At 57.9% G+C, this 60,936-nt stretch overlaps 2 protein-coding genes across 4 annotated transcripts; both read left to right on the top strand.

Moving 5' to 3' along the window:
* Positions 1–4,667: 4,667 nt before the first annotated feature.
* QSOX2 (quiescin sulfhydryl oxidase 2) lies at positions 4,668–42,489 on the top strand. Its single transcript, XM_028094862.2, has 12 exons — positions 4,668–5,004; positions 18,307–18,407; positions 19,962–20,010; positions 20,680–20,785; positions 20,933–21,023; positions 30,043–30,188; positions 31,413–31,547; positions 31,770–31,899; positions 33,754–33,876; positions 35,052–35,202; positions 38,155–38,343; positions 40,499–42,489. Exons 1-12 carry the CDS (start codon positions 4,668–4,670, stop codon positions 41,044–41,046), a joined length of 2,106 nt encoding a protein of 701 aa, XP_027950663.2. The 3' UTR covers positions 41,047–42,489.
* Positions 42,490–44,930: 2,441 nt separating this feature from the next.
* LHX3 (LIM homeobox 3) lies at positions 44,931–52,281 on the top strand. Of its 3 annotated transcripts, none has more exons than XM_028094879.2 (6): positions 44,931–45,018; positions 49,217–49,388; positions 49,936–50,138; positions 50,616–50,767; positions 50,845–51,016; positions 51,863–52,281. In XM_028094879.2, exons 1-6 carry the CDS (start codon positions 44,931–44,933, stop codon positions 52,279–52,281), a joined length of 1,206 nt encoding a protein of 401 aa, XP_027950680.1. The 3 variants fall into 3 exon arrangements, with proteins under 3 accessions (XP_027950680.1, XP_027950679.1, XP_087875275.1); XM_028094878.2 differs by lacking the exon at positions 44,931–45,018 and adding an exon at positions 46,971–47,064; XM_088019149.1 differs by lacking the exon at positions 44,931–45,018 and adding an exon at positions 47,710–47,995.
* Positions 52,282–60,936: the final 8,655 nt, after the last annotated feature.

The raw sequence follows: 60,936 nt of genomic DNA, 5'->3' as shown, positions 1-60,936 counted from the left end.
TCCCAAAGCAAAAGGAACAATGGTGACCTGACCACAGCGACCCGACCCAGGGGACCGCTGACGCGAATCCCGAGCGAGCAGTGGGCGGAGTGGAGCGATCTCCTCTCGATGTCCTGGCTTTCTCTCCTCCCCTTGGCCTGTGGTGCCTGGAGCCTTGGAACAGAGGTCTCGCTCGTAATCCCCAGTGCCTGTGCCTTGAGGAGATTTCACTGTCCCTCTCTCTTTCCTGAGCCATGGCAAACAGGTCCCCGCTTTTCCCTGGATCCCTTTGACCCTGAGTTTTTTCCTGAGATCGTGCACCGGGTGATAGATGGGGGCGTCTCTGGGACCATAGATGACACCTGTGGCCCCTTCTGGCCCATGGTCCCGCCTCCAGTCTTCCGCCTGGCAAAGGCTCATTGCACACTCTGCAGGCGTAGGGACGTCTCCAGGTAGGGTAGCCGAGAGGGCATGCAAATGGGGCAATCCCTGATTCGCCTCCCTCAGGGAATGCCACCAGAGCGGGGTCCTAAATCGGATCACACACCCCGAGCTCTCATCTGGAGCTCTAAGTCGGGGAGAGAACTCAGTCTGCCGATGATAATTTTGCGGCAATGGTTGGCAGATATCCCCCGGGGAAGCGCCACGGGCTGTGCACCTGAGGATCTAGTGGGGAGAGGCTCACTGCACACAGGCAACCCTAACATTGGAAAAGGAAAAGGAGGGCACAGGAAACAAAGGCCACACGGGTACGGAGCGGCTCCACCCCAGACGCGCCTCGACCCTGCTCCTAGATGCAGAGATAGGAGGGGACAGGGGTGGCAGGGGACATCCTGTTCAGGCCCCATTCAAGATTTGGAGAATCTTGTGGGCGCTCAGGAGTTCCTCCTTATTTGGTAGATGGGGAATACGCCCCCCACAGCTCACACTCCCCTGGAGTGCATCCTCTACAGCTGACCCTCAAAAGAAATGCTTGCTATTCTCTGCACTTGTGCATGGTCCGAGTACCAACTGGAAGATGGAGAAAATGGCCTCCTGAGGGAAGCATGAACCATGACACCATTCTGCAATTGGACCTCTTCTGTTAAAAAAAATAAGGCAAATGATCTGAGGTTCCTTTGCGTGGGCTCTCCTCGCGCTTCGGGGTAGCACTGGCTTGGAGAGGAAATATGTGAACGGCCCAGTTCCTCTGGCTGTGGTGCAACAGACTGGAACAAGGGAGGGACACATAAAAAGGAGAAGTCAGATCTTGACCAAACAGACAGGGAGCTGCTCCACCAAAGCATAGCGCACCCCCTCCATACAAACCAGAGCCTCAAGCATCCTGTCAGCCCTCTCTGCTCCCCTTGCAGGAACAAGCCCCCAGTGACGGAGCGAACCCCGCACGGGTCTCCCACGCCTTCTTGCTCCAGGAGTTGAAGCAAATAAAAAAGTACACGGGGAAAAAAAAAAGTACATGGGAAAATGTTTGGATGATCCTGATGAGTATATTGAGGTCCCCCCAAAAGACAGCCAGGTCTTCCGTCTTATCTGGAGAGATAGTATGCTCCTCCTGAATCAGACCCTCTCTACCTCTGAAAAGGATCATACGGGTGGCTGTGATTCATGGAGATGAGCAGTGGACAATGGGAAACCCAGGCCCTCCTTGGAATCCAGCCTGCGTCCGAGCGCCCCTCGACGGGGAAGGCCCGAGACCAGGGGCAGACTCCACACAAGGAACAGACGAAAGAGAACCTCTAGAGGAGGCTGACACCCTTCCAGGTCCCACTGGGAGCCAGGCTGCCCGACTAATGATGGGGGGCGGGGGGGGGGGGAGTCCCTGAGGAAGGGAGATGGAAGACCAGGCATTTCTTTCAATGCATTACCGAGGGTGTCAAGCACACTTGTGACAGACCTCTTAATTATGCCCAGCTTTCTCAGGTCCAGCAAGGAGAGGAACCCCCTCAGACTTACTGGAAAAATTCTGAGAGGCCCTGATTAAACTATTAAACTTACCAACCTGCACCCTGATAATTACCAGGGGCAGCTTATTCTTAAGGACAAATTTATCACCCAGTCTACTTCTTTTCATTATATAGAGAGATTTTATTTATTTCCTTGAGAGAGAGAGAGAACACAGAGGCAGAGGAAGAAGCCGACTCCCCCCTGAGCAGGGAGCCTGAAGCAGGACTTAATCCCGGGACCCTGACATCATGACCTGAGCAGAAGGCAGACGCTTCACCGACTGAGCCACCCAGGTGCCCCTCATCCAGTCTACTTCTGACATTAGAAAAGTTACAAAAATCTCCTAGAGGACAGGAGGAAACTCTGGACAGCCTCCTGAAAATGGCTACCAAGATCTTTTGCGCTAGAAGAAGAGCCCCTGCCAGCATACAGCTAAAGGGAAGCTACCCTGTGGAGGCCTGGTAAAATGGGTTTCACCCACATGCCCAGATCTCGAGGAATCCGCTCTCTCCTGGTCTGCACAGACATCCTTACTAACCGGGTAGAGGCCTCTCCCTGTAGGGCAGAGCAAGCCTCAGAAGTAACAAAGAGTGTGATAATTCCCCGGGTCGGGCTCCCACGGAACCTACAAAGTGACAACAGCCCCTCTTTACGGCGGCTGTTACTCCAGGAGTCTCCAAGGCGCGCTGGGGATCCAATACCATTTGCGCTGTGCCTGGAGACCACCATCTTCAGGAAAGGCAGGAAAAACGAAGGACCTCCTCAAAAGGCACCTCAGGGAGCTCACCCAGGAGACAGGACTTCCATGGCCAACTCTGCTGCCCATGGTCCTGTTAAGGATTAGGAATACACCCCAGGGAATAGGCCTGACTCCATAGGAGATGAACCTCTAAAAGATTTGAAGCTCCTTCTCAGGAAAAATCCAGACCTTTCCTTGATGCCAGATAGGTAATGACTATTAGCTTTTCTTGGTCATTCGTAGCTTTAGGTGCTTTCTTGCCTTTCATCTTTGCCATAGGATTATATGCAGTGTCTCCCCAGGAGTGGGAACCCTGTCAGAAACCGTGGTTATGCTCCTCCTTTATTTCTTTTTTTAAGATTTATGTATTCATTTATGTGTGTGTGAGAGAGAGAGTGAGCATGTGCACCAGTTGGGGGAGGGGCAGAGGGAAAGAATCTTTCAAGCCGACTCCCAACTGAGGGCAGAGCCTGACATGGGGCTCGATCCCATGACCCTGAGATCACGACCTGAGCCAAAACCACGAGTTGGACGCCCAACCAACTGAGCCACCCAGGCACCCTTGCTCCTCCTCTGTTCTCCTAGCATTAGCCCTATGGGCTGCCTTGGCCTTCTGCCCATCAGACTCATTTGTCTGTGTGTGAAACTCCTTTCTGCTGGCACCCCCCCAGCACCCACATCTGGGAGCAAAAAGGCAGCCTTCAGCCTGTTAAAAGGTTCCACAGCCACACCAGTCCGTGCTGAGAACTGTTGGCTGTGTGTGAGTCCATCCCCACCAGACAACTGGAAGGCTGATCCGGCCAACTTCACGGAATGGGCAAAGGCACAGGCCAACCTCTCATTCCACGTTGAGGGACCACTTCCATTTTTTTGCAAACTTGAGCAACTACTTATCGCTCCTTAAGTCAGGAATGGAGGATTTCCTCATAGAGGATACCCCCGTCCTTGGACCAACATTTGGCTCTTGATACCAATGCTACCATCTGCATCCAAGCAAAGCACCCCTAGGGGACCAAGGTAGGAACCCTATCCAGTCACCAATGTAACCACACCATAACGGTGACAGATACTCGGGAGACTGGCATTTTACAGACGTCGGGAGACACAGAATGTTTAAAATAGAGTGTGTAAGGCTAAACCATGGGCCCGGATCACAGGAAGCTAGGACAGAGCGCCATGCCCACCGGGTCCTGGCGCCACAGCCTATATAGAAAAGTCCCTAAACCGACCAATGGGCGTCTGCCTTCCGCTCAGGTCATGATCCCAGGGACCCCGGGATCCAGCCCCGCATCGGGCTCCCTGCTCAGGGGAGAGCCTGCTTCTCCCTCTCCCGCTCCCCCCGCTGTGTTCCCTCTCTCGCTGTTTCTCTCTCTGTCAAATAAAATCTTTAAAAAAAATAAGTAAATAAACCGACCACTGGGAAAACGGTCACCAGGGGCCGCTGCCCAGAGAAGGCTTCTAAACCCCCCGGACCAGGCACTGCCGGGCCGCGCTGCCCCCGGCCCCTCCGGCGGGAGCCCTTCTTTCTGCTCAGTAAAGCTGCCGCCCTGCCTGGGCCCCTCCTTCCCCCAGCGCCCTCGGACGCGGATCCGGGGGACGCCAGGAAGCTTTATTTCCCAGGCCTGCAAAGAAATCGGCTGCGGTCTACTGGAAAGCCCCGTACTCCGGCACCACAGCACGCCCGAGTCTGGGTGGGGGTCTGGCTGCGTGTCTGAGTTAGGATCTCAGATTAAAAAAGTCAAGGTCAGCGCCCCCGGTGGGGCTTCCGGATAAAGCACAGGGCCCCCAGTTAAAAGTAAGTTTCCGACCAGCAGCCGATCGTTTGCAAAAATGAGTGTCCCGTTAAATTTGCATTTCGGACGCGGGACCTTTTCAGTTGCTAAATCTGGCGACCCTGGAGGGGGCGGGGCCTGGCGGGCGCTCGGGGGCGGGGCCGGGCGCGCGCGCGGCGCACGTGACGCCGGTTGCCAGGGTGAAAGGTCAGGCGCGCCGCGGCACTCCCAACATGGCGGCGGCCGGGGCGGCGGCGGCGGCAGCGGCGGCGGCGGCGGCGGCGGCGCGCAGCCAGGGAGCCCCGGCGCCGGCGGCAGCGGCGGCCCGAGCCCGGCGGCTGCCCCCGCTACTCGTGCTGCTGGCGGCGGCGGCCGCGGGCCCCGGGGCGGGCGGCGCGGCGCGCCTCTACCGCGCGGGCGAGGACGCCGTGTGGGTGCTGGACAGCGGCAGCGTGCGCGGGGCCACGGCCAACAGCTCGGCCGCGTGGCTCGTGCAGTTCTACTCCTCGTGGTGCGGCCACTGCATCGGCTACGCGCCCACCTGGCGGGCCCTGGCCGGGGACGTGCGAGGTGAGGCGCGCCCGCGCGCGACCCCTGCGCCCCGGCCTCGCAGCCGGCCCCCGGGGGAGCCCGGCGGGCTGGCGGGTCCTGAGGCAGAGCCCCCAGAAGCCCTCTGGCGGCCCGACCTGCGCAGGTGGGGCCGGGGGAGCCCCCCGCCCGGGCCTTTGTCCCTCTGTTTGCTGACGCACACCCCGCTTCGGCGCGCGGGTAGATCCCCCACTCCGTTCCCGAGCCCCCTGCCCTTTACACCCTCCCCCGCCACCTCTTCTGGTTTGGGTAGCTGACCATATGGTGGATGCTCAAAGTGAGCCTGCAACTCAGCCAGCCAGATGCGCTGGAGACCTCTGCGGAGGCAGACCAGGACCTGCAGGGCGTTCCTGGACGCACGTCCACCAAACTACACGGTCCTGCTGCCCACTGGTGACCAGTCCCTAGGTTCCTCGCCAGCCCTGCCCCGGGGCGTTGTGGGCGGGGGGGGGGGGCGTCTGCATCAGCCCCTCGCCAGCTGGCTGAGCTTTAAAATGGAACGTCGATGGCTCCGAAGCCGGAGCTGTCCTCAGCAAGAGTGAGGTTTGGCAGGAGTCTAGCTGGTGCTCAGCTAACCTCTAATTATGTATTTCCGCGGGCAGGAGGATAACAAATTGCTACACTTTCTTCCTGCACTTTTGTTTCTAAGTCTTATATCCTCTGTTGTGATTTTTTTCTCATAGCCAGACAGATTCATAAACTTCTTAAAAGCCTAAATACGGTTTTTGTGCAAAATTGTAAATGATTATCTTTAATCTGTGTTCTCTTATCTCGGGGTGTTGGGATTCTTGATTCTGAAGGCTTTGTTCTTTGATCTCTTGTTTTCTTAAGCCCCCAGTGTTTGGAACCGAGGAGGTGGACACACCCTCCTTAGTAGGTTCTCTTAAAGCCTTTGCTCTGAGAACAAGCAAGCATTTCCATAACATAGAGAACTTTTCAGTTGTCATTTGTTTTTTAGTGGCGGAAGCCGATATGTAAATGCAAATGCAAATGCCGGTGTCTGTGGCAAAACACTTGTTGCCTATTTTGTGCATATTTTGATTTTCTCGTTTAGTATCTGAAACATAAATATGGTAAGCCAGATTCGAACGTTACAAACTATTCTGTTGTTGAACCATCATGTAAGGAGCCTGGAAAATTGTCCCTGGAACTTGGAAGGAAGGTTTCTTCTAGAAAGAAGAGTGATAAAATCCAAACCTAATGGTGTGATTAACTCAGCTATTAGCTAAATAAGGTCACCTTACCAGGATTGGACGCTGTTCAAGTCAGGGCAGGAAGAAGGCCTGAGATGGAAGTGAGATGTGGCTGAAAGTGAAAAGCAGCTGTGGCCTGAAAAAGGGTGGGGACAGCTGCGGGGCACCTGGGCAGAGCCCTCAGCACTGAGGAGTGGCCCACTTGGGGTCCCCAAAGAGAGGTCACCTGGGGACTTGTTAGAAATACGTCAGCCCCAACCCAGGCCCTCTGGGTCAGAAACTGGGCACGAGGCCCAGCATCCTGCCAGCACAAGCACCAAGTCTGCAGGGTCACTGTTCTCAGGGACACCAGCCCTATGAGACACCTGCAAGGAAAGGCTCGTGGCCAAGAGCACCAGGAAACACAGCATATGAACTCTTCCTTGTGGATGTCCACCGCACACAAGAAGGAGTCCGCTAAGTCTAAGCCTTTGCTTCCCACGTGATCTACCACAGGGCCCTTTTTGTGCCCGATTTCAGCCAACTCCCAATGGAATCACTGGGAAGAAGCACCCTCCCTCCCCCCGCCCCCGCCCCCCACAGGGGAGCAGATGCCCATTTTTCCCTGTGGTTCCGTGTGGGCACAGGCTTCCCTCCCCCTGTCACCACTTTGGCCCATCAGTCACTTGTGAATTGGGCTGTCCAGTCCCTGGGGCACACAGACCTTGCACTGGGCCCCCTTGGGTGCCTCTCACCACCCATGGAGAGTGTCCAGCCAGCTTTTCCAATGCACCACTCCTCCACCCCATCTCAAGGCTTCTGGAAAGTGGGACAGGCTCTGCTCCCTGGTGAGATTGCCCGGGGTCATCTCACCTGGGGTCAGGGGAGCACTGTCTCCCCTGCTGTCCCTCCACCATTCCTGCCTTAGCGGCCTCTGCCATTTGCTCAGAAGGGACAGGAAGTGAGGGGTGGTCTGCAGAGAGTGAGGCTCCTTCCCCGCTCTGCAAGCCCGGTCTACTCACAGCTTAGGGGTGCCTTTGTTTTTCTAAAAGATTTAGATTGAACTTTAGCACTTCACTGACATTTTCAAGATTTTGAAAATAAATGTTTTTCCTTGTAAGGTGGCTTAACAAACAAAAGGTCTACTGTTAAGTGTAGCCAAATGTTCTAGTGTTTATGTGGATCTGGCTTAGGGCTGTCACTTCTAAATCCTTTGCAAAACAAAACCCTGCTATGTTCCTGGAAATCATCTAGCCCGGAGCTGTGGTGTTAGCTCGGTTTGTGATGCCGCCTCCTCTCACCACCCCTGAGCTATCTCTGACGTATCTCTGCAGAAACTTTGGTCAACTCAGGAGTGTCCCTGTCAGGATCACTGAGGCCTCAGCATCTGTTCTTACGGGTCTCGCATTTACTCCAGTCTTGCGGAAGCAGGGCAGATTTTCTGTAACGGCCCCTGGAATTCTAGGTGAGGCTCGAAGGGGAGCCCGAGACGTGGCGGGCAGTCATGTCCAGCACATGCCTCCTCTTCCGGTCCGGCAAGGGGGTGTTGGTGCGACCCATGTTGCGGACGGTGACACCCAGAGGCCGCACGAGGCTGAGTCATTCACATAGGGTCACACAGCTGAGCGACAGGGTGTGTCGCTCCAGGGCCCGAGGCTAAGTGTGTGGCGGCTGTGAGGCAGGTGCTCGTTCTTGCTGCCCAGAGTCCACTCCGGCTTGCCCCCCTTGAGCTCCTCACTCACCACCTAGTCTGGTCTTCCCACCCACCTGGCTAGGCCGCAGGCCTCTTGGAGATGAGCTAGGACCGCCTGGTGTTCCCCATGGGCCCATGTTCGAGCAGGGGGTGGGGGGGTGGGCATAGTGGCTGATGGGGGAGGGGTGCCGATGGCAGCGGGAGCGACTGGTCAGTGCGCCTGCAGGGGTGTGCAAGGTGGGGAGCCCCGGGAGGCTGCCAGGAGTCTGCCCGGACTCTGGAGAGGGTGGACAGAGGATTGGGGAGGCAGGCAGGGGCGACGTCCACCTGTTAGGGCCCAGGAAAGCCTGTTGTGCCCCCCACCCCCTGCCCAGGTAGCTGTGGTTAGCCCAAGTGAGACATGCCCATGAGGCCCGGACTCCGTGCTGACCGAGGCCAGAGGAGCCCCACTGTGGCAACGCCAAGCTCAGTGACACCAAGTGCGAGAGCGCAGATTGGCAGGGTGCCGGGAAGAGGGGCTGGGGAATTCGGGGCTTTCCTTCTCCCCATGGCAGTGTTGCGAGGCTTCAGCAGTTCACCAGGAGAGACGCTCGCGTCTGGGACGGCTGTGCCCCATCAAGTGCCCTGGAACGGCTGCCCCGGACTATGTGTAGAGCTAGTTTAACCCACTGCACCCAGCACTGGGCCAGGAGCGCGACAGAGACCCCGCCTCCGCTCTGAGAGGACGCTGAGCCAAGCACGCCAGGACTCTCCAGCCACCTCCAATAACTTCTACATAACTTGTGCTGGCCTCTGCTCGTCACTATGTGGGCTTAATTTCTACCCATGCTTCTATATCTTTTTTTTTTTTTTTTAAGTAGGCTCCTTGCCCAGCGCAGAGCCCAACACGGGGCTCGAACTCACAACCCTGAGATCATGACCTGAGCCGAGATCACGAGTCGGACAGTCAACTGACTGAGCCACCCAGGCGCCCCTACTCAGGCCTGTATAGCTTAAACTTGCACTTGAACTTGGCTCCTGTCTAAAAAGACCTTGTTCAAGCAGGAAGGGGCCTGCCGGGGTGGGGGTGGGGGTGGAAGAGTGGCCTCTGCGGGTGGGAACATGGAAGTCCCACCGCCCTGGCTTCACCGTGAGGGAGGACCCCGCCCCCCATGCAGCCCCGCCTTCCAGACAACCCTCTTCTTGCACCCTGTTCAACCTTGGAGGGCAGTGACTCCATACTGTAATCATTTTCTAGGACAAATTGATGCTTGCCTACAAGTTAGACTTATAAATACATTTTATTAGAACTTGGCAAGTAGTGGTACGAGGTTTAATCCTGTATGTTAAGAATAGAATTGCTTGAAGGGTAAACTTGAAATAAATTTCAGTTTGCTGTTACATAGAAGCTTAAGTCTTTGACAGGTATTTTTTTAAGCCTGTGCTACTGAAAATGGGCAGGCTTGGGAGCAGAGCAGAGCGTGGCTTGCAGACTCCTTCTGTGGATGCCCCTGGAGGCCACGGTGCCTCCCAGCTGGTGCCCTTTACCCCTGGGTTTGGTTGGGGGTGGCCTGACATTGTTGCCCAGGCAGGCAGTTTGCATTCGGTTTAGAGTGTTTCTGTCCTTTGTGTGGTGGGATCTAGACAGGCAGGAGGAGGGGAGGGCACAAGTTGAATGAGGCAAGTACCCTGAAGCTAAACCTTTGAAATAGTTTGCATTTTATTTGATAAAATAGACTGTCTCTTTTGTGTTTCCATGAATGCCTCCATCTGCCGGTGCAGTGACTGCTGGTGTCTCTCTAACCGAAATTCTTCCTCATCTGCTTTCCTCACAAGCCTTCCCGCCTAGCGCAGGCAGGCTTCCTTCCCAAGATGGACAAAGGCCTGGTGAGGTGTCAGCCCGCCCCTCCACTCAGCCAGCTGGCCCAGGTTTGAGCAGGCGGGCGGGCGTGCTGTGTGGCTGGAGTGGAGCTTGTCCCCGAGAAGCTAGGGCCGGCGGCTGCTTCTGCGCTGGTGCGAGGCACTGTCCTCGCCCCGTCCGTACTCCAGTGTGCCCCCTACAGAAGCAGAGTCTGCCCTGCATTGATCCCGCGAGCTGGAACTTGTCCTGAGTACATTCTGTGTGGCCCTGGTAGGTGCGAGAAACAGTGAACGAGACGGGGAAGATCCGTGTGGAGCCTGTGCCTCAGAGGAAGGGACAGACGTGAACAGAAACACAAAATGAGGCTAATTGTAGGTCATAAGTCCTAGGAAAATAAACTGAATGATTGGATTGGCACCGGATGGTGGAGGAAGGCCTCTGGTGGCTTCGGGCGGCATGTGACGCTCAGAAGATGAGGGGCACGCCCCAGCCGGTGCCACGGCCGTGAGACAGGCAGGACTGCAGGCGTCCAGAGGACTGCAAGGGGCCGTCCCGGCTCTCCGGGGGAGAATGGGGGAGGTTCCGATGGGTCAGGCGGCAGGTGGAGCCCGGGGCTCCAGGCATGGAGGCTGGATGAACAGCAGGAAGGAAGAGCGGTTTTAAGCAGGCTGTCATATGATCTGGTTTCTATGTTAAAAAATCTGGCTGCTGTCTGGAGAACCGAGGGCCAGAGACTGACCAGGGTCAGATTGGGACGATGCGAGTGAGCCCCGCCAGGGCTGGCCACCTCCGGGGAGTGCTGACGGACCTGGGGCGGCAGATCCGGGCGGGAAGAACCGTAGGGGCACTGACACCCATCTTTCTGCAGCAGCACGGGTTCTCGGAGTTGACCCTTCCAGTTGGTGAACAGGAGGAAAGACTGCATTCTAGGCAGTATTGCATTTTTGGATAGATGATTTTTGGTCAAAGCTCACCAAGTGAGAGGTCTTCTCTCCCGGGGTACAGCAGGGGAGGGTATGTTTCCAGGACACAGCCAATGTCCCTGTGCTGGGCTGGTTTTCTTCCACATCCTGCTGTTAATGAAACATTATCTAAAACCTGGAACTATGAAGAAAGAGGGCTGGCATGTCCTCTCCCCTGTCATTGTGGCCTGGTGTCACGGGCTCCCCAAGGGGCTGGTTTTCGGGGGCACGTACCGGTGTTGGACCCGGCGTCCTCACTGTTGGTTAAGCGTTCTGACTCAAGCTACGGCATAACTCATACACCTCATCTGGTGGAGGAACAGAGAGTTCCCCTGTCTGGTGGAAAAGGGCACCCCAGTGGTTAGGGGCTTCCTGCCCTGCTTTGGCTCGGAGCGGCTGTTCCTGGCGGGTCGGGTGCTCCGTCTGTGTGCCCCTGACCTGCTCCTTCAGTGCTCAGTCCAGGAACACCTTTGATGCCTGTTTGTCCTGCATTTGTACGAGTCATGCCTCTCGCTTTTTGGAAATGAGGCCCTGACACTGGCCGCGGGAGGATGCAGGGTCTGGAGCCCTCACACTGCCGAAGGTACCAAGTGTCTGGTGTCTCAGGGACGGCAAAGGGAAGCCCCCTGGACCCGCAGTGTTCTGGAGCGCCTGTAGAACAGTGGGGCGGCGGCCGGCGCACCCAGTGCCCACGCTCCTTGGGTAACACTGTAACTCTGGCCCTTTCACCGTTGTGATGAGGACAAGCAGTTGGGTAAAACCCAGGGAAACCAAGATTTTCCTTTATCTTTTTCATTTTTAAGCCACCAGCAGTTGTGCCCTATTTCAAAAGGCAGGGTCCACCTCCCGGGTGCCTGGAAAAGTTGAAGGAGCTTTGGAGGCTGAAAAGCCAGAGTTGGTGACTGCAGCCTGGGCCACCTCCACTTTCCCTGTGGCGGGATCTGCAGCCCAGACCGTGCACTTCCCCCAAGGCTGGCTGCCCTGACTGCGCCTCGCCTGGGAAAGCAGCCAGCGCCCCTGGGAGGACAGCTGGCCCCCGCTTCCGGGGGGCCCAAGAGTGGGGGCCGAATGTGGACGTTGGACCAGCTGTGGGGTACAGGCTGGGTCAGGACACTCGGTCTACCCAGAACCTGGGTGCTGGGCTAGAGACTGACCTGAAGAGGAGCTGTGTTGACCTTGCTCAATGTGGCTGCCAGAGCCCAAGGAAGGCTGCCTTGCCTGGGTCTTTGCGGGCACCTAGATGGGGGGTGGCAGCCACTCTGCGGTCTCTGCCACCAGGACCCCACACTGCTGGTCAGAGTGATGTTGTTCACTCCTCACCCTGCAGGTGTGTCTGAGTCCCTCCCGAGACCTGCAGCCTCGCAGGACTGGCCCAGCCCCTGACTCTAGACCCCCTCGTGCTGGCCGCCCCTCCCCTCCCCCGGCTGCCTGCTGGTCTCCACCTGGGGCTATCTCCCCTCCCATCCCTGCCTCTGGGACCCTGGTCAGTCGCCAGCGCCCAGGAGGGTCACTGGGAGTTTGCTGTTGGCCTGCGTGAGCGTGGGGTCCCCTGCTGCCCCGCTGGTGAGTGCTCAGAACACATTCTAGCAGCAGGTGCTTACCAGCCTTGCCATGAGTGGGACGTGTGGCTGTCAGCCTGTCCTCACGGCCCCCTTAGAGGGGAGATGTTATCTGGCCTGTCTTATAGGCGGAGCCCTGAGGCACAGAGACTGATAAGTTGCCCAGATCCTCCAAACCTGCTGAGAGGCAAAGCAGGATGTGGGCTGCACGATCAGCCTGCAGACGGGTGTCCTCATGTCATCCAGCACTGCTTGCCATCTATCTGCTCTAGGTGTGCCTGCTGGTGCTGGGACAGGCCAGGCAACTCTGGGGACACCTGGAAGGCCAATGGAGACGAGCACAGTAAAGGGGGCAGACGCCAGACTCGCCAGGACGTGACCTACGAAGAACGTAGGAGGACGCATAGTGTAGCTGTTGGGGGCGGGGTGGGGGTGAGACACATCAGGGCTAGAGGGCCAGGAAAAGCGGGGGGCCTGTCCGGACTGATTGAGAACAGCCTTGCTCCCAAGACCGTGGGGAGCCATCAGGGTCCTCTCAGGGCTGTGGCTGGGTCCCAGCTGGCTGCCGTCCACGTGGAGGCACATGGCAGGTGGAGGCGGCCTCTGCCCCGCACGGCTCCCAGCGCGCTGCAGTGTGCCGGTGCCCATCGCCAGCACGGCCTGCCTCGGCACCATCTCCTGCTTCTCCACCCAGGCATCCCCTTTGTCAGGCAGAGAACTCCCCTCGTTCCCCTAGGGTGGTGCATCGTCAGCGCTGAGCCGGCAGAGTGTGGCTCGCTCTGCACGGAGATCAGCTGGAACAGCAGTGCTCAGGTTAACTGTCACGAATGTCGTGGAGAGGAAGGCAGAGGAGGTGAAGACCGTTAGCCACCCGGTGCTTCTGTGACGCTAAGCGACAATTTCCTAGTTACTATCTCCGAGTCAAAGGATGGCACGGCTCAGGGGCAGAGGGCTCCTTGGGGCTGGGGCAGCCCCGGGGCCAGGGCGAGGGAGGCAGCACTGGGTGCCTCGCACTTACCCTGTGGGGCCTTGCCGCTCAGCTCTCCCGCCTGTAAAGTAGGAGTGGTAACGGTCACATCGCAGGCTTGGGCATGAAGCTTAAATGGGATAACACAGATCATAGTGCTTTTAGAACATTGAGTCCTGCACAGGATGCAAGAGGTGATGTGGCCACCCCTGCAGAGCACATGGCGTCGTGTCGTCCGGACAAGCCCCAAGGGTGCCGGGAGTGGGAAGGAGCTCGTGTCGCTGCGCAGGGCGCCGTTGGCTGGGCTGCACCTGTGGCTCAGGGTGGGGCTCCACGCCCACTAGAGGACAGCTGGCTCCCCACTTCCGGGGGGCCCAAGAGTGGGGGACAAATGTGAACGTTGGACCAGCTGTGGGGTACAGGCTGGGTCAGGACACTCTGTCTACCCAGAACCTGGGTGCTGGGCTAGAGACTGACCTGAAGAGGAACACGGTTCCTGCCTGTGCGGAGAGGGCCCTGGTCGGGTGGAGAAGCAGTAGAAAATGTATTGGCAATACAAGGATAAGTTGTTTTCCTAAGGAATCAGTTTTCTGTATGTTTAACAAGGAAACACGCTGTGCAAAGGCTTGTTGATGAAGTGGTTGATTTCGTTCCACACGTGACCATGTGGGGTTTGAAGGAGCACGTGTGTGTGCGCTGCATGGCCGGGAGTGGGCTGGATTTGAAGGAGGGAGTGTCTTCATCTGGAGCTTATAGGAGAAAGGGAGACATTCGCAGCACTCTTTTTTAAGATTTTATTTATTTATTTGACAGAGAGACACAGTGAGAGCGGGAACACAAGCAGGGGGAGTGGGAGAGGGAGAAGCAGGCTTCCCGCGGAGCAGGGAGCCCGATGTAGGGCTTGATCCCAGGACCCTGGGACCATGACCTGAGCCGAAGGCAGACGCTTAACGACTGAGCCACCCAGGTGCCCCTCGCAGCACTTTGAGAATGTTCAGGTCGGCACACTCGTGTTGTGTGTGTGCCGTGTGCCTGTGACATGGTGTTGCAAGCTGATTCTGAACCCTGGGCAGATTCCTTAGCCTCTCTGACCCTCAGCCTCCTCATCTGTAGCATCCTGCCTGTTTCAGCCAGCAGACTTCCACAGTAGATGATTTGGTAAGAAAGCTTTGTAAAGTACCGTGTAGTTGACTTTGTTTTGGAAGCAAGACTGGTGGGGAGCTTTTCTTGCCATTTTAACTGTGCCTGGGCAGAGAATCAGGGCAGGCCTCCCTATGGGGGTGACATTTGTGTTGAAATCGATGAATAAAGCAGCAAGTACAAGTCAGAGGAAAGTGTGTTCCACCCAAGGAAGAGCAGGTGCAAAGGTCCTGGGGCAGGAATGCGCCTAGACTTGTCTGTGGCTTGGGGGAGGGGGGGAGTGAATGAGGAAGAGATGATGAGGGTACAAGTGCAGTGAGGTACGCCATCTGGAAGGTTACAAGGACACACAGGAGGTGATCTTGCCTGCAGATGTGCATGCCTTGCTGAGGGCTAGGCCACCCCCTGGGGCCCCTTCCAATAGGTTAGAATTTGAAGAATCACATAGCTCAATCTTGATCAGAATGTTTGCTTTCTTATCATGGGAACACAGTAGGTGGGAACAGCTGGCAGATACTGGGGCCTGGCGGCGGGGTGGGGGGTTCTGCCTAGAAAGCGAGCAGCCCAGTCAGCACAGTAGGTCTGGAGGGGGTGTGGGAGCCTGGCTACTGGTGGCTGCCCGGGGACACAGACTTTATCCTGCGTGTGCTCAGAGCTGGGCGCGTGGACGTGACCGCTGCGTCACACAGTCGTGGCGGGGGCGGGGGGCCTGTGCTGCAGAGCTGCTTTCGAGGCCTTACTCTGATCTGGGGCTGTGGTCTGAGCCTGGGGCGCGGGTGCCGGACAGCCTGACAGCCTCCAGTTCTCGGGGGCATAGCAGCTGCCTTCAGGGTTGCCGGGTTGTTGACGGCAGGGCTGACAGCCGTTCTTACCTCCACACGGGAAGCCAGTGTGTTCACACTGTCTCTCGCGCCGTGTTAGACTCAGAAGGGTTATTAAAATGTGGCTGGTGCCGCCATGGCCTTGGGTTGGTCAGGATCACTGTCATCTGCAGCGTCACGACCTGTGGTATCTGTTTTGCGGAGTGCTGTTTGGAGCCTCTCTACACCGGGGACTCCAGGAGGGTGGAAACCAAGCAGAGCACAAGTAGCCGCAGGGTGCACGTGCACAAGACAGTGTCTGCCAGCGCCCTGCAGACGGGGGTGGGGATGCATTCGCTTTTGTGCGTGAGACACACTTAGTAAGAAGAATCTGAAAAACAAAAGAAGTCAGACCAAGTCCCACCATGAAAACCAAACCATAGCGAACATCTTGGAGTGCATTCTTTCCATTTTTCTTCCCTGTTCCTGGTCTGGCTTGATTATTCATTGATTCCACCAAATGCTCAGTGTTAGCCCTTGGGGCAGTTCTTCATTTTCTTACATACTTTTTCTGGGCAGTGGGTGCTTTTGTTTTTTTAAGCATGAAATGACAATGTGTCATGGAAATTCCCAGTAAACAGTGAAACCCTGTGTTTGTGAGACAGGAACGAGGTAGCAAACAGGAGGCGTTTTGGCAAGATGAATGGGAAGAGAAGCGAGGATGACAGGCTGGGGAAGGTTCCCCCAGCAGGGCAGTGGAAACCGCCGTGGGGGGCGCCGTGTGCGGGGTGGGGGGCCGCCGCCAAGGAGGGTGCCACGTGCAGGGTGGGGGGCCACCGCCAAGGAGGGCGCCGCGTGCAGGGTGGGGGGCCACCGCCAAGGAGGGTGCCGCGTGCAGGGTGGGGGCCGCCACCGTGGAGGGCACCGTGTGCAGGGTGGGGGGCGCCGTGTGCAGGGTGGAGGGCGCCGTGTGCAGGGTGGGGGGCGCCGTGTGCAGGGTGGGGGGCGCTGTGTGCAGGGTGGAGGGCGCCGTGTGCAGGGTGGGGGGCCACCGCCAAGGAGAGTGCCACGTGCAGGGTGGGGACCGCCACCGTGGAGGGCACCGCATGCAGGGTGAAGGGTGCTGTGTGCAGGGTGGGGGGCCGCCGCCATGGAGGGCGCTGTTGGCACGGCGCTGAGCTGCATGCTCTGGGCCATCTGCTGCACTAATTGGATGAGAGTATTAACTGTTCTTCCTTAGTTCCATGTAATTCGAGACTCCAGAAAGATGTGACCGGTGGTTCAGGAAGGTTCCGTGATTCTTGTTTCGAGCCATCTGAAATGGCCTCGGGACAGGAATTGGTTTCAAGGAGGCAACGTGAGCCGAACAGTATTTGGTCATTGGTGGTGAAAGCCAGCTGCAGCTTTTTTCCACTTGATTCTTCCCATCACGTTGATATTGGTAAATGTTTTTGCAAGGACAGGGGAGGAAGGTGAGGATCTTTTAGCACAAGTGGTGCGTTAGATGGGAAACTGGCAGCTATGGTCTTGGCCATGTCTAAGAGTGCTCGTGTGGTATGGATCTCGTCATGGCCAGTGTCTTCTCTCCTCCCAGACACGTGTTTAATGGAACCTCTGAAGTTCCAGATCATAGCCAGTACCCAGATCAAACTTGAGTGATGTGCTTTTTAACCAGACTACTGCTTTAGACTGGTGGTGTCCTGTGAGGACCCATAGCAGCACAGGGCCTCCTCAGGGTCTCAGTGAGACACCCGTGAGCCCCCATGCAGCACTCCCTTGGCTGCAGGAGACCAGGAGCGGACCCGCCCACCCGCGGGGCGGCCCCGTGCCTCCAGGCCAGTGTCTGGAGTGCCTGGGTCCCGCCTGAGGCTCCTTGGCGGTGAGTGTTATGCCGCTGTCCGCAGACGGCTGCGCTCCTCTGCCCTGCTTCCCCAGGTGCCCCCCCGAGCAGCCTGGAGATGTTCGGTGGTATCAACCGGAACATCCTAGGGAAAGGGAGCAAATCTTTTAAAGAGAGAAGCTCACTTTTTAGAGGGTACTGGAGAAGCCGTGCCTTTGAGACTGGTGACCACAGGGCCAAGCCAAGCACTCGTCTCCCTGTGTGCACTGCGCCTCAGGGTTGCTGTGAGCTAGGCTCCTCTGTGCACGAGTGTCCTGTCCATACATGATGCAGGGGTGAGATGACATGCCGCCCACGTTCGGTGGGGGGGTGCTGTTGGGAAGAAGGGAGTGAGCCAGAGGTCACCTACCCACAGCAGCAGCTGGGAAGCCATCTCCCCAGAGCATCAGGCTCGAGTCACCGTGCAGGTGCACACAGGTTGCAGGAGATGGGGCGCAGAGGTGCTGTCAGCACGGCCCCGACGGTGGGGGCACCCAGGGTCTTCGACAGGGAGTGCGGGGGGTAGCGGAGCAGTAGATGAGAAGACACACCGCAGTCGCAGCCTCCTGACCAGTGAAACTTAGGGAGATGCGAACCCTGAGTAGAGCGTGTGTGTGTGTGTGTTTGTGTGTGTGACTCGGTGTGACCGTAGCCACCGCCGGCTGTGACCTGGCAGCAGGGTAGTTCTGGGAGCGGGCCACCTGGCCAGAGCTGGTATGACCTTGTGATATTCACATGTGGTGACATTCCCACGAGAAAACCTTTAAAGATAGGCAAAATACATATTTAAAACTGCTCCTGTTCTACTCCCAGGACCAGAGACCACATTCAAGGGTCTGGCGGAGGCGTCCAGGGAAAGTAGAAACCACTTCCCAGAAAGACCGCGGCTCGGACGCTGCAGCCTCGGATTCTCATTTGCACGAGTGCCCCTGGGAGTGTCGTCGCTACACGTGCAGGGCCGGGCCTCTCCATCTGCAGGCGCACTCTCGGCGGCCCCGCACAAGGCCAGCACGGTGGCTTCCGTCCGGCAGGGCCGTGCTCCATTAGGAGCACCCTCATTAGGCTTGCACCCTCAGCAGAAGTCCGTCCGCCGTGTTGTCCATGATGGGAGACACCTCCAGCCCAGGGAGGCTTTGCCCGCCTCTCCCAGCCTGACGCAGGAACGCTCTGTGCACGCGAGGGCTGGATCCATGACCTGGGGGAGGCGTGGGCTGGTGGCCCACGTGGATGTGGGCCCAGACCCACACTGAAGGTCACGCTCCTGCTTTTCAGACTGGGCTGCTGCCATCCGTGTTGCCGCCCTGGACTGCGCGGAGGAGGAGAACCACGAGGTGTGCCGAGCCTATAACATCCACTTCTACCCCACCTTCCGGGTGAGCACCCCTGCCCTCTCCCGCGGGCCTGCTCTCCTCCCACCCTGTCTCTCCTCTCTTTCCACCGGAGGGGCGCCTTCCCGCGACATTCACTGCGTGTGTAACTCCTACACTCGGGCACATGGGGCATGTGACTTGGGACTTAGCAGGAACTCATTTACACGGGGTCACCTTTCGCGTTCCGCCCTCTTGGGTTGTGCATGTTGCCAGGGCTGGGGGGCTGTATGTGCACACCCAGCCCCCCACCCCACGGCAGCAGCAGAGGAGGGCGAGGTCTGCAGCCCGTAGACCCGGTGGGCGTGGGCATGCTCGGGGCTGCCATCAGGGCCGTGGGCCAGGTGTCTCCTCCCCAACCCCCTGCGTGTGTGGCCCATGTCAGGCTCGGCGCTGTTGGCTCACCATATATGTGGTGGGTCGGGTTGTCAGAGTGACACCTGGCGGGTACCTGTGGGTGGCCCTTCAGGCAGGTTTTACCCTTTCTTCCCCTGTGGGCAGAGAACAGACAAACCTGTTGAGAAGATTCTGAAGAAGCACGTGCGGGGTGTGTGCTCACATGCGTGTGTGCACTTGCGGTCCCGTGCGGGCACACGGGCGCATCAGGGCGGTGTTTACATCCCAGAAAACATGCAGCCTCTGAGGAAGCTTGCACCCCGCCCCAGTCTTCGTAAAACCCTGTGCTCTGTGTGGCTTGCAGCCCAATGCTTTCCAGCTGCTTACGTGGCTGGGCTTTGTGGCAGCCACGCCTCCACCCCACCCAGTGATGCTCCTCTGGAGTTTTGCGTAACTCATCCTCGGCTTTCTTGTCTGAGTTTTATTTTGTTTTAGCTGCACACACAGGGTGTTGCGCTCAGTGTGAGCTCCGGGCCTTCTCTCTCGTGCTGAACAGGTGTTCTGAGAGCACCCCGCACCCTTGGCTGTGGCTTCGGTCCCCTAAGAACACCTCCTTGTGTGACTGCGGCCATGTCTTCTGTTCACAGGCCCTGTGTCACCCCATCTGCTCCTTCCGTTTGCCCATTTTGCTCTTGGGTATTTGCAGTTTTCTTAACTGATTCACAGGAGTCCTGTACGCATCCTTGACACTGACTTTTCTTTCAGTTGTGAGAACTGAGAGTGTCTTCACCTGGTTTGCAGTTCTCACCTTCTTCAGCATCTCTTCTAGAGAAGGTTTTTAATTTTAATAGTTTCTTTTCTTCTGCTCACCCTCCCTGTAAGTCGTTTGTGTCACTCGAGCCTACCGTTAAGATACGTATTGATATCGCGAATCAGGGAAAGCGCCTACTGCGCGGCCTGGCTTCCAGCCCTGTTGGGTCAGGAAGCGTAGCTGACAGAACTCCGACGGGTACTAACCACACCCAGTGGGTCTGCTTAGAAACACTGATGTCGCAGACGTGCACAGAAATGTGCGGCTCCTTATCAGTCAACGTGAACTTTCTGGAGCAGATTAACTAAACTCTCACTCTTTAAGATGGTGGCCGTTTTCTTGCTTACAGATTAAACATTTGCCAGACACCAAGTCAGACTTGTTTCTTACTTGTTCTGTGTTTTTCCTCTTAGTATTTCAAGGCATTTACAAAGGACTTTACAACTGGAGAAAATTTTAAAGGTAAGGACAAGCTTTATATTTTACTGTCAGAGTCGCCTCATAAATCCGTTAAAGCAAAGGTGGTTTCAGGAGACCAGAGAGCCCATGTGATGGGGTCTGTGGGGCCCCTACCCCAGCTTCAGCGAATCTGCATCAGCACCTCTGACCCATCTTTCCTCGAAGAGCTCAAACATTTGTAGTTTCGGCAACAACTTTTTATTCTGTGTTTTGCCTTCCTTGTTAAATTTGATGGTGAAATCTCTTGTTTTTTAAGTAAGCTCTTTTACTCAAAAAAGATTTGGAGAAGGTCACAAACCACATGCTCACCTAATGAATTTTATGAGCGAGCCCTCCGGGGAGCCAGTGCTCATCTCAGGCTCCGATGTGCTACCAGTCAGTCCACGGTGACGGCTGTTCTCCATTAGGGTCGCCAGGCATGTTTTGAACTTGGCGTAGATGGCAGCGAGGCGCTCCCGGCCTCTGTCCTCACGCTGTGTGTGTGAGATCGGCCCCTTTTGTTCCCATGCGGGTCGCTGTGTGGTCTGTCGTGTGCGCCCGCCGCGGTCTGTGGATGGCTGTCGGTGCATCCTGCCGTGCCCGTGCCGTGCCCGTGCTGTGCCCTCCGAGGCCCCGGGGCGGTGGCGCTCCATGGGGCAGACGTAGTGGTGATGGCGGCTTGCCTCCCCGCAGGGCCCGACCGAGAGCTGCAGACTGTGAGGCGGACAATGATCGACTTCCTGCAGAACCACACGGACGGAGACAGGCCTCCTGCTTGCCCGCCTCTGGACCCCGTTCGGTGCGTAGTTGCGTGAAAAAGGGAATGTTAGGACTTGAATTTAATGTTGTAAAATATGGTTTTGCATTAAGTGATGTGGGTGCTGGCGTATGATGGCCAGCTCGCCGTTCTCGGAAGCACTAAAAGCCGCTTTGTTTCTCCTAAAAGGCCCAGTGACATCCTTTCTCTCATGGACAACCGTGATAGCCGTTACGTGGCCGTCCTGTTTGAGAGCAACAGCTCCTATGTCGGCCGTGAGGTACTGTGTCTGTGTCTTGCCCCGTCTCACCGCATGCTGTGATTCGGTTCCCCTGTGGTAACGACCGCTTCCTCCTGATCGGTGGCGGTCCCGTGTTTCGCTCCTGTTAATTCTTGGGATGTAGTGGTGTCGCTCAGCGGACTGGCCGGTTCGCAGAGAAGACTGAGAAGGGCCCTCGAGGGTGAAGCAGGCAGGCTCACGGCCTCGTCCTCAGTGTGGGGCTGAGAGGGGCCCCCCAGACCCACCTTTCAGGGCACGTTGCCTCTTTCCTCGAGGCTCTATTTCTTTTCTTTAAATTTTTATTGTTATGTTAATCACCATACATTACATCATTAGTTTGTGATGTAGTGTTCCATGATTCACTGTTTGTGCATAACACCCAGTGCTCCACGCAGAACGTGCCCTCTTTAATACCTGTCACCAGGCTAACCCATCCCCCCACCCTCCTCCCCTCTAGAACCCTCAGTTTGTTTTTCAGAGTCCATCATCTCTCATGGTTGGTCTCCCCCTCCAATTTACTCCCCTTCATTCTTCCCCTCCTGCTAGCTTCTTTTTTTTTCTTAACATATATTGTATTATTTGTTTCAGAAGTACAGATCTGTGATTCAACAGTCTTGCACAATTCACAGCGCTCACCATAGCACATACCCTCCCCAATGTCTATCACCCAGCCACCCCATCCCTCCCACCCCCCACCACTCCAGCAACCCTCAGTTTGTTTCCTGAGATTAAGAATTCCTCATATCAGTGAGGTCATATGATACATGTCTTTCTCTGACTGACTTATTGCGCTCAGCATAACACCCTCCAGTTCCATCCATGTCGTTGCAAATGGCAAGATCTCATTCCTTTTGATGGCTGCATAATATTCCATTGTGTATATATACCACCTCTTCTTTATCCATTCATCTGTCGATGGACATCTTGGCTCTTTCCGCAGTTTCGCTGTTGTGGACATTGCTGCTATAAACATCGGGGTGCACGTACCCCTTCGGATCCCTACATTTGTATCTTTGGGGTAAATACCCAGTAGTGCAATTGCTGGATCGTATGGTAGCTCTATTTTCAACTGTTTGAGGAACCTCCATACTGTTTTCCAGAGGGGCTGCACCAGCTGGCATTCCCACCAACAGTGTAGGAGGGTTCCCCTTTCTCCACATCCCCGCCAACATCTGTCGTTTCCTGACTTGTTAATTTTAGCCATTCTGACGGGTGTGAGGTGGTATCTCATTGAGGTTTTGATTTGGATTTCCCTGATGCCGAGCGAGGTTGAGCACTTTTTCATGTGTCTGTTGGCCATTTGGATGTCTTCTTTGGAAAAATGTCTGTTCATGTCTTCTGCCCATTTTTTGATTGGATTATTTGTTCTTTGGGTGTTGAGTTTGATAAGTTCTTTATAGATTTTGGATACTAGCCCTTTATCTGATACGTCATTTGCAAATATCTTATCCCATTCTGTCGGTTGTCTTTTGGTTTTGTGAACTGTTTCTTTTGCTGTGCAAAAGCTTTTTATCTTGATGAAATCCCAATAGTTCATTTTTGCCCTTGCTTCCCTTGCCTTTGGCGATGTTTCTAGGAAGAAGTTGCTGCGGCTGAGGTCGAAGAGGTTGCTGCCTGTGTTCTCCTTTAGGATTTTGATGGACTCCTGTCTCACGTTTAGGTCTTTCAACCATTTGGAGTCTATTTTTGTGTGTGGTGTAAGGAAATGGTCCAGTTTCATTCTTCTGCATGTGGCGGTCCAATTTTCCCAACACCATTTGTTGGAGAGACTGTCTTTTTGCCATTGGACATTCTTTCCTGCTTTGTCAAAGATTAGTTAACCATAGAGTTGAGGGTCCATTTCTGGGCTCTCGATTCTGTTCCATTGATCTATGTGTCTGTTTTTGTGCCAGTACCATACTGTCTTGATGATGACAGCTTTGTAATAGAGCTGGAAGTCCGGAATTGTGATGCCGCCAGCTTTGCTTTTCTTTTTCAAGATTCCTCTGGCTATTCGGGGTCTTTTCTGGTTCCATGCAAATTTTAGGATTATTTGTTCCATTTCTTTGAGAAAAGTGGATGGTATTTTGATGGGGATTGCATTGAATGTGTAGATTGCTCTAGGTAGCATTGACATCTTCACAATGTCTGTTCTTCCAATCCATGAGCATGGAATGTTTTTCCATTTCTTGGTTTCTTCCTTAATTTCTTTCATGAGTATTTTATAGTTTTCTGAGAACAGATCCTTTGCCTCTTTGGTTAGATTTGTTCCTAGGTATCTTATGGTTTTGGGTGCAATTGTAAATAGGATCAACTCCTTAATTTCTCTTTCTTCTGTCTCATTGTTGGTGTATAGGAATGCCACTGATTTCTGTGCATTGATTTTATATCCTGCCACTTGACTGAATTCCTGTATGAGTTCTAGCAGTTTTGGGGTGGAGTCTTTTGGGTTTTCCACATACAGTATCATATCATCTGCAAAGAGTGAGAGTTTGACTTCCTCTTTGCCGATTCGGATGCCTTTGATTTCTTTGTGTTGTCTGATTGCTGTGGCTAGGACTTCTAATACTATGTTGAATAGCAGTGGTGAGAGTGGACATCCCTGCCGCGTTCCTGACCTTAGGGGGAAAGCTCTCAGCCTTTCCCCATTGAGAATGATATTCGCTGTAGGTTTTTCATAGATGGCTTTTATGATATTGAGGTATGTACCCTCTGTCCCTATACTCTGAAGAGTTTTGATCAAGAAAGGATGCTGTACTTTGTCAAATGCTTTTTCTGCATCTGTTGAGAGGATCATATGATTCATGTTCTTTCTTTTCTTAATGTATTGTATCACGTTGATTGATTTGCGGATGTTGAGCCAACCTTGCAGCCCAGGGATAAATCCCACTTGGTTGTGGTGAATAATCATTTTAATGTACTGTTGGATCCTACTGGCTAGTATTTTGGTGAGAAGTTTTGCATCCATGTTCATCAAGGATATTGGTCTGTAATTCTCCTTTTTGATGGGGTCTTTGTCTGGTTTGGGGATCAAGGTAATGGTGGCCTCATTAAATGAGTTTGGAAATTTTCCTTCCATTTCTATTTTTTGGAACAGATTCAGGAGAATAGGTATTAATTCTTTAAATGTTTGGTACAGTTCCCCTGGGAAGCCATCTGGCCCTGGGTTTTTGTTTTTTGGGAGATTTTTGATGTCTGCTTCAATTTCCTTAGTGGTTATAGGTCTGTTCAGGTTTTCTATTTCTTCCTGGTTCAGTTTTGGTAGTTGATACATCTCTAGGAATGCACCCATTTCTTCCAGGTTATCTAATTTGCTGGCATAGAGTTGCTCATAATATGTTCTTATAATTGTATTTCTTTTGTGTTGGTTGTGATTTCTCCTCTTTCATTCATGATTTTGTTGATTTGGGTCATTTCTCTTTTCTTTTTGATAAGTCTGGCCAGGGGTTTATTAATCTTGTTAATTCTTTCAAAGAACCAGCTCCTAGTTTCATTGATCTGTTCTACTGTTCTTTTGGTTTCTAGTTCATTGATTTCTGCTCTGATCTTTATTATTTCTCTTCTCCTGCTGGGTTTAGGCTTTATTTGCTGTTCTTTCTCCAGCTCCTTTAGGTGTAGGGTTAGGTTGTATATTTGAGACCTTTCTAGTTTCTTCAGAAAGGCTTGTATTGCTATATACTTTCCTCTCAGGACTGCCTTTGCTGCATCCCAAAGATTTTGAACAGTTGTGTTTTCATTTTCATTGGTTTCCATGAATTTTTTTAATTCTTCTTTAATTTCCTGTTTGACCCATTCATTCTTTAGTAGGATGCTCTTTAGCCTCCATGTATTTGAGTTCTTTCCGACTTTCCTCCTGTGATTGAGTTCTAGTTTCAAAGCATTGTGGTCTGAAAATATGCAGGGAATGATCCCAATCTTTTGGTACCGGTTGACACCTGATTTGTGACCTAGGATGTGATCTATTCTGGAGATGTTCCATGGGCACTAAAGAAGAATGTGTATTCTGTTGCTTTGGGATGGAATGTTCTGAATATGTCTGTAAAGTCCATTTGGTCCAGTGTGTCATTTAAAGTCTTTATTTCCTTGTTGATCTTTCGCTTAAATGATCTGTCCATTTCAGTCAGGGTGGTGTTAAAGTCCCCCACTATTATTGTATTGTTGTCAATGTGTTTCTTTGCTTTTGTTATTAATTGCCTTATATATTTGGCTGCTCCCATGTTCAGGGCATAGATATTTACAATTGTTAGATCTTCTTGTTGGATAGACCCTTTAAGTAGGATATAGTGTCCTTCCTCATCTCTTATTACAGTCTTTGGTTTAAAATCTAATTTGTCTGATATAAGGATTGCCACCCCAGCTTTCTTTTGGTGTCCATTAGCATGGTACATTATTTTCTACCCCTTCACTTTCAATCTGGGGGTGTCTTTGGGTCTAAAATGAGTCTCTTGCAGACAGCATATCGATGGGTCTTGTTTTTTTATCCGATCTGATACCCTTTGTCTTTTGATTGGGGCATTTAGCCCATTTACATTCAGGGTAACTATTGAAGGATATGAATTTAGTGCCATTGTATTGCCTGTAAGGTGACTGTTACTGTATATTGTCTGTGTTCCTTTCTGGTCTTTGTTGCTTTTGGGCGCTCTCTTTGCTTAGAGGACCCCTTTCAATATTTCTTGGAGGGCTCGTTTCATGTTTGCAAATTCCTTTAGTTTTTGTTTGTCCTGGAAGCTTTTTATCTCTCCTTCTATTTTCAATGACAGCCTAGCTGGATATAGTATTCTTGGCTGCATATTTTTCTCGTTTAGTGTTCTGAAGATATCATGCCAGTCCTTTCTGGCCTGCCAGGTCTCGGTGGATAGGTCTGTTGCCAATCTAATGTTTCTACCGTTGTAGGTTACATATCTCTTCTCCCGAGCTGCTTTCAGGATTTTCTCTTTGTCTCTGAGACTCGTAAGTTTTACTATTAGATGTCGGGGTGTTGACCTATTTTTATTGATTTTGAGAGGGGTTCTCTGTGCCTCCTGGATTTTGATGCCTGTTTCCTTCCTCACATTAGGGAAGTTCTCTGCTATTATTTGCTCCAATATACCTTCTGCCCCCCTCTCTCTTTCTTCTTCTTCTGGGATCCCAATTATTCTAATGTTGTTTCATCTTATCGTATCGCTTATCTCTCGAATTCTGCCCTCGTGATCCTGTAGTTGTTTATCTCTCTTTTTCTCAGCCTCTTTATTTTCCAACATTTGGTCTTCTATATCACTGATTCTCTCTTCTGCCTCATTTATCCTAGCAGTTAGTGCCCCCATTTTTGATTGCACCTCATCAATAGCCTTTTTGATTTCGACTTGGTTAGATTTTAGTTCTTTTATTTCTCCAGAAAGCGTTTCTCTAATAACTTCCACACTTTTTTCAAGCCCAGCTAGTATCTTTAAAGTCATGATTCTGAACTCTAGGTCCGACATCGTACTAATGTCCGTATTGAGTAGGTCCCTGGCTGACGGTACTACCTCTTGTTCTTTTTGCTGAGGTGATTTTTTTCGTCTTGTCATTTTGTCCAGAGGAGAATAGGTGAATGAGAGAACAAAATGCTAACAGGTTTACAACGTCCCCAGCAAATATACTGTATACAAATCAGAAAAGACCTGAAACCAGGGGAAAGGAAAGGGAAAGAAAGAAAGAAGAGAGGAAAAAAAAAAAAAGATAAAAACAGAACAAAACAAAGAAAAACAGAATATGATCAAATATGATCAGGCTGGTACATAGATCAGTGGCACACACTAGCTTTTGGGCATATTTTGGTCTGTTAGAAAAAAGTGCCTCCTAAAATTTTAAAGAAAGAAAAACTTATATATGTACAAAATAAGGGTTGATATGATGAAGGGATGGCATATGACCTAAAGATGAAAATTATAAAAGATTTTATAAAAGGAATTGATAAGAGGTTGTTTGAAAAAAGAAAGAAGAGGATTTAAAAGAAAGAAAGAAAGAAAAAAAGGGGAGAGAATGTGATCAGGCAGGAGACTAGAACAGAGCCATACACTAGAGATTTAGGGTATATTTTGATCTGTTAGACGAAACTGTATCTCAAAATTAAAGAGAGAACAACTTATATATATATATATATGCCAAAAATAAGGGTAACTGTGAAGGGATAGAATATGACTCTAAAAATGAAAAATAAAAATGTTTTTTTAAAAAAGGGATTGATGGGGCACCTGGGTGGCTCAGTTGGTTAAGCGACCGCCTTCGGCTCAGGTCATGATCCCGGGGTCCTGGGATCGAGCCCCGCATCGGGCTCCTTGCCGGCGGGAAGCCTGCTTCTCCCTCTCCCACTCCCCCTGCTTGTGTTCCCTCTCTCTCTGTCTCTCTCTCTGTCAATTAAATAAATAATAAATAAAATAAAAAAAATAAAAAAGGGATTAATAAGATGTTGGCTGAAGAAGGGAAAAAAAAGACAGTTAAAAAAATTAACTTTGAAAGACTAAAGAATCATGGTAAAAAAGCCATGAAGTCTATGTGCAGTATTCCCCTAGCGCTGGCGTTCTCCCGTTCTCCTTGACCGGTAAACTTGGTCGTGGCTTGCTGGCTGTTCGTGCTGATCTTCTGGGGGAGGGGCCTGTTGCTGTGGTTCCCAAATGTCTTTGCCGGAGGCTGAATTGCCCCGCCCTTGTCGGTCCGGGCTAAGCAAGCTGCTCGGGTTTGCTCTCAGGAGCTTTTGTTCCCTGCAAGCTCTCGGTACAGCTTTGGAGGACCAGGGCAAAAATGGTGGCCTCCCAATCTCCACCCGGAGGAGCTGAGAACTCGGGGCCCCGCTCCTCAGTGCGCCCCCAGAGAAAAGCCCTCACTCCCGTCTCCCCGGTCTCCGGCCGCACTCCGTGCTCACCCGGCCTGTGACCGAGCGTTTCTATCTCTGGCACCCGACCCCGTGTGGAGTCTCCAAACCCAGCAGATCCCTGCGGTGCGTTCCCGCGCCGCTCCTCCCCGGGGAGGAAGGGGAGTCTCCCCGGATCTGCCGCTTGTTGGGTCCCTGCTGGAGGAGCAGTGGCCCGACTCGCCCGCGGATCACAGTTTATGGCCACCCCGAGCTGAGAGCCCGCGCCTCGGCTCCGTCTCTGCAGCTGGCTTCCCCGCTCCGATCCCTGGGAGCTCTGCCGCACTCAGGCACCCCCGGTCTTTCTGTGACCCCGAGGGTCCTGAGACCACACTGTCCCGCGAGGGTTCCACCCCCTGCTTAGCCACTGGAGCGACGTCCCTCCACGGAGCCGACTTCTAAAAGGTCCGATTTTGTGCTCCGCGGCTCTAGCACTTGCCAGAAGCGGCCGGCGGAGGCCCCCTCCCCCGCTGTCTATCCTCCCGAACATCGCCTCGGATTCACTTCTCCGCAAGTCCTACCTTCCAGAAAGTGGTCGCTTCTCTGTTCAGAGAGTTGTTGCTACTCTCCTGTTCGATCTCCTGTTGAGTTCGTAGGTGTTCAGATGGTTTGATCCCTATTCAGCTGAATTCCTGGGACCAGACGAAATCCAGGTCTCCTACTCCTCCGCCATCTTGCTCCCGTGGACAGGAGAATTTTCTTCATAAGTCACTTACAGCCAAATCCTCACCTCACGATCTGCTTCTGGGAAACCAGACAAAGATACCTGGTGCTATAGACTGAATGTTTGTGTCTCCTTCCCCAAGTTCCTCCACTGAAATTCGAGGCTCTATTTCTTACACGTCAGCATCGCCATCGAGATTTTTTCTTGGCTGTGTTGGGAACATTCAACTTTTTTGCCATGTCCAAGATTCTGTAAGACATCGTTTCTGCGGTGGAACTTTGTTCTGCTCTTGTTTCACGCGTGGGGTCTGAAACCTCTGCCTCTGGCACCAGACTCCGGCCTGGATGACGGGACCTCCCCTCAGAGGTGGCAGGAGGCACCTGACTGGCGGGGCTGGCACTCGTGCCCATGCCCAGCACCCTCCTCCACCTCACTGCCTGCCTCCCAGCCGTGTTGCCCTCCTCCGGGAGCTCTGGGGGTGGAGGCCGGAGGCCATGTGTTCCTGGCGGGAGCTCCGTTGGTATGCGCTCAGGCACGGGCTGCAGATGTTAGCGACCCGACCACCTCACTGTGACTCCCGTGCCCTCCGAGTTGGGTGGCGACATCGTGCCACCTTCTGTGGCTGACCGGGATTCTCGGGGTGGGGGGTTAGGAGGAGCCCCCAGCAGTAGGACCCAGCATTCCCATGTGACACCCCCCACGCTGTCCCAAAGCTGCCTCTCTCACCTGTGTGCTTGTGTTCTCAGACGCCCCCCCCTTTCCGCTCGCAGACCTGAGCAGGGACTGCTTCTCTGGGCAGGTGGCTGCGACCTTTCCCAGGAGGGCGCCCTGCCGCAGCTCAAGTGTGGAGCGTGTGGTGTGCACTTTCAGCAACGTCTCTGTTCAGGACACACCGATTCTGTTGCTGAAAGGAGTCAGAGGTGCAGGTTCCACACCTGATTGTCTTGGTGGCCCATGCCGGGCTTGAGGGTCCTCTCTCATGCTGTCCTAGCTCCTGTGATGCCACTCCTGTGGTCCTTCCACGTCTCCATCCTGTGCCTTCAGCCTGAGCAGAGCTGGACAGGGGCAGCCCGGAGCCTGCTGGTTCATCAGCTGCTGACCGGGGCCGCGGTACCGTCCAGGGGTACCGTTAGCCTCCCATGTGCAGGGCAGACACCGCCTGGTGCACAGCCTTGTGTGTGAGGGACAGCTCAGGGCTAGGTGGTGCATGGGGGGCATGCGGGCTCAGAAAGCACGGAACGGGTTCACTGACAGATGATCCTCTGTAAGCTTGCTAAGCGAGGTTATCGTGACAGCCTGCACCAGGCATCTCCTTCAGTTGCTCAAGAGTGCAATAAAAATGAAGATGTGAATGTCAGTCTGGCTTAGAGAGGAGATAAATACGGCTTTTTCCAGATGACATTGTTTTTCTGATTTCTGTGCTCATGCTGCTTTGTGCTTGGTCAAGGTAACACTTCCTGAGACACGGCCACGCACAGCGAAGGTGACATTGCTTTCTCCTTCCCCAGGTGATCTTAGACCTGCTTCCGTATGAGAACATTGTGGTGAAGAGAGTGCTGAATACAGATAAAGGCTTCCTGGAGAAACTCGGTGTTTCTTCCATTCCTTCCTGTTACTTGATTTACCCAAATGGGACACGTGGATTAATTAACATGTAAGTGTGATTTGGCTTCAGGAGTGCTTGCAACACCTGGTGGGATCTGAGGAGCCTCTCCAAGTGTGAGAGCCTCCTCTGGGCTAGATGCCATGCACCTCTTCACGGTTAAGACCGCAGAACCCACCTGATGCCGTCCGCATCCACTGAATGCCACTAAAAAGTGAACAGCCTGAAGCATGGTTGGGAAGGGTCACAGGTGAGAAGGTGAGATGGGGTCCTGAGGCCCGTGGGGTCTGCCATGGCCCCAGCCTCCAGTGGGAGCAGAAGGCCTGCCTGCCCCGGGGGGGCGCCCACCTAGCCCGCCCGCCTGTAGGTGCCCGTGTAGCCGGTGATGACTTGGCCGCTCTTGGCGAGTCTCTGTGTGCTGGGACACAGCCCAGCCAGGATGCGCTTCGTCCATCCCCAGGCTCCTGGCTCAGCTGGGAAGTGGCCTCCCCAGAACCTCAGACACACCCCCCAGTCCCTTGGGTATGTTTCTCTTCTTAAGAAGCAGAAGTCAGGGTAGGCACGACAACCTCTGTGGATTGGGTCACTCATGCTCTGTGAGCGAGCTCATTAGGGCCTGCACCCCTGGGGCTCCGGCCAGTGTCACATCACAGCAGGTGTTACCCTCGATGGAGTGTCCCTGAACAAAATGCCACTTGTTCTGAAGAAAAATTCTTGTTTTATATTAAAAGCGTCATCTGTAGCACGTCTTCACATCAAATGACATGGATATTTGGGAATTAGAATGAGCCCTGGATGTTGTTGATGACCCCTGAACTCCTTTGGAGGTGCCCAGTAATGGTCTTTACACACCTCAGGGTGCATGCTCCTCCCCAGCCAGTCCAGGGCCCCACAGCCCCTGATGCCCCTGCCGCCCCCGCAGCCCTGACTGCCGACGCCCCGCTCGAGCCGGCAGAGGCTGCTGGGCTGGCTGAAAACCCTAGTTGGAGGACACCTGTTCCTAGTCCCTACTGCAGCTGTAACTCGGGTCTTTGTGGCTCCATCTTACTTTGCCCGACACCCGCACTGCCGGGGTCCAGCCCCTCCTCCCGCAGCACCTGCAGCAAATGCCCAAAGAGTGGGTGGGCTGGGGGGCCCGGACAAGCCCCCTCAATGTTGTCGCTCAGGGGCCACAGCTGCCTGGGTGCCTGGCACGCGCTCGGACACCCGCGGAGTGGGGGCCAGGCCCCCGGAGGCACCCTGGCCTGCGTCCACACCTGGCCCCCTTTCTCGCAGCGGGAAGCCCCTCCGATCGTTTTTTTCCTCTTATTTGAAGTCGTTGCCGGATGTGAGGAAAAAATTGCTTTCGTTGCCTGAAAAGCCCAACAAAGAAGAAAACCCCGAAATCGTGATTTGGAGAGAATTTGACAGGCAGGTATTCCTTTTGGCCCTGCGCTGGCCGGGGTGTGGCTGCATGCGCGGGCGTGTGCGCGGCCCCGTGGCGGTGGGATTCACTCAGACACACACCTGTCGGCTGTTGGGGAATTGTCGGTGTCGTCCCGTGGGGAGTGGTGTTCCCTCGGGGTGTGTGCAAGGAAAGGGAACGTTCACAACGAAGGTGTTCTCACCGGACTTCACGGTCTTTGCTCTCAGGTCGAAACTCTACACTGCGGACCTGGAGTCGGGGCTGCATTACCTCCTGAGGGTGGAGCTGGCTGCCCACAAGTCCTTGGCGGGGGCCGAGCTGCGCACACTCAAGGACTTCGTCACTGTCCTTGCCAAGGTGTGCGGCGGGGGGCCCAGGAGGCCGCCCTGGGGGATCTGCGGGGAACAGAGCCGACCTCAGCTGGATGCCCACTCTGTCTCCAGCGGCACAGGCCTGTGCTGGCCTTTGTCCCCACTCACCACGTGCCTATCAGGCGCCCACCCAATTCTGAGCCCTGGGGATGGCAGAGCACAAGTCGCTGCTTGCCGGGTGACCGGACAAGGTGTCGAGGCAGGGCTGGGGCCGTGACACGTCCGAAAGGGGGCATTTCTGGAGGGCCGGAGGGGGAGGAGGCCGCCTAGTAGCCAGCCCTGTGCAGTGTGCCCAGGCGGCCGGGGCCCGGGGCAGCGGCACCCCTACCTTCACTGGTGGGCGGAGCGGTGGTGGCTCGCGGGTCAGCGTCGGTCAGGAGATGGGCTGTCGGGTTACCTTTCTGCCAGGAGCTCTTAGCTCTGGGGCCAAGAATCCAAGGCTCACTATTTCCTTGGGCCAGAGCAGCAGAAGCAGGAGGTCATCCCTCTTCCCTAGGGGGTGCCTGGGGCCCCTCCGCACTCTCACCTCGGGGAAGACCTCGGTCACAGTGGCCTGAGGACAGAGCCCTTTGCCCCTGCATCTGGCACCACATCCGTGCTTGTTGTCTCTAAGATAAGGCTTTGTTCTAAAGAACTTCTCTTGGGGCGCCTGGCTGGCTCTGTTGGTGGAGCCTGGGGCTCTTGATCTTGAGGTTGTGGGTTCGAGCCCCGAGCATAGAGATGGGCATAGAGATGACTTAAAATCTTAAAAATAAGTAACTTCTCTTGCATCAGGTAAGGGGCTTGATACGGTGATTCCTGTTCAACACTTCAATAGTACGTTGTACACTTGTGTCCTGTGACTTTTGAAATGGAAGGAAGGAGGCCGAACTCGGAGTGATGAGTCACGTGATACATTTCCAATGAAGAAAGGGGGTCGTGTAGACCGGTGTGTGCCCGTTGTGTGGGTCCCAGCTCAGAGCCCCGCAGCCCTCCCTCCTCTGCCTTCAGTGAATCAGAGGCGTGCTCTCCTCGCTCAGCTCTTCCTCGTCCTCTACCTGAGCTGGGCGGAGAGCTCTGTAGGTCAAGGTGACTGTAAATTATTCTTAGCAGTTTTTCTATAGCTTGGCCTAAACTGGAAGTTGGATGCTGGCACGTCGGGACACGGGGTCCTACGGCATTGAGCTGTGCTGTCCCCGCCACAGCAGGCTTCTGCTCCGGTTTCTGAGCTCTGGGCGGCATCAAGGACAAGTCCCGTGGAGAAGGGCCACGCCCCCCGCATTGCCGAGCCGGTGCCTCTCCGGGCTCCGAGGGGCCGCAGCTGCGTGGCCGGCACAGACATTTAGCTAACCAGCAGATTACACACTTCTGCATAAAAGCCTCAGTGGGATGCGCCTTCTCTACAGGGTTGTGCAGTCAGACAGCAGGGGGGGGCGGGGGGGGCGGGGGGAGCTCTGAGTGCAGTAGGCAGGATCGGCGTGCGTTACCTCCGGGCGCCGAAGAGCTAAGTAGGCGGTGCTTTCAGAAAGGACTGCAGAGCCCTTGACAATGTGATGAATAAGGCACATCGTGGCCATGCCGTCTGTCACTGGGAAGCTGTCGCTGGCTGAGCGCCGAGCCGGTGGCTGAGGTGCAGGAGGCTGTGCGAGCCAGGGGCTTGCTGCAGCTCCTCCCCTCCCCCTACACTGCTCTGGACAGACCCCTCACCCCAGTACCAGGGGAGACCCCTGGGACCTCTCCCACCCTGACCCGGTAGGTCCGTGTCAGGCAAGACCCCACCTCGCCTAGGTCCCCAGGGACGGCTCTGCCGTGGGTGGCATTTCCCCGAATGGTCTCCAAGCACGGGTCCTTCCTTGCTTAGCTGTTCCCTGGCCGGGCGCCGGTCAAGAAGCTGCTAGAGACGCTGCAGGAGTGGCTGGCCAACCTTCCCCTGGACAGGATCCCCTACAACGCCGTCCTCGACCTGGTCAACAACAAGATGCGGGTGAGCCTGCCCCCCGACCCCTCGTGCGCCGCTGTGTGCTCGGTAGCCCCCCTGCTTTCCCTCCTGCTCGGGGACCTGACCCGGCCTGCCATCACTGCACGCGTCTCGTGTGCGGAGCTGCGCATGGCCCTCCGCGCTGCGCCCTGTGGTTTCCACCGTCTCTGTTGCTGTGACACTCCCTGCGCATGCCTCGTCTACCGAGGCCATGGGAGGCATGCCGTGACACGGAGCGGGCGGGGTGGCGCTCGGGCTTTTGTGTTACTTAAATTTGTAGTAAACTCACAAATCTTACACCAAAAAGGCTAATAAAACTGTGTGCTCGATGAGAAGCATGGAGGCCCTGCTGGAGGCCCCCCAGGCCAGGTCTCCTTCCTCCTGCCCGAGCTCTCGGCGTCCTCCAGTCAGGACGCTTTCGTGGGCAGTGTGCAAGCCTGCGCGCGCGCACACACACATCAGGCACACGTCGGGCACTCCAACAGGTGCGTTGTGCCAGCAGTACAGAGACACGTGCTGGGCACTTACCTTGACCTCACCCTGACCTTCCCCCAAGCTGGAGGCCAGCACAGGCTCCTCGGTTACAGGGTTTGTCTGCATGCACGTCCGTGTGGGAGCCATGCACTTTAGGCCCTGTGGACAAGCCCTGTGCTGGCCAGCCTGCCGGGAGACACAGAGCATGGACGTAGGCTTGGTTGGAAGCACCTGCTTGGCTACAGACATGTGGCTCCTGAGCTGTTGGGGCCTCAGCTCACCACCGATGCAGTCGTGGTCCGCACCTGCTGTGGCTGAGAATCGCTGGACCGTTGAGCTTTTTCACTCTCGCTCTTCCCCAGTAGGGTTGGTTTAATTGACCCTAATGCACGAGGCTGGGGTATCCTTGATGCTTTAATAAAGCTCTCGTTTATCCGGATACACACAAACCCTTCCCTCCCTGGGCAGGGGGAGAGGAAAGGCGTGGGCCACGTCCCCCTATTTTGAGAACTCCTTTAGTAAAACAGAGACTCTGTTCTCTCCTTTGTTTGGTATTGAATTTACATACACACGTAGTAAGATGTGCAGTGACAAAGTTTTGATAAATGTACACTCTGTGTAACCAGCAACCAATAAAGATAGAGGACGTTCATCAGCTATTTTAACAATTCAATTATCTTTTATTCTCTCCCTCACCCCACCCCCAGATTTCTGGAATATTCCTTATTAATCATATAAAGTGGGTTGGATGTCAAGGAAGCCGACCAGAGTTCAGGGGTTACACATGTTCTCTCTGGAAATTGTTCCACACTTTGACCGTTGAAGCTGGGACCCATCCAGAGGCGCTGGACGGCACAGGTAAACTGTCCCCGCGTGGGCCCAGGGCATGCCAAGCCCACCTGCCACGTTCACCGTGCTGGGGCCTGCCAGGTGTCATGAGCAGCTGTGTGGGAGGGGACATGTCACCAGGGCTGCCCTGGGGGGCCCTGGCTAAGGAGTGTGGAGGGAAGCATCTTTCTTACATGGTGCTGGGAGCTTTGGAGCTCACCAGCCTGTGCATGGCTGACCTGCAGGGACTGAGTCACAGAACGAGGGCACACTCTCGAGGAGTTCTTCTTTCTTTCAAAAGCGTGAGCACAAGTGAAGCGTATTCGGAGATGTCTGTTACCTGTTGTTGCAAAACGAATAACCCTACAGCTTAGCTTTCTCTCAAAGTATCTGTGGGCCAGGGACTCAGATGGGGCTGGACCGGGGTCCCCGGCTGCTGGTCTCTCACGAGCCTGCGGGCCCAGTGTCGGCCAAGGCTGGGGTTTCATCGGAAGTCTGCACTGGGAAGAGCCCCCTCCCCTGACCACTCGTGGGGTGGTGGCGGGGTTCGCGGCCTTGCCGGCTGTTGGCCAGTGGCACGCTCAGTTCCTCACCGTGGGCGTGTCCTCGGTGTGGTGCTGCTCACTTCCGCTGTGGCCCCGGTCAGCCGGGCGCGGCCAGCCCGGCCTGCTGGGGGCAGGGCCGAGCCAGCCGAGCTAGGCGGAGCTGCGGCCTGGGCCTTCGCAGAGTCCACCCGCACAAGAGGTTTTTTAAAAGCTACAAAAGATTAGGTTGGCTTTAAGAGTTTTAATTATCAGGAAATCACTAAAGCAGAATTGTCATCTTTTGTGTCCTACACAGGCCGCGAAAACCATTCTGGGTGTTTATACATTTCCGACTCTGTTGCATGTGCACTTCCCCTGTGAAGCTGGCCTCTGGCCGCCAGGGGTGGATCGCCTACCTTTTATTTATTTTTTAATTTATTTTTTGTTTTTAAAGATTTTATTTTTTTATTTGATAGGGAGAGCGCATGAGCAGGGGGAGGGCAGAGGCAGAGGGAGAAGCAGGTTTCCCACTGAGCAGGAGCCCGATGTGGGACTCGGTCCCAGGACCCTGGGATCATGACCTGAGCCGAAGGCAGACGCTTAACTCACTGAGCCACCCAGGCGCCCTGACCGCTTGCCTTTTAGTTGCCACTTCAAGTGGGCAGCTGCAGGGATTATTCTACTGAGTAAAGGCAGGCACTCCCACAGTCCCAAAATCCTTTCCAGCAAGACTGAAGTCTGCGGTACCTCTGCTACATAAACCAAACCAAACGCTGGGGCTTGAAAGACCCAGTTTTATACGCACAGGATTCAGTGCGGGCGACCCCACCGGGCGGTGGGAGACCCAGAAGGCGGGAAGCCTGCGGGGTGAGCCCAGCTCCCCACGGCCCCACGCTTGCTCAGGAAGGACCTTGAGGAGGAGCCAGCCGGCACACGGCATCTTGTGTCTTGGCCTGTTGGTCAAATGGGCCTTGCCCAACCCGGATCCATGGTGGGCACAAAGTGTCAGCCTGGCGCTGGGAGAATCAGCAAAGTCACGCTGCAGGGGGCGCGTGCCATCTGTGGAAATTGTCACCACCCCGGCTCTCCTCAGGGTGACGTGGATGTCCATGTCTCGGGGACCCTGTGGGGGGTGCGCTCCGCTGAGGGGCCGGTCAGGGGGCCCTGCAGGGGCTCACAGGGCACGCCGTCAGGAAGATGTCCGGGGCGCAGGCCGGAGCCATATCCGAGGAGTGTGTCTCATGCCCAGAGAACTGGGTCACGTGGACACCGCTGGATTAGGTCTTGGAAGGTTTTCCTCTCCTTAGTGCGTGTTTAAACCCCATCGACTAAAAAGCCGTCGCGTCCTCTAATCCCCCACAGGTAGGGGTTTATGGTTCTTGTCCACTCGAAAGATTAGGGCGGCCGGGCTGCAGCGGTTTGGTGGGGAGAGACAAGGAGGATTACCCGGGGACGCATGGCAGCTGGTGGCAGGGAGGGGAGGGCCAGGAGCCTCGGGAGGGCCGGCTGGCTGCGTGTCCTCACTGCGTGCGCGGCCCCGCGCTGCCCACCGCCCTCGGAGACGCGCCGAGCTGAGGCAACGGTGGCCGTCCGCTCAGCTGGGGCTTCCGCCAGCCCCGGTGAGGCCCGCCAAGGTCAGTGACCGGTGCAGGGCCCTGGCCCTCCACAAGCGGAACCACAGCAGTGAAGAAGGAGATTGCCCGCGAGGGCCTGCTCTTGATAAGACGGATTCAGTCTCAAAAGCACGTCTTTTTTTTCCAATTATTTTGCTGTGTTTCTTTTAATGCTGACATTTAATCTGCTTTAATCTCATGGTCTCTCGCTTGTTGGCTCAATCCCCCGCATTAGCTGTCTGAAGGGAGCTGCCGGCGCCAGCCCCTTGCCCGCCCCCCCTTTTGCTGTTCTCAGGGGTCTTCATTTTAGCGACATGGTGGCTGCTTCCTTCTCCTGTTGGGGGCTGTTTCCTCGAACGATCGTGTTCTCCGCATTCACAATGTCTACGCAGACTGCATGTCCTGGTGACCTGTGCCCACATATATGGGGCACATGGTCCGCATGGCTGGGCGATGCCAGAGTTGCCGCTCATGGAGAGGGTTAACCTCTCTAGAGGAGGTAGGTCCTCGCCGGCCTGCTGCCCTCTCGTTCCTGGAAGGAGCCCTGGTGTCTCGCTGCCTCTGGCTGGTTTTCCCAGGTATTTGTGCCCACCCTGGAGTGCTGCGCCCCGACACGGGCAATGGGTGTGCTCTCCGGGGACACAGTGCCACCCCTTCTGGATGCAGTGGGCATCTGGGGCATGCTGCTTTCTCCCTGTGTCCTTCCCGTGCAGACAAGCAGGGCTGTCCCGCGTGTGCCGGCTCAGGCACCTGGCCCGTTCCTGGCTCCCGACACCAGCACCAGCCCCGGGGCCCTCGGACACGCTCCCACAGTGCTGATGCTGTCTGCCCCCATCCCTCTGCAGGTTTGGAGGATGACCCCCAGGCAGTGCTGCAGACCATCAGGAGGTACATTCACACCTTCTTCGGCTGTAAGGAGTGCAGTGAGCATTTTGAGGAGATGGCTAAAGAATCCATGGATTCCGTGAAGACCGCAGACCAAGCGATTCTCTGGCTTTGGAAAAAACACAACTTAGTCAACAACCGCCTGGCTGGTAAGCAGCAGTGCCCTGGGGCAGCCAAGCCTGGGTCCAGGGGGCCAGCGCCGTGGGGGTGAGGATGTGTAGACGGGCGCTGGCAGAGTGGGCCTGTGGGTGGCCGCCCGGAGCGTTGCCAAGAACGCAGCCCCGCCAGGCCCCCGCGGACGTTTGACAGGAGAGACTGGGGTAGAATCAGCCTCCAGGAGGGAGTTGGTGGCGCTGCGGTCTGCTCTCAGTAAACCAAATCCCACAAAGTCGTCTGTTTAAAAACCAGATAGGGCACGTCTGTCGCCTCAGAGTTAATTCAAACTGGTCCTAAATCACTGGCAGATTGAAATTAGGCTTAAAAATAATTCTGCTGATGGATAAATCTTAATAGAGATGAGTCAAAAAAAACCACTAAACTATTGGTTTTTATTTAATCCACTGTATTAGGAAACATAGTACAACTCATGCACTAAAGAAAATTGGGTTTTTTTTTTTTGCCCCCAGAGCTGCTGCGGCTCAGCTCGCGTGGCCATGGCGCCTCTGCTTGCCGGGGGTTCGTCCGTGGCTGTCTGCTTCCACTGCGGCCCTAGTTCCAAGACCCTCCACCTCTCTGTGTGCACCCCCCTGCCCCCACCGCACCCCGCACCCACGGGGTTATCCCGGCAGCTCCCGGCTCCGGCACCGCTGGACAAGACTCCCCCAGGCGGTCCCGGCTCAGGAGCCCTGCGTGCCCCCCTCAGTCTTGCGCTGCAACAGAAAGGGGCTTTCAGCGGCCCGAGCCATTGTGTCCCTCCTTCGATTCTCTGCCCCCCAGGCCCACCCCCGGCCTCTGGATGGAGGCCGCAGAGGCCTGCCCTGGGCCTTGCTGTGTCTGTGGTGTGTGGCACCAGGCCCCGGCAGCTGCTTCTCGGTCACCGCGTGGGCACATCCACATTTTGCCAGGCACAGACCCTGGGGGGTGGTGCCTGGGCATCGGGTGCCGCCCCGCCCTCCCGGCTGTGTGCCCATGGGCCAGAGGACAGCGTCCCCACTGGTTCACACCCATCAGACACGTGGTTTTGTCCCCGTCTACTCGTAGAAGCACTTTCAGGGTGGCAGGGCACCCCAAGTCGTGTCGGAGGACTCTGGGAGCGCGGTGTGGCACACTTCCTGTGCCCAGAACCCCTGTGGTCCTCGTGTCTAGTGGCAGAGAGCCGGAGCTGGGGGGCTGGGTGGGTGTCGCTCACACGGGTGTGAGAGAAGCGGAAGTGAGCAGGGCAGGCTGTGCGGGCACGTGCCCGGAGCGGGTGGCCGGGGGCTCCCCAGGCTGGTGCTCCATTGGCTCCGTCATCCAGAGGAGCGAACACACTGATGCAGGGGTACAGGAGAAGTATCAGCCGTGACCTCCATGCCTGGCCGGTGGGGGCCATGACGGAACAGCCTTTGTGACTGGACGTTGAGCAGGAAGGAGTGTAACCTTCAACGTGTGGGTGCTCTGAATCCGAGCCCACGTGTGCGGAGCTGATGGCACGTCCAGCGCTGACCCACCGGGCAGCTCTTGGAGTGCCTGGGGGGATCGGGGTTGTTGCGAGGAGCGGTCGTGCGGGCCCAGTCGACGCCGTGCGGTGTGGTTCGCGTGTGCGAGACTGTGCCGCCTCGCTGCTGCCTCTGGAAGCAGGACGGGCGCTGGCTTTGCATGGGTTCCCATGGCAGGTCTCACTCCCAGGACCGTTTCTAGAGTTCGGGATGGGATTTGGGGGTCTGGGAAGGGCCCACACAAGCCCGAAGTGCTGTGGAATCATCTGGACAGCCAGCCTCATGGGGTTTGTGTGGCTGTGGACCTCAGATGCACCTTAAGTGGGGAGAGGACAAGCAAGGGCGGGGGCACGTCAAGCAGGGGGCCTCAGGGTCACAGGGAGGCAGAGTAGCTGCAGGTGGGAACGGGGTCTGGCCAGGTGGATGGCACCATCCAAGTGTGGACCCTTGCCTTGCCGTGGCCACGGGGCCCTGCCAGAGATGCCAGGGAAGAAACATTTATGTGGGGGGCTGGGGGGACGGGCATCCGTGCAGGAGGGACTGGCATGAGCCTGGGAGCACTGGGAGGTCACGGTGCAGGTGAGGGGACAGGGGAGGTGTCCGGGGGGGAATGGGGCCGTCAGGTCACAGGGGACCCCTCCACTGTTACTCTCCCTCCCCATCCCAGGCCATCTGAGCGAGGACCCCAAGTTTCCGAAGGTTCCGTGGCCCGCCCCGGACCTCTGCCCGGCCTGCCACGAAGAGATCAAGGGCCTGCACAGCTGGAACGAGGGTCAGGTGCTCCTGTTCTTAAAGCGGCACTACAGCAGCGACAATCTCGTGGATGTGTATGCAGCGGACCCGGGAGATGCCAGCGAAGGAGGCGGCCCACCCCAGGGCGGGGAGCGGGAGCGAGGCCTCGCCTCCCCAGAGAAGCCTCAGGGAGAACAGCATGCCAAGAGTCTCCGTCCACCCAGCATGCTGCCTCCCAGACCCCGCCTGCCAGATGGTCCGCAGCTCAGCCTGGATGGGAGACTGCAGAGCGCTGGCGGGGCTGAGGGCCGCAGGGAGGCAGAGGCGGCCGTGCCCTTTCTGGGGATGGGCTTCTCCAGCCTGGACATGAGCCTCTGCGTCTTGCTGTACGTGGCCTCTTCCTTGTTTCTCATGGTGATGTACTTTTTCTTCCGAGTGCGGTCCAAGCGATGGAAAGTCCGACATCACCGGCCGTCGGTGTAGACCCAGGTGGGATCACAGAAGCGCCTTCGGGAAAACAGCCCCACCGTACCACCTGCAGCTTTAATAAAAGATCAGGGATTTTATAAACACGTCAGACCCAGTTTCACACCCGCTGGCGTCTAGGCTCCCAAGTCCTCGTTGGGCAAGCAGTCTTCCTGTGGGGGGCAAGCCAGCCTTCGTCGTGGGACCACCCGCTCTCCTGGTGTACTCCCTGGACGCCTTGATAGATCCAATAGCAAAAAGATGTCTGTATTTTTACTCTTCTAGGTCTAAAAAAATGAGTGGGAGTCCCAGCTAAACGAACAGAACTTTTCCCGCCTGCCTTCATCCTGAGTTTCTAGATGCATGTCGCGTTCTGCAAGCCTGGCTCGGGATTCCAAGAACAATGGAGCCCTTGCGCGCACTGGGGGGGCACCGGGCGATTTTGCGCAGCCAGCCTTGGCCCAGCAGAGCTGGAGCGCGGCCCCCAGCCCACCTCACTCCCTGGCCGTGCCTCGAAGCCAGTCTGGTTCTCAGAGATTCATTTGTGTTTGTGCTTTTCAGCTGCTTGGTTGTTTCTGCTGAAGCAAGAGAGCATCCCTGTGGTGCCGAAGTGGCTCAGAACCAAAGGACGACCCCTCCGTCACCTCCGTGCTCTGCAGGCCGCTTTCACTCCAGATGCTGAGTCTGCAGCAGGAGGGAGGGGAGAGGAGGGTCTGTGGCTTTGCTGCATTGCAAGGAACCCCACTGTTGAGCCATGTGGAGGGCCGTGTTTGTGGGGGGAGGGGACAAGATGGTGGCCAAGGCCGTGCCTTCGTGAATCTGGTGGCAGGAGAGCGTTCAGTGACCACGCGCCGTCCCAAGTGCCTGTGCCCGGCACCGAGGGCAGAGCCCCACAGGGGAGGGTTGTGGGGTGGCCACGGCTTGGGAGTGAGTCCGCAGGGGACCTTTCGAGGACCCCTTGGTCCTCTGTGTCCCGTGGTCTGGCAGCTGCAGGGCCTGCTGCTGGACGAAGCAGACGCTAGGACCCGAGGGCCCAGCGACACGGCGATGCCTGGCGGCCCCCCTGGGGTGACGTGTGCAGTCACCAGAACTTTTAAGGCCAAACTCCAAATTTCATTTTCCTGAAGCTGTCTTACGATGGGTCCTGGCACAGGGCCCTGGTCCCCCAGGCTTTGGTGATTGATTTTTTTACCATTTAATGATTTTAATACATTATTTGTAAAACCCAAATCATCTAGAGGTAAATTTACCTCTGGAGATGTAAACAAACAAAGTGAACAAACTGCCATTTTCGTGGAGATCCTTCATGACCGTTGGTTTGTCTACAAGCTCAGAGGCGTCTGTGTGCTCCTGTCACGAGGATGGTTGTAAATAGTCTCTTCCACTTTGCCTAGCGTGTTCTCTGTGTTTACAACCTCCCACTGACCATGGGCGTGTCTGGGGGGGCAGTGGGTGAGCCGTCGGGAGCTTGAGCTCCTGCAGGGGGGCGGGGGGATGGGGCGCGGGAACGGGCGATGGGGTGCGGTCTGCAGGCTCTCCTCAGCTGCCTGGCTTCTGTGGCTTCTCTGTCTCCAGAGGTTTCTTCTCATTTGACACGTGTTTAACCCCTAGAAGCCTGTGTGCCTCGTTGGCGGTTGTGCGCCTGGGTCACTGAAGACCCTGTCTTACTTCCTTTCATCCTGAAAACTGGCCAGATTCACCCGCAGAATCCAAAGGGAAATACTTAGCACCATGAATGAAACCGCCTTCTGGTTCGTGTCCACTGTGTTTCTTTCCCTAAAGTAAGTTTCTGCCCATGGTGTGGACCGGGATGAAGATGCAGAACGCTGCATGCCGTGACCCCTACAAAACCCACGGGACAGCCTCTCGGGCTTCATAATAATATTGCACTTTGAGGTCGCCACTATTTGAGGGACAAGTTTGTGACTCCCCGAGGGAGCAGGTTTCCACTAGACCACGAGCAGTCAGGGACGGGTGGTATGCCAAAGTGGCCACGGGACGTGTGTCTCGTGTGCAGGTATGACGTGGCCACACGCCTCACGTGGCCTGCTAGGAACTGGATGCTATCTTTGGGCAAGGTTTAAGGTCTGTTTTCTAAAGTTGTAAGTATTGAGACTAATGAATAGAATAGTTCAGTAATTTAAATGTGTATTTATTTTTAATGGAAGGATTTTGATTAAAAAGAAGCTAATTGACATGGAAACGTCTGAAATTTCTTACCTGCAAGAAAAGTGAACATTTTGTATTTAAGTGAACTATAATGTGCACATTTTTAAAATAAATAAATCTGACATTTGGAAGGCCTGTAATTCTTTTGAAAACGTGAGCTCGCTCTAACAGTGATAGGAGGCCGGGGTACAGAACGGAGCCCCCCTTCTCTTCTGGAGTTTGCAGACTGGGCATCCGAAATCCCGGGGTTTCTTGTATTGAACCAGAGGCTTTTCGGAAGACAGCCCAGGGCTCAGGTGGAAAGTGAAAAATGGAAGATCAATTATAGATTATCTTCTTGGGGCTGATCTAGACGGGGGCCGGCCACAGGACCACAGCCTTCACACGTGTCACAGGGTAGATCAATGTCATGCGATGGGGATGGATGCATGAGTCACAGGACTTCACGACGCACCAGGGGTGCCCTGGTGAAGGGAGCCCCCGACCCACCCAGTGCTGGACACAGCTCTCCGCGGCCGCCCCCTGCCGTCCTGGATCTGCACACCCCAGCATGGCCTCCTAGCCGGGGCTTGGCCCCCAACACCTGTTTGCTGCATTGGATTCTGAACTCTTGATTCCTTCTGCTTCTACCTATTGTTTTGTCCTGCTGGGGGCGGGGAGGGCGGGGCACTCGGGTCGTGTGTGGCTTCTGAGAGACCTGCTGCCTGTGGTTTCTGTGGATTCACCTTCCCGGCCAGGCCGTGTGCAAGCTGGTAGGTACCCCCCTCCCCCTGGTGTGCCAGCCAGGCAGGGCACGGACCATGCCACCATTTTGGGTCCGTGTGGTGCTGGTGTTGGCGCAGGTCCCCCATTTGGTAACCCTTCACAGGCCTTGAGTCCTGGGCGGTTCCTGCTGGGGGTGCCCCCGTGCCCCTCCTCCTCAGCTGCCCTGGGGGTGTGGGGGTGGCCTGCAGCAGGAGATCTGGGGAAGGTTGTGCAACAGGTCCCTCAGGACAGTGGCAACAGTTGAGTGCTGAGCCACACCTAGAGCCAGAGATGCGTGGGAGCCGGGGCTGGAGGCCAGGGGGGCTGGAGGCCAGGGGGGCTGGAGGGGCCACCCGCTGGAGTCCTGAGTGCTGCCCTGTAGGGCAGGGTGGAGCACCCGCTTGCTTCGAATTCCCAAGCCTTTGGGCTGGCCTGGAGCTCAGCAGGTGGAAACTGCCTGCCCCGGCAAAGGGAGGGAAGGTGGGGTGAGGCTGGGGGACTGGGGGTGGGGGGATTGCGGACAAGGGCCCGAGGAGAAGTGAGTAGGGGGAATGGGGGAGCTGGTGGAGGAGCTGGAAGTCTAGGGAGGTGGGGAAGTGCGGAGGAAGGGGCTGGGGGAAAGGCAGGCGGAGTGGTGGGGTTGCTGGGGAGGTGGGCGGGGCGGGGCGAGGCAGGCACAGCGACTGCAGACCGAGGGAGGTGGGATGGTGGGGAGGCGGGCTGGGGTAACAGGACGGGGGGCGTGGTCGGCGGAGGTGGGGAGGGGTGGGGGACAGGGGCCCTGGGGAGGTGGGCGGCCGCGAGCCTCCTTCAGCACCGCGGACAGCGCCCGGGCCCAGAGGCTCCGCGCGCGCCAAGCCTCACACACAGGGTCGCGGTTCCGAGGCACCCGGGCTTTGCGGGAGGTCTGAGCCCTCCTGGGGTCGCAGAGGAGGAAGGAGGAGGGCGGCCTGGACCACCCGGACTCCATCTCCGGCCTGGCGGTCGCCATGCTGCTGGAAACCGAGCTCAGTCGAGACCGAGATCAGCCGGGGGCCCCCATGGCCGCTGCCGTCTGCAGCTTCCGTGGGACTCGGGGTAAGGGCCCCCGCGAACCTATCGGCCTCCAGCCCGGGCAAGGCGAACTCCAAGGGGAGAAACGGCTAGGATGGCAGAGTCAGGCATAGGGACGGTGGGGAGAGAGGGACCCGGGACACAGCAGAGAAAGGAAGAGAGTCTAGAGAAACCGCTGGGGTGGGGGGGGGGGGTTGGCACCCATGAGAGATGGAAACAGGAGCGAGGGATGCAAGTCTGACAGATCCCATGGGCAGAGGGCCTGAAGTTCCCGGTGATGGCTCCAGAGGCCGTGGGCTGTTGTGGAGCGCCCCGAGAACAGAAGGGGCCTTGCAGACACTGCTGGGGGGGGGAGGTATAGCTCGGAGTGGGGGGGCATCAGTTTCCTCCAGAGACCCCACGCCCCTCAGCTCTCCCACACTGCCCAACAAGGCAGAACTGGGACCCCTGGGCGGGTCTCCCGCCTGAACCGCCCTCCCCAAGGGCCACTCGATCGCCGTGGACGTTGGAAAATAATGGAGGCATTGTTGGCAGGCCAGCCAGATGCTGAGCGTGTGGGGCCGCCACTTCCTGGACCCGCTGCCCGCCTGCCCCTTCCCTACTCGAACCACACATGGTCCTTCTAGGCAGCTGACACTCCACGGCTGACACCCCAGTGCACCCAGCACCCCTTGGCTCCCCGGCTTGTGCACCCTTGCCCTGCCCTCTGGGTAGCAGTGTCCTGTACAGGGAAGGGATGCAGCGCTGGTGGCATGAGCCTTTGCTCAAAACCATGACTCTCTGGTTCTGCTGGGATCTGGGAGGACACTGTGCTTTTCCTGCCCACATCCTTCCAGGCTTGCCTCCTTGGTAAAGCGCACAGACCAGGCGAATGGAGGCCAGGATAGGAGCAGGGTGACGACTGTCCTTCACCATGGGACTCTCCCAAGTGGAGGGATCTGGAGGCTGGCGGAAACCTGCTCACCCCCATCACTGCCCGGGGCCCTGGCCTCACCATGCCTCATGCTGCAACGGCCCCACACTGCTGTTTCTTAATTATTGGGGGGGGGTGCTGGCCTGTAGTGCCCTCTGGGCAGGAGCAGCTGCTCTGGGGTAGGTGCGTCTCTCTACAGGCAAGCATGGGTGGTTCCTATGGGCTTACCCTTTGGATTGGGGACAAGATACTGGAAAATCGAGTGTGGGAGCTGCGTTCTGTGCAAGCCGGTGTGTGGAGGGAAGTGTCTTTCCTGACCTTCCTGACCTGAGTCCTGGCCGCGTGTCTGGGCCCAGGACACCGGGTGTACCTGCTGAGAATCGCCCTTCTCTGTGCCCATTCTGGTGGCAGTTCTCACTGTGGGACCCAGAAGCTGGTCACAGCCAGGAGGTCTGAGGTCGCGTCTGGCTCCTGGTGGCTTTGCTGTGAGCCTTTGGACGCTACACTCACCCTCTCTGGGTCTCGGGTCGCGTTCTTGCCGTCACCAAGCCTCCCAGCCCCGGCTCTCAAAAGGCGGTGGGACGCGCCTCCCTCCCGGACAGTCCTCCCGGGACCCCCAGCCTGCCCGCACGCGTGCACGCCCGAGCCCAGGCCTCAGCCGGCGGCCCGCGGCGCGGGGCAGGAAGCAGCGGGGCCCGGGTAAGCGCCCGCGGGCAGCCCTGGCCTGACTTCTCCCCTGACTGTCCCCGCCCTCCTCGGCCCGGCACTCGGGTGGCTGGCGTCTGGGCACCCCGAGTCCCCTCGCAAAGGCGCGCGGAGCCGGCGGACGCCCGCGGCGCGTCTCAGCGACCCCCCCGGCCCCGCCCCGCGCCGCGGCCCCGCCCCCCGGCCGCTCCGCCCTCCGCGCGGCCTGAGGCTCCGGGCCCCAGGGCGGCCCGCGGGCGCAGCGCCCAGCAGCGCGGGGAATAGCTCGGACACCGGCCTGGGGCCCCGGAAGCCGTGGCCTCCCCGGGCCCCGGAAAAGTTCGGGGCCGGAGAGCCGCGGCACCAGGCGACGGGACCCATGGAGGCGCGCGGGGAGCTGGGCCCGGGCCGCGAGTCAGCGGGCGGCGACCTGCTGCTGGCGCTTCTGGCGCGAAGGGAGGACCTGCGCCGAGGTGGGTGCCCAGGCTTGAGCGGCTGCACGGGGAGACCCGGAGGTCCTCGCTCCTTTCCGGGCTTGGCCACGGAGGTGGCGGGAGACAGGGGACCCGGGCGGGCGTGGGTGCAAGGGCCCAAGCACGTCCCCACCTGGGCGCCCCAGCAGCGAGTCAGCGTCGGGGCCCCTTGAGCCGCGTCGGTTGTGCGGTTGCAGCCCCGCACTGCTCAGGCCGTGGAGTCCTTGGGGTCCCACGACCGATTTAGGAAAGCCTCTCCCTTATCAGGAGAGTAATTGGAGAGCAACCGTGCGGCCCAGTGAACACCGGGCAAGAGGATCCCCGAGAGGGCCGACCCCACCCAGACCCTCCACACTTTCCAGGGAAGAGAGTCAGATGCAGGGGCCAGAGTGTAGCCGGAGCCCGTTCGCAGATGTCCCTAGTTGAGGTCTCCTTGTCTGCACCCACACGCACCTGCTCATTGGCCCACTCCCAGGCTGGTCCTTAGGACCCTTCTACAGGAAAGACCCCAGCTTCCCGGCTGCACCAGTCCTGCACCCGTCCCCCAGGCGCTTTGGTTCCCGGAGAAGAGGGATCAGCAATGTTCTCCTTGTCGACGCCCGCAGGACCACAGGAGGGAGATGGAGGCGGGCCTGGTCGGGTGGGGAGTGGCAGGGACCGAGCAGGTGGGAACGAGGTTACATCCAGGCTGTGGGGTCTCTTCCGTCCCCTACTTATTTATTTATTTTTCCGACGGTTCCTGGGAGGGGTTGGCCGCAGGGGCTGGGAGGAAAGGGTGGGAGGGCGGAGGGAGAGGGAGGGAGGGGAGGCGGGCTCCGAATGCGATCGCTCAGGAGAGCTGGCCCGGAGCGGCGGGCGGGCGTGAGTCTCCACTGCGCCCCGCCGGTGCTGAGGGTAGGAGACCACGCCGAGGCTGGAGTCACCATGCAGCGTAAGGCCCGGGTCGCAGGGTGCGGCGGGGAGCAACAGGGGCGCGGTGGGGGCGGCTTTTGCAGGACGCGGGGCAGGGGGCAACTCGGCCGGGCGCTGTCCGGGCCACGGTGCTGAATCCGCACGCGTAGGCCTGTCCAGCCACCAGCTTTAGGCCGTCGCCTCCCGCGAGGGGGCCCGGGACCCGCGGCGGATGCCCGCGCTCCTTGGGCACCGGGGCCTTGGTTTGGTCCGACGCGGGACCGCGTCCTTTGCGAGTTTCCTGCCGCTGAGCGAGGAAGGTCGATCGATCAGGGTTCTTTCAGCCTGGGACCCAGGGAGGCCCTTCTCTAGTCCTCCTACCCACTGCGGAGCCGGCCTGGAGCCGGAGGGGTCTCTGGCGGGGAGGAGAGCATGGCCAGGTGGGTGCAATGTTTGCGCAGGCTCCTGCTGCTGGCTCTCTCCTCTCCAGAAGACCTTTTCTAAATCAACAGGGAGACTCACCCCGTGAGCACCCTGCAAATCCCCACATGGGCCAGTGGCTCCCACAAGCTGTCCCTCGAGTCTCCCCAGCCTCGTTCCCCCAGAGGCCTGCAGTCCCATGGTAGCAGAGCTGAGTGTCGGAGTAACTCTCGTCAGGAACCGACATTTGAGTGTGGTGACAGAGATCCAGTTGTCCAGACCATGGACAAGGACCCTCGAGGGCTCCCAGAGATGGGGAGGACACCAGCTTTTACCTTGGTGCCTGTGCAGGGCTGGGCAGCCAGGCTTCAGCAAGGGATCTCCAGCTGCAAGGATACTTAATTGTGCAAAATAATAATGGGGATTGGGCGGTGGGTACCCCAGGACCCACATGCGCCTTGCCTCTGGGTGCTGGTAGAGAGCCCCTGGGGTGGGGTTTTCATCTGAGCTCAACGTGCACCCTTCGTGCTCGCCGGGAACATTTTGCAGTTGACGGTATCTGGCTGAATGGAATGGCTGGGGCCCCTTCCTGCTCACGGGCACACTTCTAAACCTTTTTCAGTTTTCCCAAATTTTAACTGTGGGCCAGGCAGTGGACTTTGGTACCATGCACTCCCTACATCTGGAAGCCAAGCAGCCACTCACTCCAACTGGGGAGGAGGGTGCGCAGGGAAGGGGGTCTCCCGTGGCAACCCTGGGCCCCGAGGACTGGAGTGGGAAGGGCACTCCAGTGCTCCGCTCAGTGCGGTGCCCCTGACCTCGGCGGCTCCTTGGCCTGCAGAGATCCCGCTGTGCGCCGGCTGCGACCAGCACATCCTGGACCGCTTCATCCTGAAGGCGCTGGACCGCCACTGGCACAGCAAGTGCCTGAAGTGCACCGACTGCCACACGCCCCTGGCGGAGCGCTGCTTCAGCCGCGGGGAGAGTGTCTACTGCAAGGACGACTTCTTCAAGTGAGCGTGGCCGCGGGCTCTCGAGGGGAGGCCAGGGGCGCAGTCTGCTCCTGCAAGGCGGGCCCCTCCTGTGTGTTGGGGGGAAGCTCCACGGGCAGCCAGGCCTGGCCGGCGCAGCAGCTAAATTCTCTCCAAGTAATTAATTTTGCAAATCATGGAAACAGTCATTTGAAAAGACAACCCCAAGTTTGCAGGACTTGATTGGATTTACTCCCCCTTAATTTCAGTCTTGTTTTTGTCCTTAATGCTGGGGAGGGGGTGCTTTCCAGGCACAAGCCTCTGGGGTCTAAGGGACCTGCCCCAAGGATCCAGCATCCCAACCCGGCACCAAGGTCAGGGCGGCTAGGCTCCTCCCCAGGGCTTCTGGGTCCCTTCTCGGTATTCTGTGCGGCTCTGTGGGGGCTGCCCGGCCGGCGAATAGGGGCAGGGCCGGGGTGAGCTTCCCTCCTGAGCCGCCCTGCGCGGCGCCCCGCTCCTCGCTCTCCAACCCGCTCCGGGCGAAGGAGCCGCCAAGGCCGAGCTGAGCCGCGCCCTGTGCGTCCCGCAGGCGATTCGGGACCAAGTGCTCCGCGTGCCAGCTGGGCATCCCGCCCACGCAGGTGGTGCGCCGCGCCCAGGACTTCGTGTACCACCTGCACTGTTTCGCCTGCGTCGTGTGCAAGCGGCAGCTGGCCACGGGGGACGAGTTCTACCTCATGGAAGACAGCCGGCTCGTGTGCAAGGCGGATTACGAGACGGCCAAGCAGCGCGGTCAGTGGGAGAGCCCACCCACTCTCCTCTCCCCGTCTGCAAAATGGGGCTGGGGTCAGTCCGGTAGGGGCGCCGAGGGATCCTCACGTCCAGCGCTCGCCGCAGCACGTTCGATAAGGGGCGCGAACTTAAGCGTCTTCCCTCCAGGCGCGGGGGCCGGGGCCGGGTGGGGACGGTCCCCGGCGCGCCTCCGGGGAAGCCTGGCTCCGGGGCTTTAGCGGCCTCCTCACTCCGGCCGCGGGGAGGTTGGTCTGAAATGTATGGAGTTGAATTGAATTATCGCCCCAAACCCTTGACCGTGAAGATCCGGCCCTACCCACAGCCTTAGAACAAAGGGGAACCCGGGGGAGGCGGGAGGAGGGAGCGGGCCGCCTCACAGTCGCCCCTCCACCCCTACTGAGGTGTCCGCGCCCCGGCGGGGTGGGGGGCTGTCGGGTGGCGGAGGGCCCCGGCCTCACCCCACCCCTCGCGGCGCAGAGGCCGAGGCCACGGCCAAGCGGCCGCGCACGACCATCACCGCCAAGCAGCTGGAGACGCTGAAGAGCGCCTACAACACGTCGCCCAAGCCGGCGCGCCACGTGCGCGAGCAGCTCTCGTCCGAGACCGGCCTGGACATGCGCGTCGTGCAGGTCAGCGCCCCGCGCCCGGCCCCGCGCCCCGCCGCCCGGCCGGCCCGCCGCTCACCCGCCCCTCCGCCCCGCCGCAGGTGTGGTTCCAGAACCGCCGCGCCAAGGAAAAGCGGCTCAAGAAGGACGCGGGCCGGCAGCGCTGGGGCCAGTACTTCCGCAGCATGAAGCGCGCCCGCGGCGGCCCCAAGTCGGACAAGGACAGCGTCCAGGAGGAGGGGCAGGACAGCGACGCCGACGTCTCCTTCACGGGTACGGCGGGCGGCCGCGCCCCCGAGGGCAGGGCGCAGCCGGGGAGTCCCGCAGCTCGCGCGCCCCGCTGTCCGGGAGCCTGCCAATGTGAACTTCCCAGTCAGGGGCTGCCCTAGCCTTCCTTTCAAAGCGTTCATAGATTCTGGTCCGCCGTCCCCAAGCCCTGCGGTTTGGCCCCTGGGGCGCTCAGCTCTTCCCCTGGTGGAGGACAGCCCGCACGACCCACGTGGCCCTCAGCAGGCTTTCTGGCGGGGAAGGGTCCGGACCATCTCTGGGGCTCCTGGCCCTTGCAATGATTTTTAGGAAAGTGGGCAGCACAGTTTTGGGGTAAGTGACAAAAAGTCCTGGCTGTTTGGAAGGGCGGGGGTCCCACCCTTGCTCTGTGGGATCTGATTATCTCATTCTCCGGTACCAGGGAGATCCCATACTTATCCCATAATGCCTATCTTCAGACAATTTGTGCAAGAGACTCTTTGGCTGCACTGTGACCTTAGGCTACTCACTCTGCTGCTCAGAGCCTTAATTAAGTTGTCTGCAAAATGGGAGTGCTGGCCACCCTTCCCAAGGCAGCCTTGGGGGTTATCCTGCAACCCTGGGCCCTGACTGGCCTGTTGCTGGCCCTGATCCCGCCGGGGGGTCCCACCATTCCGTAGACACCAGGTGGGACTGAGCTGAACAAACCCAACAAGGACAGAGGCAGAGGGCTGCGTAAGTTCTGAGAGCAGGAGAGCCTTGGGCTGGCCTATCCGGCGGCCGGCGGGAGCAGGTCACCCCTGAAGGAGGGGCGCTGGGGGCAGGAGGTGGAGGGGGGCGGGCACTGAGCAGCGCTGTCTGCTTCCATTGCAGATGAGCCAACCATGGCCGAAATGGGCCCTGCCAACGGCCTCTACAGCAGCCTGGGGGAGCCCACCCCGGCCTTGGGCAGGCCCACGGGAGCCCCAGGCAGCTTCCCGCTGGAGCATGGAGGCCTGGCCGGCCCGGAGCAGTACCGTGAGCTGCGCCCCGGCAGCCCCTACGGTGTCCCCCCATCACCAGCTGCCCTGCAGAGCCTCCCTGGCCCCCAGCCCCTTCTCTCCAGCTTAGTATACCCAGATGCCAGCTTGGGCCTGGTGCCCACGGGGGCGCCAGGTGGGCCCCCGCCCATGAGGGTGCTGGCAGGAAACGGACCCAGCTCCGACCTGTCCACAGGGAGCAGTGGGGGCTACCCCGACTTCCCTGCCAGCCCCGCCTCCTGGCTGGACGAGGTTGACCACGGCCAGTTCTGACCGAGGCCCACAGCTCCACCGAGCAGCGGACATGAGGGGTGTGGGCAGCAGGGCTGCCCCTGGCTGGGTGGCCCGGAGCGGCACTCCCCTCCTCTCCCGAAGCCCTGGACCTCTGCGGGAAGCAGGCGCCGCCGGCGGCGGGGGACAGGATGCAGACCGCAGAGGAGGGCTCCTTCCTACGGAGCGCCCGACCCGGCGGCCCTCCCTCGGGGGCGGAGGGACTCCAGCGGCTCCTGTCAGTGCCCCCTCTCTCCTCCTTGGACACGGGGCCACCGGCCTGGGGGCCGCCCAGCAAGCCTTGTTCTGTAAGCAGATTTCTCTCTTGATCGACCAGTTAACTGGACGCTTGCTGTTTCTGGACACGAAGTGTCACCCCACCCAGGCTGGACCTTCACTCCGGCCTCGCTCCAGCCAAGGGCAGCAGTCTTCAGGCTGGAGGATGCTTTACTTTCTGAAATGAAAAACCATAGTACGAACCATGCCTTTATTTTCCGAGCTCCATCCACCTGATGGAGGCCCACTTTAGGTCAGAGATGGGCCTCTTCTGTCCACGGGCAGGAGGCCACGCCTGTGTCCCTCTCGTCCCTAACCCTCACCTCCCCCGGGAGCCTCCTCTCCGGTCTTCCCTGGGGGAGCTGGCTCTAGAGCTTTCTGTTCTGGACTCTACCGCCCGTCGGAGGAGACACCGCTGGGTGCCCTTCTCCAGGAGCAACACGTTAAGGCCGTGGGGACCTCCCTCCATGCCGACACCAAGTTTCCGTCCCCTCCCCCATCACAGCCGCCCCCAGGCCCTCCGTGTCCAGGCCACGCCCAGCCCGCCGATTTCCGTTGCCAAACAGCCTGGGGCCCTCCCTGGCGGGGCGGGCTCTAACTGCCTGAGGATCGGGCCGTCTCCTCCACCGGTCGCCGTGCTGCCGCCCGACCCAGACTCCGCGGCTGGCAGCGGGTGAGGCCCAGTCACCCCCGCAAACCTGCATCCCAAGCTACCTGTCGGTTCTGTGGACGTCGCGTGTTTTTTATTTACTCTCTGACCATCAGCTCTTTCCAAGACTTCAATAAATTTGTCAGTGACAGTCTAGAAGGTCCAGGTCTTTAGTGCAGCTGGGGACGCGTGGGCGCAGGGGGGTGTTGGGGGTGAGAGCGGTTCCCTGACAGTGGGAGGCCATCCTTGCCAGGGCTGGCACCTGCTGTGAACCGGGCCCCTCTGTCTCTGGATCTTGGCCAAACTTCTGAGCACCGGAAGGAGAGGTGGGAAAACCACCTGCCCAGCCTTGGGGGGAGGGCGGGCCCCTGGGAGAGGCAGGGGCTGGAGTGGCGGGGGGGGGGCGGCTGGAGTGGCGGGGGGGGGGTAGGGGGGTGGGGGCGGCCGGAGTCAGCCGATCAGAAGATTCATGGCGCATGGTCCCAGGGTTCTCGCCCACTCGGATTCCAATCCTAGCCATCTGCTAACTTGCTGTGTGACTCTGGGCAAGTGAGCTGCCCCTCTGAGCCCTGTTTCCTCCTGTGGAGCGGAGACAGTCATAGCAGCCCCTCCAAGGGGAGATACAAGAAGGGAGTCCGTGCTCGGGGCCTCACCTCGCCCCCGGCGGTGAGTGCTCCCTGGAGCGGCGGTTGGGGCACCAAGGCGGGCGGGAGGAGGGGCGCTCTCTAGGAGCTGGCTGCGAGGATTGTCGCCGGCAGCTCCAGGCTCACATGCCCCCACATCCAAGAGGCACTCAGGGCAGCCCCGGGGACGGGGAATTGGGCGGCACCGGGGGAGGATTCGGGGCTGGGAGAAGGCCATTCCATCTGGGCTGCAACCAGGGCAGTCAGCCCTACTGCAGGAGGACCGGACGGTGGCCCATTATTAGACAGCGCCTGCTGAGAGCAAAGGCCTGGCGCCAGGAAGTGTGAGCGGTCCTGGGTTGGCCTGGGGGTTGGTGCTCAAAGGTCAGGCCCCCGCTGGGGTGGGGGAGGGGGGTGGCTCGGGGGCTGGTGGGGCCGGGTCCTGGAGCGGTCGACCTCGCACTTCCTCCCCGGGGGGTAGGGAGCCCCCGGAAAGGAAAGCAGCCCCGTCCAATTTGCGATCCGGGGCCAGGCGGCGCAGAGGTGGACGCTGTGTGATCAGGCAGCCCTCGGGGGGCGGGTGTAAATCCTCAAGTCGACCCCCGCTCCCGCCTTGAGCCCCTCCCCCAGGCCGCCCGGGACCTTTTAGGCGCTGACAGGTTAATAAAGTGCTAAGTGTCCCCACGGGGCCCTCCGCCTGTTGGCAGTTGCCCGCCGAGCTCGCTCCAGCTGGCGGCATGTCGATAATCCCAGAGCCAAGTGGGGGCGGCGGGCCGGGGGTGGGCAGCCTCTGAGACCCCTCGGGGCCTGGCCCAGCCCGTGCGTGGGAAGCACGAGACCCTGGCCGGTGCGCTGGAGGGGACACACGAGATGTGCCCAGGCACCTGGCAGATGCGTTTGGCCATCAGACCCACAGTCTCCCTATAGTGCTCGCTCGCGTACCCTCTCTGGCTCGGTGTCCCCATCTGGATGGAGCAGCACCCGGGCAGAAACACAGCTCCACATCCCGAGGCCACAACGAAGCCCGCTCGTCGGGTACCTGTGGGTGTCCCTGTCTCCCCAGGAGGGGACCCCGGGGCCCTCGCCAGGACTGGCACAGCAGCAGGGAGGGGAGCGGAGGGCCGGAGGCGCTGCTCAGGACCCTGACCGGCATTGCCAGTTGGCATCAGGGGTGCTGCCAGGCCGGGAGGCACCCCGGTGGGGACACCCTGTCGAGGATTCGGGACCCACTTGAACTTGCTAACCTTTTTCAGCAGGGGGTAGGACTTGTTAACCTTTGAACCCAGGGATGTGTTACATTATCAAATGTAAATGAGTGAATAATATAAATAATAATATTGACCAATACGAAGAGGGTCTTCTCTCCTTTTAAATATCAAATTCACACAAGAGGCGAAAGTTCAAAGGACAGTCCCAAATCAAGGACAAGTCTCTCCCTGGGAGGAGGACACACCTGCTCCCCCTCTTGCTCATCTCCCTCCTCACCCCCCCACAAGCTGGCTTGTCTTGGGGGACTGGCCCCCCCAGATGTGGACAGGAGGGGGTCCAAACCCTGGGGGCTTGCCTGGTTGGGTAGCAAGACTATAAATCAATGGGTTTTCAAAGGAATCAGTCTGGAGCGCTAAAATCCCAGGGGCTGTAATGATCAATTCTTTAAGCCCATAATTGTTCAAATTACTCCGAGCAACATAAAACATTAATTTTAAGAAATTTAATAGAAAAAAGCTCTTTAAATCCACAACGAGATAAATGACACCCAGCATTGCGACCTTTTTCCATACCTTGGTGACATTGAATAATCTGAAAGTTATTTACATTTTCATTCTTCGTGGAAAATGTTGACAAGCTTTTGGCCGCCGTGGGCGAGGTGCACAGCCGTGCGGAGGGCCCCCTCCCCCTAATTAATGGGGGAGCCACGGCTTCATAAAGCAGGATTTTCATCAGTCTGCCCGGGCGACCTGTGGGGGCAGCTCCCCCCCCTCACCGGAGCTGATGCAACAAGGCTCATTTTTTATCATAAAAAGATTCCCTCCTGACCAGCGGAGCCCCTCTTGGCCGAACCCGATGGGGACTAAGGAGCGGCTGTCATGGGGGGCGTCGCGTGGATGGGGTCCGCGGCCAAACCTGAGAGGAAGCGACAGGTTCTGCAGACCCCAGAGTCAGGGGTGCGCGTGTGGGACGGGTGTGCGCACGTGTGCGTGAGCGCATGTGGATGTGGGCGTGGGGGTCATCCCCAGGTGTGGGGGCACAGGCCTCGAGCCCTCAACTCCACGTGTTCCCGAGAGACCGCCCGGGTGCGCCTCGGCCACGTTGCGGGACGTGACGCGTGGGGTGGCCAAGCTGTGGGCTGACGTCTGGGTGTGGAGCTGGGGCTTGGCTAGGTGCAGGAGCGAAGCTGTGTGACCTTGGGCGGTGGCGCAACCTCTCTGAGCCTGCACAGAGCAGCATCACAGCCTCCCTTCCAGGGTCACTGTGAGGGTAACAGGCTCCGATGAAGGGCTGGGCAAAGCTGGGGATGCGACGAAACCACCTCCCTCAGGTTTTGAGGGCTAATCCCACTGATGCAGAGGAAACAGCCCCCGAACTGCACCACGCCCCGACTCTCTGTGCCCGTGTGCCTTCTTCCCGAACTTGTCAGTCTCAGTCACTGTGAGGGAAGCAGGGCTTGTGTGCACAGGTTCTGGGGGCTCTGGCATCCTTCCCACTTCTGAACGGGGCACCCAGGTCTAGGTGTCCTCTGAGCCAGGTGCTGGGGTGGGGGACCCAGACGGGGCGGCAGGAGTGGCTCAAGTCCACCTGCCCCCCTCCAGCCAGTGTCTGCCCCTCGGGTGGGCAGGCAGGAGGCAGTGTGGGGACCTGCTGGGGGAGGTCATGTGCTCAAGGTGATTGGTCTGGGAAGACCCCAACCCAGAGCGGTCCTCTGTCGCTGAGGGGTCCCCATCCCTGAAGGTTCCCCCAAACCTGAGAGGTCCCCTGTCCCTGAGGGATCTCCCATCCCAGAAGGTTCCCCCAAAGCTGAAGGGTCCCCTATCCGGAGGGGTCCCCCATCCTTGAGGGCTGTCCTATCCCCAAACCTGAGGGCAGCCATCATTCTGCCCCCCCCCCACGTCTGTGGCCATCAGCTGTGGGCCAAGAGGTGACTCAGTGCCTCTCTCTGCACGCCGTCTCCCTCATCTGTGACGGGGTGATCTGGCCGACAAGCACAGGAAGAGACGCATCACTGGTCTCCGGGGAAATCTAGTCAGAACCACATAAGATGCCACCTTCCACCCATGGATGGCGACAAAACGAGACAAACCAGATACTAACAAGTGCTCGTGGGGCCTTGGAGAAACTGAGGCCGTCGAGCTGCTGCTGGGGTTCCAAGATGCCGCCGCCGTGGGCACCAGCCTGGTAGCCGCTCCGCACCATCAGCACAGTGGTCCCACGTGGCCCAGCGACTCCACTCGTGGGTGCGCACACGAGGGATGGAACACAGGGTCCCAGATACCTGGACACGAATGTTCAGAGCGGCACAGGAACCCAACGGTGGAAACAGCCCAGATGTCCATCAGTGAATAAACCGATAAAAAACTGGGGCCCATCCGTGCCATGGGAAAGCACGCAGCCATAACGCGGAGCGACGCGCACGAGCCCCGTGCCACGGCTGGACGAGCCTGGGAACGTCACGCTGGCTGAAAGCCACCGGACACGGGAGGCTGCGTGTTATATGATCCTCTTGATAGAAAATGTCCAGAGCAGGCAAATTCAGAGACAGAGAAGATTCGTGGTGGGGGGGGGAGCAAGTGACTGCTAATGGGTCCGGGACTCTGTGAGGTGCTGGAAACGTCCGGAGCTGGGCGGAGGGCAAGCGCACTCCACACGTGTTGTGGCTGAGCTTACGTGCGTGTCACGGCCTCGGGCGGCAAACAGGAGATCCTGCAATAACGGTGGGAGGACCCCCACTCTGCCGGGTCACGGATCCCAGCGTCAACGCCCCCCCACCCCAATGTGGCCCCCTTCGGACAAGGCCCTGGAAGCCGCCCCCCCCGGAGACCCCCGCCACAGAGGAGCGCACGGAGGGTCCACGGCCCTGCTGGCACCCGCGGGGAGGACCGTGCATCTGGCCCCAGCCTGCAAGGCGGCGGGGCGGGACTGGCAGCAGACGGACCCTCCCCAGCTGAGCACAGCTGGCCAGGAACTCGTTGCCCCCTCCCCAGGAAAAGGCTTGTGTCCAGGGAGGCTTGACTTGGGGGCTGAGCAGAGAAATGCATTTCCAGCCCCCAGACCCGCTGCCCCCCCGGCCTGATGGTCATCTACAAAGTGGCTCCGGCTTGCCCCCCAGCCTAAAGCTCCACAAGAGACCCCTGACCATTGTCCCCGGGCCAGCCCGCCCTGACCACCAGCTTTGTTTGAGCTCCAGAAAGGGCAGAGGTCGAGACCTGTGATGTTTCAGGGTGACAGGGTGACACACACCCTCTCCACAGGCCCCCCACCCTCAATTTCTTTCTGTGCTGGGAGAACAATGCTTTGCTGCAGACAAGGCGGGTGCGTCTGCACTCTGAAGAGGCTCCCCTTGGCCTCCCTGGAGGGCAGGAGGGCAGGTCGGCCAGCCGCCACCAGTTCTGAGCTGCGTGGGGGGGGGCACCCCCGCGATGGCTGGCAGGGCAGAAAGGGACCAGGTCCCCTGAGCTCCACCACGCGCTGGCACCTCATGTAGCCCAGCTTCTTGGGATGGGGCAGCCACCCCGCCCCAGGGCCCTGGCACCCAGCGTGGGGTTTGGGGAGGACACCCCTGACTGGTTCCCCAGTAGCCAGGCCCGTTGTGGGGCCTGCCTTGGGGCCTGGTGCTGCGTGTGAATCTCCCAGGCTTCCAGAAGATTCCTCCTCAGCCACCTCAGCCAGAAACCCCTCTGCAGTTTACAGCCAAGAGCCCCACCAGGCCTTTCCTGGGGGAGGGGGCAGCGGCTCCTGTCTCCTGGACAAATGTTTCCTTCAGCGATCTGGCTAATCTCTAGAATGACAAGGTTTAAAATTTAATTAGCAAGTTCCTCTTATGCAAACTCTCCTCATTAAACTAAGTGTCCTATTAGTTAAAATGAAGCCCGGTGGGGGTTGGATGTGGACCTAGGGCTCCTGCTGGGTGCAGAGCCTCGGGGTTGCCAGCCGGTGGTAACGCCGGGGTGGGTGGGTGGGGGGGCGGCTCCTCCCCCAGTCCTTCAGGTGACACCAGGCGGCAGGACCCCCGAGGGAGGGGCCGCGGGCTGGGGGTGGGACCAGGGCTCTGCCCGCAGGGCCCAGAGATGACTGCCTGTCTCTGCCACCTCCATGCCTGTGGGGCCACTGGGACCCCCGTCCCATCTCCAGGCCTGGGCTGGCCTGGCGGCGGCTCCCATAAGGGGGAGGCCACTCTCAGGGTTGAGAAAGCAACGTGTGTGGCTTCTCTTTTTGTTACAAAAGTGATATAGATGCTCCTTGGAGAAAACGTGGAAACCTTACAGGACCCCTCCCCTCCACCGTTAACTCTAACCAAGAAGCCACCTCGGTGTTGCTCCTTATACTTGCTCCCTCGGCCTGTGCCCACCGGCTCCATAAGCCGTGTGATTCTCACTTTGTGTCACTCCTGGGCCATTTCCTGGGCCGCCGAATGTCCCTCGAGATGCATTCTGCTGGTGGCCTTACCTGAGGTCTGGCTGTTTGGCCCCTTGCGTGGTTTCTGCTCGGCTCCTGGGGACGTCAGCTCCAGGCACGCGGGGACCCGGTCCAGCCTGGGCAGGTCGGCCACTCGCCTGCCCCTTCCCCCATGCCCCAGAGTCTAGAGCTGTTTGACCAGGACCCACCTGGTCCTGGGGAAGGGTCAGCATCTTTCCTCTCCAGGGGCATCTTCCTGACCAAAGGGAACAACCCCCGTGTTGCCTTCCTCTTCTTTTCTGGAATGTTCCATGCCAAGGCCGCTCCCCACCCCCTGTCCTTAATCCCCCCTGTCTCTGATGGGGCTCGAGCGCAGTCTGGGAATCCATGGTCACCTTCGTGGCTCCCACCCCAGCCCCAGCTCTCCTCCCCTCCCCCGAGGGTTCCTGGCTTGAGAATGTAGAGTTTCTCAAAATGTAGCCAAGGGGCGACTGCTCTCAGAGGCTCCTGGGGGCTCCCCACAAGTCCTTAAAAGCCTGTGTTCCTGGCCGCAGGCCTGGGGCCGGTGAGGGGAGGCACCCATCCCATCCGGCGGGTGTGCATCCGGGTCAGAGACTGGCAGTTCTCAGCCTGGCATCTCTGGAGTGTGGATGCCAACCAGGCTGGAGGACCCTGGGGGGGCAGCTGGCTGAGGGGTGGACACCGAGAGGCGCTTCCAGCCCCCAGGGAAGCTGGAGCACCAGTCCCGTCCTCACCCAGAGCCCTGCCCACCTTGCCTTTGCCCTGGCCTCGCCCCCTTGGGGGCCTCTCCCGCTGCCCCCCACCCCCCCACCCAACACCTGTCCACAGGCCAGGACTGCCTTCTCCTCCAGCTGGCTGGTGGTCCCTCCGTCCCCAAGCCCCGCCACGCAGGCCTACACCGCCCTTCCGTCCCGCGAGCTGGACGACACCCGACGGGCCTGGAGGCTCGCACCCACCCCGGTGGCTCGCACCCCCCACCCCTACATCTGGCCATCCTTCTCGTCCATCTGGCCCTTTGTGCGTGGGCCACAGGCGGGAGGCAGGCACTCCACGAGGGTCCAGGAGGGCCGCGGCCCGCCTCCCCCAAGGGGCCCAGCCGGCCCGCCTCCTGTCACTGTCCTTCAGCAAACCCTCTGAGGAATTTCTCAGTGGAGCTGTCTCCTGATTTCTCATGGCTGGGGTTCACGCACCCAGGGTCGAGGGGGGCCACGGTGGGGGATGGGGAGCTGAGCAGGGGCGGGGGCCCTGCTGTCCCCAGCCCCCTGCCGGTCGGCCCAAATCCAGACTGTCCCTCAGTGACAAGGACGCATTTGCAAAGCCCCACCCCCCATCCCCCCAACCCCGCCCTGCCTGTGGTATTTTGCAAAAGGAACCCCAAACAACTTGTTCTCTTAGGAGTGGGCACAAGCTAACTCAGGAGAAGGCAGAACCACTCGTGGGTTTTAGGGGGGCTGCATATTTGTGGCTTCCTGTTTTTGT

Source organism: Eumetopias jubatus, unplaced genomic scaffold, assembly GCF_037043125.1.
Source record: "Eumetopias jubatus isolate StellerSeaLion01/CBP00866 unplaced genomic scaffold, mEumJub1_p1.0 scaffold_15, whole genome shotgun sequence".
Lineage (NCBI taxonomy): Eukaryota > Metazoa > Chordata > Mammalia > Carnivora > Otariidae > Eumetopias > Eumetopias jubatus.
Note: the sequence above shows the minus strand (reverse complement) of the source record. Positions and strands in the feature narration are given on the sequence as shown.

Excerpts from the sequence above, each read along its gene's own strand:
- LHX3 (XM_088019149.1), top strand. The coding sequence starts at position 47,884 with ATGCGATCGCTCAGGAGAGCTGGCCCGGAGCGGCGGGCGGGCGTGAGT. Across the intron at positions 50,139-50,615 it reads CGAGACGGCCAAGCAGCGCG|AGGCCGAGGCCACGGCCAAG; the intron begins GTCAGTGGGAGA and ends CTCGCGGCGCAG. Across the intron at positions 50,768-50,844 it reads TGGACATGCGCGTCGTGCAG|GTGTGGTTCCAGAACCGCCG; the intron begins GTCAGCGCCCCG and ends GCCCCGCCGCAG.
- QSOX2 (XM_028094862.2), top strand. The coding sequence starts at position 4,668 with ATGGCGGCGGCCGGGGCGGCGGCGGCGGCAGCGGCGGCGGCGGCGGCG. Across the intron at positions 31,900-33,753 it reads TCGTCACTGTCCTTGCCAAG|CTGTTCCCTGGCCGGGCGCC; the intron begins GTGTGCGGCGGG and ends TTCCTTGCTTAG. Across the intron at positions 33,877-35,051 it reads TGGTCAACAACAAGATGCGG|ATTTCTGGAATATTCCTTAT; the intron begins GTGAGCCTGCCC and ends CCCCACCCCCAG.